This window comes from Tamandua tetradactyla, chromosome 6 (assembly GCF_023851605.1).
Source record: "Tamandua tetradactyla isolate mTamTet1 chromosome 6, mTamTet1.pri, whole genome shotgun sequence".
Lineage (NCBI taxonomy): Eukaryota > Metazoa > Chordata > Mammalia > Pilosa > Myrmecophagidae > Tamandua > Tamandua tetradactyla.
In genome coordinates this window covers 178,141,958-178,214,046 of record NC_135332.1, presented here as the reverse complement: position 1 = coordinate 178,214,046, position 72,089 = coordinate 178,141,958, and positions in this window count along the sequence as shown.

Below are 72,089 nucleotides of genomic sequence, written 5' to 3'. Positions count from 1 at the left end.
ACCTGTCCTATAAGCCACCCCAAGCATCCGGCAAAGACTTTACCTGCAGCAGCAATCACCAGTGGGACTTACAGGCACAGGGGCCTGAATCTTTGAGGTTTACTAGCTTTGGTTGCAAGGGACACAAACTTTTCCCCCATCTGATGACCAGAGCCAACTTCCATCCGACCTAGCCCAGTGGCTCTTTCCTGGGGGACATTGGGCAATATCTGGACGATCTTTGGTGACCACAGCTGAAGGGTGCTCCTGGCACGAGTGGAGGCTGAGGAGGCTGCGTGACACCCTGCGACACAGCATTTGCCCCAGGACCAAGGATCACGAGACCTCAAATCTCAGGACCATCAAGGGTGGGAAGCCTGCTAACCCTGAGGGCCACTGGGCTCCGAAGGCAGGAACTTCATCAAGCTCAGAGAGAGAGCTGCATGAATGATCTTGGAAAAGGTTTGTCTTACTTTATTTTGTTTCCAATAGATGAGGGACCAAAGGCTCAGATATTATTACTGTCCATGACTACAAAGCTCCTGAGAACTTGACCCTGAGTTCCTCTGAACCCAAGTCTGTGCTCCCCCCGCCGTACCCAGGTGTGTGCTGCCTGTGACCCATCAGACTTTCTCCTGCTCTTGGGGAGGGGTGGGCAGCTTGGTCCTGGGTCCAGCTGTTCACAGGGTTGCCCTCTCCTGTTGCAGTTGGTATCTCAGGTCAGGGGGCCGAGTGAGAGGGGCCTGCCTTGGCTTGAGCATCTCGGCTGGTCATGATAAGTCATGATGACAACTGATGTATCCATGGAAAGTCAAGGGGACGTTTGGCATGTTGTTCAGAGTATTGGGCTTGGTGTCATGCAGTCTGGGTGTGTCCTGCACTGAAGCCAGAGCGAGCTGCTCAACACAGAATTGGAAACCCACTGGACTTCCTTCTGGAAAGCATTTAATACAGGGTGTATGGGTAAGTTTCAATAAAGTTTCATTAATAATGCTAAGAGGCTCTGAACTGGTCTGACCACTCACTTTCTCGGAAGGATTCGATAGACCAGTGCTTACCATTCGCAAGTATTTCCAAGGCATGGGCCCAGTGTGAGCCCAAGAATGTCCTGTCTTTGTTTCTGGGGTGCCTGTAACCAAGCAGCACAAACCAGGTAGCTGAAAGCAACAGAAGAGTTGTGGAGGGTGAAAATCTGAACTCAAGCAGGGCCCTGCTGCCTTTGGAACCGGCATACAGGAGAGACTCCTCACCTTTTCTGGAAGTCTCCCCCAGCTGTCCTTGGCTTCCGTGGCTCACGCTGCAGCCCTGCCAGCTCTGCCTCCTTGTGTCTGTCTGTTTCTCTTCCTCGTTTTATAAGGACACTGGTCATGGTGCATTATTGGTCCATCCTACTCATTTTAATTTAACTAATTCTACCTGTAATAACCCCGTTTCTGAATAAGGTCATCTTCTGAGGTGCTGGGGGTTAGGACTTCAGCATGTACTTTTGGGGGACACAGTTCAACCCCTAACACCCTCCATCAACTCCGAATTGAAATCACTTCTGAATATTCCTCAATTCAGGCAGCAGAATGTTTTTAACCCCTCTGGCAAGATTGGAGAGTGGGAAAAGCTTCCTTAACTCTTTTTGAAATTAAGTAGAAATAAAAATAAACAAAGACTGCACCTTTATATGCAGATAAACTAAAAAAAAATACTTCTCCATTACATGCAAAAAATTTTTAAAACCCCTTCTAAGTGTGATAAGAAATAGTGCTTTAAAATGCTGTTGCTTATGTTGGAAATCTCTTTCAAATAGGCTTCTGGTGACATTGCCTTGATCTGGATGGTCATTCTGAGCGAGCACATTTAACTTCCATAATGACTTTCAGGTTACTGAAGTGCTGCATCTGCTCCATGTGATTCTAGCCCGTTGGAGACACTGGGTGGGGTCTGGTGTGGCGTCCTGGGGTCTCAGCCTTGGATCATGACAAGCTCGGGGCAGCATGACGCAGGCCCTGCCAGCGGCCAGTGCAGCAGGAGGGGCTCTGAGCTGGGAGGTGCGCCCTGCCTGCAGTGGGTGCCCTCAGCGAGAGGGGATTTGTGCTGAGTCTTGAAGACAGTGTAGGGACTTGAGAAATGGGAGATGAGGGATGGGCTAGGGGCTGTGCCTGTCCTGTTTGGAAACCTGGTGAGCTTAGCATGCTTGTGGGGAGGGGTGTGGGAGTGTCAGAAGATGAGGGCAGATGGTGGGACACAGCCATGCCGGGGGTGTTGCTTTTCCTGAGGGCAGTGGGAGCCATGGAGGGCCTTATGCGGAGGTGTGAAGTGGAGAATATGAGGAGAAGCGATTGGTGGCGAGAGAGGCAGAGGCTGGGGCAGGGCTTACTGGAGATAGAGGAAACCACAGACGCCTCAGCCCAGCTGCTGCTGGTGCTTCCTTCCCCCTCTAAGGCTCCCTGCCCTCTGCACGGACCCAGCCCCTTCTCTGCCTCGGTGAAGCTACAGAAGGCATCTGAGCTGAGAGGCTCCCTGAAGGAGGGGTGCTTTTCTACTGCAAAGAGAAGCTGCTGATGCTACCAGCAGCTTCCAATGAGGCAGAGATGGTGGCTCCCAAGCAGGTCCTGAGCAGACCTCTGCTCCCTGGTCTTCGCTCTCCTGTGAACCTGGAAGGATCACTGACTCTTCAGAAGTCTGAGTACCTGCCTCGGTCAGTCTTTGGTACAGACCCAAGGTCCCCCGTGCAGGCAGCTTCCCATGCCTCCTGCTCTGCTACAGGCAGAACCTCAGGGCTCCTCCCTGGCTGTGGCACTGGGGCTCCCTGTTCTTGTTTGATGTCAGTGAGGTCCCGAGGAACAAGACGAGGAGATCTCACAGGGACAGAGAGTCCCCGGATTAAGTCTGTGTGTGCATGTGTGTGTGTGTGCACACGCGTCTGCGTGGCCACATGTGTCTGTGAAGCTGTATTGCAGACGGTTAGTGTGGTCTCCTGAATCAGACTGCCTGCTGCGAATCCTGCTCGGCCACCCGCGAGGCGTCCACAGTGCACTGAGTTGTTTAGCTCAGTGTTCTCATCTGTAAAGTGGGGATGAGGACAGCACCAAGCTCAGGAGCTGCACACCCTTAACAAGTGGTGACCATTACTACCGCGTGGTCCTGGCCTCTGGTGCGGAGATGGAAGATCAGAGAGTTAGAGAGATGCGGTTTTGAATCCTGGCACTCTGTGGACTGCTGGGGTGGCTTTGGACAGTTGCTGAACCTCTGTAAGCCTTGCTTTCCCCAGTTGAATTATCAGGCTGGTCTCCGAGCTATCTCATAGAGCTTCTGTAGGGAATCAATGTGATAATGCCAGTGAAGTGTTCAGAATAGTGCCTGGCTTAGTAAAACACATTATTATTATTGTTTTTATTATTTTTACATGCCTTAACTATGGAACCTTGTGTTTCAGTTTGCTAGCTGCCGGAATGCAATATACCAGAAACAGAATGGTTTTTAAAAGGGGGAGTTTATTAAGTTGCAGTTTACAATTCTAAGTCTGTGAAAAATGTTCAAATTAAAGCAAAGATACAGAAATGTCCAATCTAAGACATCCAGGAAAAGATACCTTAGTTCAAGAAGGCCGATGACATTCAGGGTTTCTCTCTCAGCTGGAAAGGCAAATGGTGAACATGGCAACATCTGCTAGGTTTCTCTCCAGGCATCTTGTTTTGTGATGCTCCGCCAGGGGCATTTTCATTCTTCATCTCCAAAGGTCTCTGGCCTCATGGGCTCTTAGGCTCTGTGGTTCTATTGCTCTCGTGGCTGCATTCCCACCTGGGATGGGTAGAGTCACATCTCCCTCCAAAGGTTAATACCCACAATTGGGGGAGTCACATTTCCGGGGAGACAATCTAATCAAGTGATTCCAAACTGCCTTTCTGAATAGGGATTAAAAGAAAGGGCTGCTGCCACAAGATTGGGTCAGGATTAAAACATGGCTTTTCCAGGGCACACAATCCCTTCAAACCAGCACATCCTGCTTTATGTTACACACTGTGCTAATAGCATTTGCTTATATTGCTCATTTATTCAAGAAATCCCTTTTTTTTTGGCACCTTCTGTTTCACTCATGGAATCAGTGCTTGGGATCCAGGTGCAGGGATGCATAAGAAAGAATTTCCTGGTTTCTGCCCCCTGTTCCTTGGTTCCAGGGGATTAACCTCCACATCCTTCTTACTTCCCTGATGGGGCCCCTGAGCACACCTGAATAATTTATGCTAATGAGATGAGAGTGGGTGGGGCCAGCCTCACAGGTGGACTTAGGGATTGTGGGTGAGGGGGCTGGCCACACCAGGAAGACCAGTCACGTGACAGGTTGGCTAGGGCTTAGGGCCACAGCCTGCTGACCAACAGCCCTGACCTCTGGAGAGAGGGCAAGGGCCAGAGATGGAGTTCAGCCACGTAGAGTTCATCCCACCATTCATGCCTCCAGAAGGAAAGCCCATATAAATTCTGGCTGCTCAAGCTCAAGTGTGCCTGATGAGTATTACATACATGATGTGAAGGGAGGCAGATAGGTGGAGAGGACATGCCAGCCTGCGTTTGAGAGCCTCCCAGACGAGACCCTCTGCCTCTCTTCTTATTTGCAACCTCTTTGCTATAACAGCACTGCCAAGTGAATATAGTGCCTTCAGTGAGTTCTGTGAGTCTTTCAGTGAATTATGAATCTGAACATATGGTGGGAACCCCGAGTTTGTGGCCAGTTGGTTGAAAGCGTGGGTTGCCTGGGCCCCTTGCAGCTGGATCTGTGTCCATCTTGCAGGAGACTGCCCTCAACCTGAGGGTCTGGCTTCTCTTCAGGGTAGACTCAGAATTGAGCTGATGGAAGTTCCTGTTTTAGTTTGCCAATGCCCCTGAATGCAAAACACCAGAAGTGGACTGGCTTTTATAAGGGGGATTTATTTAGTTACAAATTTACGGTTCTTCAGAGGAAATGCAGCTGGTTTTCTTTGACTTTCTCTGCCATGTGGGAAGGCACACAGCAATGTCTGCTGGCCTTCCCTCCTGGTTTCTGGGTTCCAACGGTTTTCCCCAGGGCGATTCTTTCCTGCGTCTCCAAGCATCTGGGTCTGTGTTGGCTCTGAACTCTGAGCTGAGTTATGTTGGGCTGTGCTGAGCTCCCTCCTTCTCTTCTGACCTCCTATTTTTAGCCTCCAGCTAATTAAATTAAAGTGACTCATTGCAGAGGCCTTAGCCAACTGCAGAGGTCATCAGCCGTAGATGAAATTCACGTGCTGATGACTTAAGTCCACAGCTACCAAACAACTGGGCACCATCACCTGGCCAAGTTGACGCCTGAACCTGTCAAGTTGACACCTGAGCCTAACAACTGTCTGAATTACTGCAGTATTTACAGTTGGCATCAGAAGTTATCCAACTTAATGCAGCCCTAATGTAACAGGTAAATAGGAATGTATGTGTTTCCTTAAGAAACTCCAGTCATGGCCATTTACGTTCCATGGTACAGCTCTACAGGAGGAATTAGTTTCTGAGTTTTCTAAAACAGAACATTGAGGCCAAGAGTGTTGAAGTCTCCTAATTTTTGGTGGAGCAAGGATTCACATCTAAGACTTCAGCGTGTGGGTGTTTTCCTTGAAGCCAATCTAGGCTCATAATAATGGGTTGCAATTATGAAACGTATTACCGTTTTAAAAAGAGTTTAACATTTATGATCTTAGTTTTGAGTCTATGCCAAGAATCTTGGTGAAATTGCTAGAGCATGTGTTACCAACCCCTTCCTACAGATGAGGAAACTGAGGTCAACAAGGATGATATGAGTTTCCCAGACACATGGCTGGTAGAAGACAGAGCCAGGAGACAGCCAGGGTTCTGCACGGTTCCACACTGTCTTCATACAGGGTTGTCCAGTGGTCTCTTCTTGACCTTTGGAACCCTCGTCTGAGTTGTACACAAATCAGCTTGAGTCTCTTGCACAGCTTTTTGGGCTGCATGTGGGGTGGAAGAGAAGGCCCCTTCTTCCCTTCTGCAGACTCACACTCTGGCTGTGTTGACTTGTCCTGATTGCCTGCTTCTCCTTGACCAGGGTGGAGAGCCAGAAAAAGCTGATTGTCCCAGCAGCTGTTCCCAGCACATCCAACACCAGCATGCTGCAGGGTACCCCCCACTCTCACATATCTACCCAAGAGATAGGCATGAACTTGGCTATCCTGGCTTGTCCAAGCCCTTGGATATGAGATGCGGCATCATTTTCCTGCCTTCCTTTCCAGACTGCTGAAGCAAAAGCAGCAAATGAAAATATGCTGTTTGGAAGAATTCTGGGGTTTTGGAAAGTCAGTCGTGCCGGGCAAGAGGAACTGCTCTGTCCCATGAAGTGGGGCTCTGTGGGGCAGCTGATGGGAAAAGCAGGTAATGTGATGGGGAGGAAAATTGCTTCTGGATGGGGAGGAAAAAATCATCTCCCTGGCTTTGGGCGCCATCAGCCTGCCATGCTGTTGCTTTATGCAAGTGGTATCCTATGATATCAGCTGGAGAAACACAGGAGAATCAGCACTAACAGAGCCTTTGTGATGAGCCAACAGCTGTATTTGGCAAGAACACGTTAGCATGTGAAATCAGGCAGAGGTAGGGTTGGAAAACAAACAAAAAAAACCCTTCATTTTGATGTGAAATAAGCTCTCCACATTCATTTCACATGTCAGCAGGGTCTGATGGGGGAAAGGAAATTAACAATGTTGAGCTCTTCTTATCTACCAGGAGATTTATTACAATCACTATTTCATTCTCATGGAATATTTTGCTTAAAATGCAATGCATGCTCATGGTTAGAGAAACTTTAAGAGTAGGTTGCCCTGCCTGGAAAATAACCTAGACCAGCCAAAGTGCTGGTTGGGAGTGAGGAAAATGTAGAGTGGATGGTGGAAGAGGGCAAAGAGGTTGTCAGCATGGCCTCAGGTTCACCTGGACCACTGGATCCCATAGATTGCCCTATATCCCATTAGCCCTCTTCATTTATGCTATCTTAGCTACTCTTCTGAAGAATCGTAAGTTATAAAACGGAGTCAACCTAACATGTGGCCTGACTCGATCTGAGCAGTGCCAGGATGGACTGACATTGTCAGTGGCCTCCCTCATTCCCTTGGGGCTTTGTGTCCTTTCTGTGCAGGCCAGCCTGGCTTCCAGGGGTAGCACCTGTATCTTGGGCAATGACTGATGGATATGGGAGCTAAAGGCCTTGGCTCCCTGGTCTGTTGGCCAGAATAATTCTGAGATGTGAGTGTTCTGCCTTTTCCAATTTCCCCTTGGGATTGAGCTCTAGTAGCCCACTTTAGTAGCCAGCTCACAGTCACCGTCCTTACTTGCCACCTTCCCTCCCCTGTATCACATCCTCTTTCTCCCAGCAGTGTTTCATGGAATGTCTTAAACAGTTTGTTTTTGCACCCATGGCTTAGAGCAGGGGTCAGCCAAATATGACCCACTGCATGTTTTTGTAAATAAAGTTTTGGTGCAATAAAGACACATCGATTCCTTTCTATATTGTGGGTGGCTGCTTTCATACTACAGTGGCAGAGTTGAGTTATTGTGACAGAGACTGTATGGCCTGGAAAGCAGGAAATAGTTACTGTTTGGCCCTTTGTAGAAAAACTTTGCAGATCCCTGCTGTAGGGTGTGCTTTGCATGCACCATTTCTAAGACACCAATTCTAGCCTCTAATGGGTGAAGAAAGTTAAGTAGTTACTAAACTCATAAGGTAATAGAATTGTAGAGAGAAACTAGCCCTGAGAGGAGCAGAGATCTAGTTTAGGGACCTGTGGTAGCATTTCATGGAGAGACCTGGGGATCTATCTTCCCCAAACTTACTCCCTGTCTCTCCTTAGTGAAATCATAATTGTTCTTCAGGGCTCTTTGAAAATCCCACCTCATCCTTGCAGCCTCTCCCTAGGCCCTTCCTACCCTTTAAGATACTATTGCCCCATTTTTGTTTTTATAGCACTCTGTTTCTTCCTTCACCCTAGTTCTTGCGGGAATTGCTTGTTATCTCTGTGTCTCAGTTGCCAGACTGTGAGCTTCTTGAGGACAAGGACCACTCTTATCTTTGCTAATTCTACTTAGTGAGGAGGGCATAACAGTCTTCAAATAGTAGGTTCTCAATCAAAGCTTTTAGACTTGGCTGGACCAGCTACCCACCTGCTGTTGCCAGCTTTCTTCTTGCTAATCAATTCTACGTGCAAAGCCAGAGAGGCTAGAGGAGAGCCAGCAGCTGTGGATTCATGGTTCCCTCCCTCTCTCCCCCAGCTGGTTGGCTCAGATACACATGAACTTGACCCCATGACCTTGGATGCATTATCTCTGTGTGCCAGCAATCTGAGCCAATCGGTTCTAGACAGATGGCTCTTCAAAGCCAGTGACTGTGGGATTTGGAGCATTCATTGCCCAGATTGTAAACTCCCTTCCAGCTGATTCTTATTATCCCTCTCCTGGCCCATCAGCCAGCGTGGGGCAATCCTGGTCACTTTCTTAAAAAGCTCCCTCATCTCCAGTAGGCCAGGCTGCCAGCATTTTCCCAAACCTAGATGGTAATCCAAAGATATAAGTGCATACTTTCCGAAAGGGCAACTTTTCAAATTCTTCATGAATCCAGCTGAAACATGTTAAGTAATACATTCGGTTCCTGCTGATGGATGAACTGCCGATACCATTATCATAATGTAGTGCCTTATTTTTTTGGCTGAAGATTATATTGGGTTTTGGGCTTGAGGAATAAAATGGCAAATTGCAATAAACTGCAGGAGAGATCAGTTATAATTCAATAGTCCCAGAAGTCCCTTGTGGGGACAATAACAATAGCAGTAATGAAAGCAGCTCCCTGCTAGGTTTCTCATCAGACCCTTGAACTCGGGTCTGATGAGCGTTCTGAGTACGCTGCGAGGCCAGCAGATCAAGTCTTGACTCCACTGATGGGCAACCATCAATCGTGCTGGCATATCTGACGGCGCAAATGGCATGTCGATCTGAGGACTGCTTCTTAAATTTATCACCCCTCCGAGCATAGTCATACATCCTAAACACTGCTACCCGAGGACGGATGCGGAGGCTTGTGGATGGGTTTGAAACCTGGAGCCTCCCATTTGTTGTGAAAACGTCACCACACTCTCGACTGTTTGAGCATTGGCTCCTCTCTCTAGGGACGGCCTGACAGCAGTGATTTAGAAATAAGCCTCAGAATTGCTTTAAGGCCCAGGTGTATGAATTTGGGCCAAATAGTGGACAATTTCAGAGTTATTCTGCTGATTAGACTTCTTTCAATTCATTTCATCTGTCTTGGCCCAATTGGGAAGGGAAGGAAAATGATTCCAACTGCTAGGATTTTATGTCTAGTCTCTAGACCTAGAGCCAGACCTGCGTCCAGAGAAAATGCACACACCCATACACATACATTCAGACATGTACTTAATAGAGCAAGTGGGACTTACGTGCATACCACTTTAAAAATTGGACAGAACTTATTTCTGCCACATCAGTTGTAGAAAAGACAAACTTTCCTTGATCACTATCCCCTCCACACACGCAAATCTGTATATATATGCTTTATTTTCTCGAGATTTTATACTCTCTGCTCCCAGCTAGATATTATATTCTTATTCCCCAAACTTACAGATATCAGGTTCCTTCCTGTTTTATGGCTCTATGTGAAGTCATCCTCTTTCCCAGTGTTTTCAGTTCCCATTTTCCCAACTTAGTTCAGAGGGATTTACTTCCGTCCAAGGCTCCTTTGACCCCCTGGTTCCCAGTCCCCTCGTCATTAATAGCTGCGCTAAGCACCAGTAAACCTCCTTCTAAGACTGCCTTTCAGAAACTCATCAGTTACACTGAAGAGAAAAGGGAGACAGACTACCCCTTCTCAGAGTTTCAGCTGCATTTGGTTGGTGCCAGCATTCTCAGATGGTCTATTAACATTTCCAAACTTGTCAGGGCATTTCTAGTTCAGTAAAAGGGAAAGTAACTGATTTAAAGAAAGAAAGAAAATAGAGTCTGGGAATGTCGGTGAGCCTTCCCAGGGGAGTCAGCCCTGGGCTGGTCAATGACCCAGAGCTTCTCTCTCTTGCTAATTAGCTCACAGCTCCAGCCAAGGCATGCCTCTCCCTGGGCCTCAGTTTCCTCCTCTGTGAAAATTAGCAGGTTGGCTCACTAAGGCTTCTCTGAGTTCTATAAAGTGATGGACTACATCCAACATCTGGTGACTCAAATTCAAATTCAAATTCAAACTCAGATGAGCTTTGCTTTGGCAGCATTTTGGACTCATGGTGAGCTTGCTGCCACCAAGACCCTGGGGAGATTCCTGAGCAGAGCTCTGCAGCTTCCATGTGACCTTTCCTCGAGGGGTAGGGGCTGTAAACTCACACTTGGCAGAAGACAGCAACCGTCTTCTCCCTTTACCCACCAACACAGGGGCTGCCGCGTGGTGCCCATCCAATGGTTGACACAAGCTGGTGCTGACGACCTCAGTGCGGAAGTGGGGCTTCCCGAAGGCTGGACATGGCCTCCCAGCACATTGTGTGTCTCCGTAGGAGAAGCTGGGACGTAGCACTCTAGAAGGCCTTGACAGAGACAGACTGGGGTTCAAATTGTGTCTCTGACACACTTCAGCTGTGAAGTCTTGGGCAACTTACCTGGGCTTGCCGAGCCTGGAGAAGGGAATAACAATGCCAGCAAAGTGGAAGTGCTGTGGCATTCATAGCAGCTCAGACCAATGCCAAAGCTGCAAACCCTAGTCACGTAGGCGGTGCAGTAAAAGGAGAGAGTGTAAATCATCTGGCATCATCAAGAAATGTTGGTTTCTTTTCCCATTCTCCTTAACTGTCCATTAGAAACCCAACACCTTCACTTTTACCTGAAAGTAGAGAAAAATTTGACGTCTTTAGCATGTACCATCTTTCCCAATAACATACGCATTTGTAACCTGATAGAAAGTTCATAGTTACCTTTTTTTTTGATCAGCTGCAGTGATTCTCTTTAGATTAAGTTTTTGGTACATGTACTTCCTTTCTAATTTCTACCATATTGGTCATTTTTTAATGATTAGTACTCTGTGATTCTTTTTCTTTTTTAATGAAATTTTATTGAGATTTATCCACACACTATACAATCCATCCAAAGTATACAATAAAAAATGCTCACAGTATTGTCACATAGTTGTGCAGTCATCATCACAATAAATTTTAGAACATTTTCATTACTCTAGGAAGCTTTGTGATTTTTAAAAAAGTATTTTAACGATTTTGTAAAGGTTTTCAGAAAAATGGCCAGAATAAAAAACTTAATACCCATATGTTCTCCACATATATTCATCAATTAGTAATATTCTGTCCTATTTGCTTGAAATCAATCATTCTTCTTCTTGTCAGTATTTGTTAAATCATTTAAGAATAAGCTATAGGTATCATGTCCCTTCACTCCTAGATGCTTCAGCCGCAGCTCCTAGGACCAAAGGCATACTCTTATGTCATTACAATATAATTATAAAACGTGAACTTCACACTGATACGATACTATCCTCTAACCTACAGCCCACATTTCAAATGTGTTAATTGTCCCAGTAGGGTCATTCCTAGCATTTTTTTCCGTTCAAGGTTCCAAATGAGCCCACACGCTGCATCTGTTGCCCCGTCTCCCTGCTCTGCTGACTTACCAGGATTCCTCCGTCTTGTCTTTTATCTCTCATGATCGTGTTAGGTTGGATTCTTCCAGAAGCAGAGTCTAAGGCCGGATATGCACGCATGTAGATATTTGGAAGGTGGTTCCAGAAAGTGTGGGTGGGGAGGGGAGAAGTGGGGCAAGGAAGGGAGGGAAGCCAAGAAAGGTGTGTTTCAAGCGAGTTACCTCTGGGGGTCACTGAGGCGCACGTTCCAACGAGGAGCCATGGGCAGTGGGAAATGCCCGAGCTGTCCCGCCCAGGGCAGGCCAACAGGGGCATTTATCCCAACTCCTGTTCCTGGGGTGTTACCTCCCTCGGCACTTCCAGCTTGTCCCCGGAGGGTCCCGGATGTGAGCCCTGGGACAGCGAGTGCTGGGTGCGTTGGGGTGGGCCCCGCAGGTGCTCGGGCACCCTTGGAGGGTACAGGCTGGTGGTTTAGTAGATGGCCCTCCCTTTAGGGTTGGTCCTGCTGCTTTATCCTCTTAGAGAAGTGTCCTTTTCACACGTCACGTCAGGAGGCCCGAGATGCAACGGGTCACGATTAGTCATGTTACCCTGTTTGCTTGGTTAAGATGGTGCCTTTCAATTCTCTGCTGTCAAGGTATCTTTTCCCCTTTTCAATCAACCAGTCATTTGTGAGAAAAGACTCTGATACGGTGTAACTCTCCTCTTCCCCTGTGAGCTCCCACTCAATGATATCAACGTAGGTTGCAGTTCATGAAACCAGGCCCCATAAACCTTGAGACTCGCTCGTTGAGGAAAAGGCCTGGCTTCCCCTCCTTGAGCCTGGGTGAGGTTGTGACGACGTTGGTCACTCGAGGACGGGGAAGTGAGCCATGTGACTTCGAGGCCACCCACTGAAGGTCAAGCAGCTTCTACCTCGTGCTACTGGGCGACTGGCTTGGGGAAGAGGAAGGCAGCAGGTAAGACTCCTCCACCTGAGGCTGTCGTTGGAGTGGCCGTGAGTGGGCGCTCTGGGCACCTGCCCTGCTGGCCAGGGTCCACCAGCCCCTGTGGATGGCCCGTGCCCGATGCACCAGCCCGGCGGGCGTCCAGGGTGCCTGCGTGAGTGAGCGCAGCCACAGCTGCCCAGGCATCCTCTTCCTGCATCCCTGACACGACACCTCTGACGATTCTTTCCCGAATCAGTTATTACACTGCTGGCTGCCCAAAGGCAATCTTTTAATTGTATCATTCTAATTTTATTAAGAGGATTCTACTGTTTACTCTTGCTGGGTGTAACTCCCTTATTGCTAGCTTTCGCAAACCACTTTAGGAAGTGTTTTGTGTATCCATTTTTGCATATCCACACACACATATCCCCCTTTCTGCGTATGTGTATAGATAGATAGATGGATGGATGGATGGATGGATAGACAGATAAACACAGAGAGAGAGAGGCAGCCCTCTTTCAATATGTGAATATGTACCACTTTGGGACCAAAACAACAATAAAAATGAGAGTTTATTTCCTGCCAACCCCTAATGTACTGTCCGGGGGTTGCAGTGTCAGGCTTTTACAATGAAATGACATTTTCGTCTTTCCTTTTGTGGAGAATTTATTGTAGATCTGCTTCAGAAAGCATAAAAGATCCTAGAAAGGGCAGTTTTTTTTTTCTGATCACTCCATACTTACTTTGTCGTATCAAATTTTGGTCATTTTCAATTGAACGAAGTTCCTTTGAAATGCCATGTTGAGAGCACAACTACCATACACAGAGCTGAACAGTCAGGTCCTGCTTCCCCTCCCCCCCCTCCTCCCTTCCCCCTCCCTCTCCCTCCTCTCCCCTCCCCCTCCTCTTCCCCCTCCCCCTTCTCCCTCCTCCTCTCCCCTTCTCCCATCCTACCCCCTCCTCTGTCCCCCGGCTGCCCCTCCCCAGCCCCGTGGACCTGCTGACCTAAGACACTGCCAGGCGCAGCCACGAGGAGCAGCTGGTGTCTTCAGCTGGGGCCCATGAAGTGACCCTGGATTATGCTCCAGTGAACTGGGTGGGAGGACGTGTGAAGACAATAAAAGAGAAGGATAGGACCATCAAAATCTTTTAGGATCACAAGCGAAAATAATAAATCTGGGTCGTAAAATAGCCACTGGGTTAGAATCACCCAAGGATCTCAAGGGGAAAATACTCCACAGCCAGGAGAGGAGTCTTAGTTGGAGCAAACTAATGTCAGTTTCACCTCCACGGCTGACCAGTGCAGGAGCCCGGCAGAGGGGGGAGCTCTGTCCCCTAAGCTCAGCGAGTAGATAAAGGAGCTCGCTGTGCTGCAGCCTGGCCACAGGGATGGGGCAGAGCCGGGGAGGGATCAGACACATGGTTCCTGGGCTCAAGGGATTTCCACTTCTTAGGGAGACGTGACCACATGAAGGGGTTGGACTTTTCCTCCGTTATTCGTTATTCTTTCTCTGTCTCTCCTCTGCAGTCTGCCTCCACCCGCCCTTCTACCCCAGAGGTTAAGAAGTCAAGTTTACAAGTGGACTTTGGGGGAATTCCTGGCCCTTTTGACCCCGCACCCCTCTCCTAGTGTTGAGTTGAGGGTTAAGGTTTCTTCGGGGGCTGTGTGGGGTCTGCTGCCTCGAGGAGCTCTACAGAGTGAGCACGTCCCCCGCGCCCTCCTCCCTGGGCAGCAACGGGCGAGGGCTCTGGAGCGGGAGCCGGGCTCCTCCCCAGGTCAGGCCCCACTTCTGCTCTCCGCCACCCTGTGTGTGCAGCAGGGAACTGGCCAAGGAGTTGACGCCAGGAAGCACCCTACAGCACCTGGGCTGCACCCTTTCATCCATGTCTGCCTGCTGTTATTTCTCTCCCTCTTTTTTTTTTCAGAATAAAAGTTCCTGCCGGCTGAGTGGCTTTGCTGAGGAGGGGATCGCACATGCTAAATTGTTGCAGGAGCTGAGGGGTATGAATACGATACTCCAGTGGCCATTCTGACCTTTGTGTTAGCAAATATCCACTCCTAAGGGTTCCCCAGGGAAGGCCATGTCCTGCCGAGCTGCCGTCAGACCAAAGTACCCTCACGCTTCAGGCTTCACAGCTCTGCGTACCCCTCCATTTCGACGTTCCCCCATCCCACACTCACAGCTCCTTCTCCCCTGGGAGACAGGCAGGGCCTGCAGGAGGTAGCGCGATGCGGCAGGGCGGAGGGAGAGCAAAGGCTTTGGAGCAGCTGGCCCAGGTGGGCCCGGACGCGAGCCGTGTGTGCGATTTAAAATGTTCCAGTAGCCACATTGAAAGCAGTAAAAAGCAACAGGTAGGTTAATTTTAATAATATGTTTTATTGATTTACTTCTATGTGTGATAATAGCACACAAATTATCAAATCAACTTGTAATAGAAATTTATTAGGTTCAAATCGTGGTTCTATCACTTGCTTGCTGAGTGACCCCAGGCAAGTTACTTTATTTCTCTGAGCTTCTTCATTTGTGCATCGGGAATAATCTCCTTGATGCCTTGGGAAACCTACAAAGCAAAGAAACTGGACAGAGTAGGTTTCTAAACAATGTTCATTCCTTCTCTCCCTTCCTTTCCTGTCTCCCTTTTGGAGGGGTGGCTGCTACTTGCAGTTTCCCCAGGACGTCCTGGGTCGGAGGGAATATGGAGAGGGGCGGTCCTACCTGTCACTTCACCTGCTGTTCCTGTCCCTTCCCACCCTGCAATTCTGCTGGTTCAGGAGAACAAGCGAGCAGAGACCCCCAGCAGTGCCTGAGTCTCCTGCTGTGTGCTCCAGCTGCACAGGGGCTGGGCTGCCCCATCATCCAGGACCCCCTGAGTGGGAGGGGAACTTGGATTTGGGAAGATTTAAATTCTAGAGGCCCACGTCTACGCCCAGGTAAAAGCATTTGCTGACTCCTACAAGCCCGACTGCCCTGCCCTTTGTGTCCCCCTTTCCTCTACTGACCCGGTGATGACCCTCATGGCTTGTATGTCCAGCATGCTTCCTGCTATCCTGTGGAGGGCAGGGCCCTTCCTTCCATAGTGTAAGGTGCTAAGGAAGTGCTTTAAACCCATTAGCGCATTTAATCTCATAACAACCTGAGAAGCTAGGTTTCATAATCCCCATTTTAAAGATGTGGAAACTGAGGCTAAGTAGGCTTCTTAAGGTCACAAAACTGATACGTAGTAGAGCTGGGGTTTGAATGAAGGCAGTCTGCTGCTGGAATCACAGCTCTTTAACGCTTGTGCTTTACTTTGTCTGGCCCTTTGAATTATTTTCTGCCCCGTACAGTAACCACAGGGGGTGACTTGCAGTGCTTCAAACTTGCCCTGTAATTTCTCTTTTCAGTTGTTAGTTTTGTGGGTGAAATCTGCAGTTCCAGGTGCTGTGGTGCTTTCCCTCCTTTCTCTCCTGTAGCTCTCATGTTCCAAGCTTAGCTCACCCACAATGTCCATTATGGTATGGCCCGGTGCCTAGGTGATCATTTCCTCTCAGTAAGCTCGGGTGCCAGGTGGTGCAGTGTTAGATGCCCCGAGCAGGTAGGTTTTCACCTCCGTGTCCCCAGCACCTGTGGAGTTCTCAGGGGAGACGTACTGGAGAGAGTTACTGCTTCTCAGGGTTGCTCTGATGAACAGAGGCAGTTGGCTCATGTCTTAGGATTTCCGGGGCACTGGACAGATTCTTCTGACCTTGACGCCTTTTTCCTGCCTGGACTCGTCCTGCCTGAAACGCTGTCATCGTTGTGCATTCTTGTGAGGTAAGTCTTCTTTCCTCCAGGAGTCCTTGGTAAAACAAAAATCTACCTGTGGGAAGGGATGTCTCTAAATCTGTAAAGCTTTGTGTGCTTGGAGGTGGGCATGGAGCCTGTGCCGAGAATCCCCGGAGTTCCAGGGGATAAAGGGAACGGACAGAAGGCAGGGAAGGGAGCGCGTGTGATTAAAGCATGCTTTCCTTTCTTCCCGCGGGTCGGGAGCCAGCCTCCATATATATCCCTTTTAGCACTTCTAAGTAGCAGCACGAGTCTGCCAGATGGCTGTGCAATTACTTGCAAGGCAGCCTGCAGATTATTCTTGAAAAAAAGAGAAAGTTCTCATTAAAAGTGAATAAAAGCGTGAATTTTCAACACGTCCATTTGAAACTCTACGAATTTTCAAACGAAGTACACTTAGGTGAAATAAGGCACAACCAAAGACCTTTAAAGCTTGGAAAGTCCATCTCAGTCAGCATCTTCAGGCTGCTGGGCTGTTCCTGTGCTGTGTGGGCACCAGGGAGGCAGGAGGGATGTGCCCCGAGCTGGCCAGAGCTCCCCCAGACCACTCACGCGTCTTTGCAGGCTGTGACGAGCAGCCCCATCATTTCCAGTATTTTGAAAATCCTAACTGTTGTCCTCCTGTGTTTCACCCTAAGAAGGCTGTACAGGGGGATGGAAGCAGTTCTCCGCTGTTACCTGGAAACACAGTATCTCTGCGTGTTTGCCACTGCATGTCTCCTTGCAAGACACATCCGTTATTCCTTAAGACATGAGGATGGTTGAGGAACCCCACTGGGAGCGCTTTATCTTCCTCAACTTGAGGTTCACGAGGAGGGAATGATGGATTTTCTTGGTGGGGACGGTGCTGCCAACTGCAGGTACGAGATGCTGTGTGTTTGCTTCTGTAAGAGATGCTCCAGCAAGACGTCCTACAGGAGGGCTGGGGAGCCACAGATCCCCAGCTGTGCAGGGGCCTGCGGACATCTGCCCCATACCTGGGGACGTCGCCGTGTGCAAGGAGGCAGTCGCCAGGGACTCGAGACCTGGGAGAGATCCCCGACCCGTGAGGAGGGATGGCAGGGAAGGGCCCCACTTCCTCGCCCTTAGGGAGTCCCCTTCTGAGGTTGTCTGACCCTTTTTCAGAGGGTCACTGGGCTGAGCCCAGCTGCCCACAGTGGTGACCTCCTTATGAACACAGCTTTAGTGGCTTTCCTCTCATCTCTAATGTCCACACACCCACACCACACTTCCTGGGACCATCTCCCAAATAAACTGCCAGACCCAGCCCTTGTCTTAGGGGCTGCCTCCGGGGGAGCACAAGATGATCCTCAGAACACCGAAGGGGTGGAGAAACGCCCAGTGAGGGGGCAAATCTGGGAAGGCTTCTGGAGCAGGGGCTGCGAAGGTGGTGGTCTGTCAGAGCACGGCCCCTGCATGGTCCAGGGGTCACCCACCTCACCCCTGAACACAGGACCTCTGGACACAGGCACCTGTAATGCCAACTTGCCTGGAACCCTGCGTCTCCACCTGCAAACCTCCTGAGCACACAGGGGCTCTCTGCAGGCAGCGTGTCCAGTCTCTTGACTCTTGAGGGGGTCTCCCCAAACCACTCTCTCCCCTCCCTTCCCCTGGCCTGGCATGCAAGACCATAAGCTTCGCAGCCTCAGAGGTCAGGTCTCTTTCTGCTCACCAGTGCATCCTCGGCTTAACACAGTCCCTGGCACATAGTAAGTGCTCAATAAATAATTGCTGCTCAGTTAGGGGTTCACCCCTTTCTCATCCCCGGGGCATCACACTTTCTCACAGAAGACGTTTCTCACACCCCTCCCCAGCCCCCGCTAACACTTATCCAAACACGTCTTCTCCACTGCCGGGCTTCTCAAATTGTAGGGTCTTTGAGAGTCTCCTAGTGAGTGTGTTGCAACATAAACTCTGAGCTCCAAGCCAACAGAGTCCGATTCTGGTGTAGAACCCCAAAATTAGCAATTCCAGTCAGCTGCCAGCTGATAATGGTGGCCGCATTTTGAATATTGCTGCTCTAGTTACCTGTCCTGGCCTTAGCTCTCAGTAGCATACTCTGAGCTGAGTTGTGATGAGGCAGAAATTCTTTCCTCAAACAGCTCAGGTGTCTGGCAGCAGCCCCCACTTCTGACTGGCTGCCCCAGTGCTTTTCTGCACCCCAGTAGGAGAATGGGATGGCTTTTCATGGGCAGACATGTACATTTCAGAGCCTAATTGCTGTGTAATATTTGTTAGGAAGTTAAATCTCTCTGAGACTCAGTTTTCTCATCTGTAAAATGTGAATAAGACCTACTCCAAAGTGATGTGAGAATGAAGTTAGCTCATGCTGTGACAGTACTTTGTCTCTTAGCCCTTCTATTATATCTCTGTTTTTTCTGATGTTCAGCCTTGAGACCACGTCAACAGCAGCTGATGTGGGAAACGCACGTCTTCCTTTGCAGTGTTTTTGCCTCAGTCCAGCCTCGTAATCATTCCGGCGAGCAGCGAGGGGGGTGCTTCTGTCAGTAAGGAAGCAGCAGTGGTCACGAGGCAGGACAGCAGCATGAGAGGTGAAGACGAGCCCTCCCTTCTCATTATGGTTCCGAGGAGTGTCACATAGAATTCAGTGCCCAAAGGGCCTGAGAAACTCCTTGTCCCATCTAGATGTGCAGCAGGCCCTGTGTTGTTGGCTGTGTGGAACATCTGAGGCCCATGTGGCCGTTGGACCAAGTGGATGCAGTTGAGTGGCTGCTGAGAAGTTAGGTCTAAAGCTCTGGGTGAGGCCAGTACATGACCTTTGTTAGGTGTGAACTTGATTCCCACTTCCCTGTGCTTCATATATCAATGTTTTAGTTTGCTAAAGCTGCCAGAATGCAATATACCAGAAATGGATCAGCCTTTATAAAGAGGTTTTGTTAAGGTACAAGTTTTACATTCTAAGGTGTTAAAAATGCCCAAACTAACGCATCCAGAGAAGAGTTCCTTGACTCTGAAGACAGGCCAAATGGTGTCTGGGATTTCTCTGTCATCTGGGAAGACACATGACTGGCATCTGAGGTCCTTGCTTAGCTTCTCTGAGGCAAAGTCTGCATTTCTTCTCTTACCTTCTCTGGGCTCTCTCCAGGCCCTGGCATTTTGGTACCTGGGTTGTTGCTTAGCATCTCATGGGAAGGTGTATGACCATGGCTACCAGGCTCTGGTTTCTGTTGGCTCTCCAAGCATTTCCAAATGTCTGCATTTCTGTCGTTACTGGGCTTTCTCCAAAATGCCCCTTTTAAAGGACTCCAGGAAAACTAATTAAGAACCACTTTGAATGGGCGGAGTCACATCTCCATCTAGTCAAAAGTTCACACTCACGATTGGGTGTGTCACATCTCCATGAAAATACCTAATCAAGGAATTACACCCTAAATAATAGGTCTGGTCCCACAAAATTGGATCAGAATTGAAAGAAGATAGCTTTTCTGGGGTACATAACACTTTCAAACCAGCACAATCAAGTAAGACCCAATGTCCTACTGAATCTACCTCCCATAGCTCTCCACACCTTCCTCTATTCTTCCTCCATGCCTGGAGATAATTTAGATATTACTTATCACTACCTTCATGTTTCACCTTGAAATAACCTCTTTACGAATCTCTCTCCCTTATCCTCCTCTTTTCTGTTTTCTGTGCTGTTGGACAAACTAACTTTTAAAACCACAGATCTGATCTGGGTCATGCCTACACTTAAACCCTTCAAAGGCTCTGTAATAATTATTTATTGCTGTGCAATAAATGGCCGCAAACTAAGGGGCTTAAATCAACACACGTTATTATCTCAGCTTCTGTGGGTCAGGAATTTTGGCACAGTTCAGCTGGGTGCTCTGCTCAGGGTCTATTACCCAGCTGTAATTAAGGTGTTGGCTGGGGCTGGGTCTCAGCTGAAAGCTTGGCTAGGGAAGGACCTGCCTCCAAGTTCACTCAGATCTTTAGCAGCATTACCTCCAGGGCTGTTTGATGGAGCGTCTCTTTTCTTGTTGGCTATTGGCCAGAAGTTTCCCCCAGTTCATTGCCTTGTGGGCCTCTCTGACATTCCCTCTTAATTCATAAAAGCTTGCAAGGGAGGGTCACATTGAAAGTCACTTCCCAGTCACAGAAGTGACATCACACCACTTTGCCATATTCTTTAGAAGCAATGGGGAATGCACCAGCTCACACTCAAGAGGAAGAGATTATACAGGATTGAGTACCAGGAGGTGGGGACCAGGGGTCCACCCTATCATCTGTCCACCACAGGTTCCATACTGACCATGGACTAAAACTCAGACCTTCAGCAGAGGCAGGTCAACCCGGTGGTAATAAGAAGCAGTGACTAAGGCATCAGACAAGACTTTGGGCAAGTCTTAAATTCTCTAGGCCTCTGTTTGTTAATCTGTAAACTAGGGATAGTAATATCTACCTCATAGGATTGTGGTAATGACATAAGCAGGGAATATTAAAATTCATAGAAGAATACCTGGTCAGGAAGAGGAGGATGTTAAAGACTATTTTTATGAATTTTGCATATAAAACTTTCCATAATCCATGTTGTCATTTTCACTCCAGTCTTATTGCTTATTGCTTCTCCCTTCCTGCTCCCTTGTGCTTCATACATGATGAGCTACAACATTTCTCCAAATGGGCCTGGCTCTTTGATATGGCAGGGTCTTTTTCTGTGGTCTCCCCACTGGTATGATTGACCTCCCTGCTCCTTTCTCTGTTTCCCAAGAACCAACAGAAACACCACCTTTCTTAAGAAGCCTACTAGGACCTCAAGGTAAGGGCCTTCACTATGGCCCCATAACACCTCTTATCTCTGCTGAACTCTGGAGAACAAGATCTATATCTCTCCTTTGGATCCTAAGGATCTAGCACAATGCTTGGCATCTGGAAGCTGCTCAATTTGTGTTCCAGGAAAGAATGAGATTATTATTAAAAACCATTTCATATACATGCTATAGATGAGGTCAGTAGGACAGCTAACCGTGCTAAGACTCATAGAAATTAAGTGTTTTGTTCCAGACCACATAGTTAAAAAGTGGTGGCGTTAGACTCAGACTCATTTTCTCTGATTCTAAACACAGAGGCCTTTGGGAATAAGTAAGCACCAGGGGTCTCGGAGGAATAACATGTCATATTTCTCTAACGCTCTCCCTGGAAATGAGAAATTTTGTGAAACAAGAGAACTCTCAGAAAACTGAAGCCCTGTTTTCTTAATTGGTCAGTGAGTTGCCTGGCTATTTGTTATAAGTAGAGTAGCCTGGCTATTTGTCCATAAGTACACTGGAACTTTCAGTCTGTAATTTTCTGGGAAGTTCAAATGGAATCCATCTGATGGGATAATCATAACTCATGAAAATGATCATGTTTTTTCCTCTGAATAGCCCAATTATTTTACTGCTCTTCAGTAGGATTGAAATCAGTAAATAAACATGGGGGAAAGCAAAATGAACACTGTTCATTAGCCTGTGGTATGGCTCATGAGAAATTAAGAGAAACGTAAAAACTTAATAAAACTCTTTAATTGAGTTAGCAGAATAGTGAGCTCATGAATTTTTAAGTTAATGCAAGCAACCTCATGTTTTTTTTGCAGAGTTTGGTGAGGTTTTTTTTTTTCCTTCTGCTAAGTATCACTGATTTTTAAATGTCAGTTTATTGAAATTCTTCTTTATCTTTTTCTTTTTTCAAAAGTAACATTGTGGCTATCTTCATGGAATTCTGTAAAGACAACCCAAAAATATAAAAATCAGATTTCACAATCCTTCCTTAGTAAATCAGCATGTCTTTATTTGTCTTTGCCCCTCTCTAGTCTCCGTATTTGGAATATATCCATCGCTTTTGCATTCTTGCCATTCCGTTTTGGCATACTTTTACACTGAAGTCTTTTAGAACATAGGTCTTTGACACAGCGGTTGGTGATATTCCGCAAACGTGGTCACACCACCATATTCATGACACAGCAGGACTTTGTACCGTTCACCACCGTATATGGGTCTTCTCTCCAGAATAAGAAATGATGAATGCAGAAGCTAAGGAGAACTCAGAATTGCAGACATAGTAAATAAAGATGGTCATTATAGTCATCACATATAACTCAATGCTACCATTCGTTGAGTATAATAACATGAGCCATGCACTTTGCATGAATTATTTATTCCTCACAACTTATTAAAGAAGCACTAGCATCATTGACATTTTTACAGTTGAAGAAACTGAAATTCCCCAATGTTAAGCAACTTTTCCAAGGTCGTTTGCTTAATAAGTGGCAAGATGAGGACCTGGAGGAAGTCAGTCTGTCCCAAAACCCCAGTTCTTATCTAGTGATCTACCTCAACCCACATCAACACAGCTGGCATTCTCCATCAAATTCCTCCATTCACTTAAACCACTCAGTATTGAACTATTGCTCACAACCCTCATGTCCTTTTCTGCTTAGAGCTGTCACTTCTTGTCACTTCCGTCTCTGGCCACTTTGCATAACTGCTGTGTTTTCTTGTGAGTTCCTGTCCCCTGGTCTCCCCATGGACGGCTTGGAGAGACACAGGGATGTTCTTTGAACACCGGGACTCAAGGGGCCTTGGGCTAGGGCTCCGGACATGATCCCATGTAAAGACATTCTTGGTTCACCGGAAAATGGCCACAACAATATCCGCCTGGGTTGGGGAAGAAACCAGAGACCTAATAGCTCAGAACTACAGAGCCACACAACTGTTTGCTCTGTAACCTTGAGCTAAATATTTAACTTTTGTGGCATTGGTTTCCATGTCTCTAAAATGGTGGTAACCCTCATACTGACTTTAAAGCATTAATATGAGGATTAATCTATATACTTGATATACAGTGCTGAAAATGTCAAGTCGAGCTTCCCTTTATTTCAGAGGTCAGCAACCTACAACTTGAGGGCCAAATCCATCCTGCTATCTGCTTTTTTAAATAAAGATTTATTGGAACATGGCTATGCCCATGTACTACATATTGTGTATGGCTACTTTCCCTCTGCAATAGTAGAGTTGAGAAGCTGCAACAGAGAGCTTAATTGCAAAGCCAAAAATAGTTATTCTTTGGCTTTTTGTAGAAAAAAAATTGTGAACCTTGTCCTATTGTGGTGGAGTTTTTTTTTTTTTTGCATGGGCAGGCACCGGGAATTGAACTCACATCTCCAGCATGGCAGGTCCCGTGGCCCACCCTGTGGTGGAGTTTTATCAACCATTTAGAGAAGGACTGATTTCCTAAACAGGCATTAACATAATAGAACCACAGCTTTGAAGCCCAGTTATTCTGAGCCATTTCAACCCTGGTTAATGGTATAACAGAGCTGTAACTGAGGAGCTAACCCCTTACTCAGTCAGCACTGATGCCTGGGTCCAGGTAGTATGCCTTAATGGCAAGTAGGAGGGGTCTTGAGAGAGATCTGAGTTTACAAATCCAGGTTTGTTATGTGATTTTGTGCAAATCACTTATTCTCTGGGTCTTTATTTTGTCACCTATGAAACAGGAATAATGATGCCCAAATTTCAGAGTTGTTATGCCTTTAGGAATTTTCAAAAGTGATGAGTGGTGGTTGTAGTTATTATGCTCAGTCTCCCTGACTGGGGTTGAGTGAAGATTTGGAAAATTATACAAAAATGTTTAACCCTGAAGGGAAGCATCTAGGGGATGAAACATACTTGACCTTTGACAAGGGAAAAGAGGTGAGAGAGATTCCAAAGAATGAAGTTAAAGAGGCTTTTTCCTTGAATAGGGAGACCTTGCAAAAGACTGAAATGAGCAATACGGATCATTAATGAGCTCACCTCGGTGTTCAAGACTCACGATGGAGGATGCTCTGGGAACAGTTAGGATGAGGATAAGAGGAAGAGGAGATTCTTTTGCATTTAAACCTGTCTTACTCTTGTAGTTCATGTAGTATCAATGCAAGTTGCTTTTGTGAGCTGGAGTGGTAAGCTGTGAGATCACAGTGAAGTTGTTACCTGATGATTCTGGATTTTGCTTATTTATTCATTCAGTTTACATTTTTTGAATACCTTCCATGTGCCAGGCACTTTGCTAGGCTCCCTAGAAACAGCAGTGGACGAGGAACCCATGGTACTTCTTTTCATGGAGTGGACAGCCCAGTGGGAGAGACGCAAATGAAAGAGTTGGTATAAATGAGAAGTGCTCAGAAAGAAAAGTCAATGGGGGCTGAAAGCCCATGACACGGGGTCCTGATCTTACCATGGGGTGGTGGTGGAATGGGGTTGGAGGAAGGCTTCACGCCTTGAGGAAGAGGATGGTAAGGCAAGTGAGAGGCTCGGCAGGATCGAACAGGTGAGGAGAGCAGAAGGACTGGCCCTTACAGAAGGACACTGGCAACTTCAATGAGAAGCCGTCAAGAATCTGAGGTACTCAAAACCATCACCAAGCAGGAAATGTAGGCATGCAAGGATATAAGTATGTATTTTTTAATTTTCAAGGTTTGGAAAGAGAGTTTTTAAAAGTATCATTTCCCCAGTTCTAAATGTTCCAGTTTGTCCAATTTGCATAACAAGGCATGTTACACACTAAATCGCAAAACATGTATTAATTGAAAAGGTTAGTGTTGAAAAGGATTAATTCCTTCTTCCCTAGCAACATGGACCTAATTAAATCTTTTCAGAAGCAGATGGACAATTCTTCCCTCCAAATCCAGATATTTATGTAAATATCACTCAGCTAATTGATACTCAGCTGAATCAAAGTAAGGTAAACAACATGTCTTCATAATGTCAACACTTGTGAGTTTGATTTACTGCATTAATGACTTCCTGGAATGAGCTATTATCTAGGGTAAAAGAGATTCTGGGATCTAATTCATTTTCATGATTGTTAGAGTCATATTGAAAGTGAGCCCCACTTATAGGAAATATCCGAGCTGGAAGATGGAGCTTCACACAAGCCCCTTTGGTCCTGGGGTGAGAGTCTGTACCTAATAGTGGTGGCTTTTCAGGGGCATCCCATGGTCATTGAATAGAAGTAGGGGCCAGTATCACTAGGTAATGATTCCAGTGAGCCAAGGCAACGTGGGGTGGGAGGAGATCCTGGACTGAGATTTTCATGGAGCAAGTTTTGTGAAATCTGTTGATATCTTGACAGTTAGACTTTCTTCTCTTTCCCTTTTGGTCTTTTTGATGTGATCAATGGACCACTGAACATGGACTATTCTATGCATAAAGAATCCTTATAAGTAGCACACTGGCCAATTTTTTAGTACCACCACAGGTGGTTCTGTTTCCTTTTTGAGCAGCGATCACATTAAGTTCCCATTCCAGAAGGAATGAGCCCAATCTTCCGCAGGCCACTCCCCACAGCAACTGTGCATAGCTGGTCAGGTGTCAAGACACCTTGGTGGGAGGGATTGGATTTTCTCCCATGGCTCTCCCCCTATGCTGGAAATTCCATATGCGGTGCCAGCCTCTGGGGGCTCCTACAGAATTGCTAGACTCCCTGCTCACCCCCATCTCTCCTGATCCCTGCACCTCTGTGGTTTTATGTTCTAAGATGGGGCAGGGAATTTAACTTGACCTGCTCTGACAGTTACCTAAATCCTGTTCCCCTCTTTGTCCTCTTTGTTCTTTCCTGCGGTCTAGATTTTAAGAAGTTGTGTAGAATAGTGATTGAAAGCATGCACTTTCAAGTTTGATTCCATATGTGTAAATATCTCTCTGTCTCAGTTTTCTCATGTATAGAATAGAAATAACAATAATAATGCTTTACTGGGTTGTAAGCATGCTTTGCGTAATGTTAGGGACATAATAACAATCCATAAATATTGTTTCTTATTATTAATATTATTGCTGCTATTTCTCTGTTTGAAGAGAGTAGCTGGGATGACATAGCACACATCTGACTTGCTCTTCGTTTCTGAAGAGCCATTCTGCATCTCTTCTCCCACCCTCTTTCCCCACCACTTGGCCATCTGCCTTTCGCTTCTTTAAAGCTGTCTTAGATCTAGATTGGATCTATTACACTCATTTGGGTCTCCATTTCAAAGTAGAATAGACCATCTCCTTAAGCATCCAGGTGTATTTGTTAAATAGACTGGAGCTGTCTACCATCAAATTGAGACGAAATCGCTATGTTCCTGTCAACTCAGTTTGCTGCATCTGTTCTTCTTTGCCCGGGAACACTTGGCTCTCAATTTTTCTGTCATCTTTTATGTGTTTGTTCCTATAGACCAAGGCTCAGAAATTTCTCCCCCTTAATTGGCTAACCTTGCCTCTGATCCACTTGAAGGAGATGGAAAGGATTGGCAAGCTATTTGTTCTTCCTCTTCAACATTCCAGAAGGAGCTGGGAGAATTATGACAAGTATCATTTTTGGCTTGGTGTCACCATGACCTCAGCTGGCTTCGGAGAAGTCCACCTCCTGCCTGAGGCCACTAGGCTGGTGTCCAGTAAGGGGCAGTGTGCTGCATGCTAACCATCAACTGTGATCCTGACTGTTCCCACTGTGGAGATGGGGAGACAGGGATGTGCCTTTCCTGACATCTGGCAGCCGTCAAGAGGGGAAGCTGATGTGGGGACAGTACAGGTAGAGGGGCCAGTGCAGCATAATGGCTAATTGCATCTTTGCTCTGAGGATGAGCTAGCCTTTCCATCTGCAGGCACCAGCCTTGTGAGCTTACCTTCTCAGCTTCTGTTTTCTCATCCATGGAGCACTCATAAAATAATGCCCTCCTCCAAGGGCTGGGGTGAGAATTGGATAAGCCATCACAGCACTGGCCCCACACAGTGCTCACATTTGCTCTTCGCCATGCATGTTCACATCCTGCCTTGTCACTGTCTCGTCCCCTGCCTGAGTCAGAAGGTTCTCTCTCTGCCCCCACTCCCCTGCCCTTTCCCGGCACCTTGGATGCAGCACTTACTTGGTTTTGCTCAGTTTTCTGTCTGCCTCATTCACATATTGTGGTTGGCTTTGGGGACCTATGTAGCTAAGTCATCTGGAAAGCCAGTTCCTAATTTTGTGCTTGACCCTTCGTAGGCAGAACGGAGCCAGCATCGTGCTCTGGTTTGGGGTCAGCGGCACCCCTGCACCGTGACCTTCAGGAAGTATGGTCACCTCACCTGAATTTCCATGTGCTCAGTTGTAAACTAAAACTAAAGTAAACAATAATGCAGATGATGCCTGTTACTTACTAGTTGTTTATGTGGGCTGTGGTTGGAGACTTATATGCACTGATCTTCTCACAGCTCATAAAGGTTATGTTCATAATTACAGCCTGTAGATGAGGAATCAAAGTCCCAGAAAGGGCAAGGAGCACACCCAAGTAGGACGTGGGTCTACCAACCCAGAACTCAGCTAAAGAGGCCAAGGTACTGCTTTTGTTTTCTCCACTCAGTTTTCATGACATCACCTCTGTTTTAGGGAAGACAAATACTCCCCTCATTTTCCAACTTTGTCCTAAAAGATGGTTTTTCTAATCAGCTCCAGGACAGAAAATCGTGGAGTTGGGACACAAATGCAAGCAGATGACAGTGCTTGCTCTTTTGATCCCTATGTCATCTGGGAAATCAGATCTCCTACGCAGTGTGGGTGAAGTGAGGCAATGCACATAAGGTTTCAAGTCTCAAGCCCGACATATGGCACATGCTCGGCAAAATGATCTGCATTGCAATCTGTGCCGTGTTTCCAGGCTACCCTGCATGTCCTCATGTCAGCACCCTAACCCGGCTGCCTCCTTCTCTGTCTTCCCGACGTGTGAATTGTACACTTAACATCCTCCTTGGATGTCTGATGGTCATCTTAAACATCACCACATCTGTAACAAAAATCTATTGATTGTGCTCTCCAAATCTGCTCGCCTCTCCCAAGCCTTCCACTCATTATAAAAGATGCTGCTATCCACATATTTGCTTAGGTCTCAAATCTCGGAATCAGGCTTGACCCCTCTTTTGCACATGACATATTCTCTTTCATTAGGAAGTCCTGCCCACTTTACTGCAAAATATATCCTCAGTTCAATCAATTCTTACCATGTCCACTGCAACATCCCAGTTCAAGTCAACTCATTTCTCACCTTGACAAAGGCAATAGTTGTAGCTCTTGTTTCCTTCCTCTTCAGTCCATCCTTCACACAGAAGCAGACCAGGTGTCTTTTCTAAGGCAATTCAGGTACTGTCAGCCTTTCTCTTACAACACTTCAATGTCTTCCTATCACACTCTGTTTTAGTTTGCAAGCTGCTGAAATGTGATATCCCAGAAATGGAATGACTTTTAAAAAAGAGAATTTATTAAGTTGCAAGTTTACAGTCCTAAAGACATGAATATGTACAAATTAAGGCACCCAGAAGAGGTTACCTTCACTCAAGAAAGGTTGATGAAGTTCAGGGTTTCTCTCTTAACTGGGAGGGTACATGGCGACATCTGCTAGCTTTCTGTCCCAGCTTCTTATTTCATGAAGCTCCTCAGGGGGTGTTCTCCTTCTTCCTCTCTAAAGGCCTCTGGCTATGTGGGCTCTCCTGGCTTTAAAGCTTTTTCCAAAATGGTTTCCTCTTAAAAGGCTCCAGTAAGCAACCCACCTTGAATGGGTGGAGACACACCTCCATGGAAATCATCAATCAAAAGTGACCACCCACAACTGGGTGGGTCACATCTCCATGGAAACAATCATAAAGCTCCTACCCAGCAATATTGAGTGAGCATTAAAGGACATGGCTTTTCTGGGGTCAGCAAGAGATTCAAACTGACAAACACTTAATAAAATCCAAAGCAACACCAGGGCTCTGCCTGCCCTGTAGACCTCCCCACTCCACACATCTACTTACTCCCATCACACGACCTTTCCCCCGTCCTTCAAACAAGTCAAGCTCTTTTCTGTTTCAGGACTTCTGCAGAAACTATTCTTTCTGCTTGGAAAACTCCTGATCCAGCTGCCATTAAACATTCAACTTACATATCAGCTCCTGACACTTCGGAGGCATGGCCTCGTCCTTAAGCAACGCTTCATCCCCAGACTGAGGATAGTTCTTGGTATGCAGTAGGTGCTGAGGGGCTTTGTTGACCTGACAGATGTGACAATATTTTTCATCTTTAATGTTCAATGTTTGGCACCTGGCGGGCCATGATAACTACTTTTTAAATGAATGAAAACAATGTGTTTTTTAAACGTGGAGAACTCTGCTAGAGAGGCCGCGGTACTGCTTTTGTTTTTTCCGATCAGTTTTCATGACATCGTCTCTGTTTTAGGGAAGGCTAATACTCCCTCATTTTCTGATTTTGTCCTAAAAGATGTTTTTTCTAATCAGCAGCTCCATGTCTGCCAGGTTGCATGTTAACTCTGACCTGGGGCAGAATAGCTGGAAATGGGGCTGCTTTTCTCTTTGGGGAGAAGTTACTATTCAGTCTGGCTCATGCCTCCATTCCTGGCCACAGCCCAGTAATTCAACCTGCAGCCAAACAGATGGACAATTGTCCCGACAAAATGAAGATATTCATGCAAATATCATTGAGCAAATTGATGCTCAGCTGAACTAAAAGAAGGGAAACAAGATGGGTACATGATATTAACAGCTGGGAAGATAATTTAGCACATTAATGACTTCTCCTAGCAAGCTGCTATCAGGAGAACAGAGATCTAGGATTGAATTCATTTTCTTAATCAATGAAGCTGAATTCTGAGGTGACACCTGGTACATGAAGCCTGATAAATCACACAACTTGTAAATCACCTAGCTTTGATGGGAAAATCCCACAATGATTACACTGAGCGTTTTCCCCATGGAGGTCAGACTTTTAACAAGATTTAAACAGTTTTGCTGTTCTCATCATTATGGTTTTTGAGGACCTACTAGGTACCACTAGAAAGATAAATGAGATGCAGTGACATTTCCTAGAACTATAGTCTATTCCAGGGAGACAGAATTGTAACACATATAATTCAGGGTTATGGAAATATTAGTAGAAATGTTCACAGCAGGAATACGAAGGAGTAGGGAATCAGGGGAGTTCTAAGGAATCAGGGGAGGCTTCAGAGAGGAAATAACATTTATGAATATCAACAAGAGCTCAGCACAGATGAATATGTCAATCCTGGCAGAGGGGGCAGAAATGCAGTCGCATGAAGTCTGGAGAACTGTGAGTAACAGGATAATAGTGGGGGTTTGGGGGTGCAAGGGCTGCATTCTGAGAGATGAGACTAAAGAAGGGTCTGGAGTCTGGGTATAGAAGGGCTTGACGGGCAGGAGAGCAGGCTGTCTCCTGTAGGTCTTGGAGAGCCTCTGTGACCAGATTTATATCAAGAAGACTCTCTGGACCTCATGTGGACCATGCATCGGGGTGTCTTTGCCAGATCTGCTATGACAACACTACACAATGGCTTGGCTTCAACAACAAATGTTTATTATTATCCTCATGGTGTTGAAGGCCAGGTGTCAACCAGGCCATGGTTTCTCCCAGAGTGGGTAGCGTTCTGGTGACGGCAGGCCTCCGTCACATGGCCATCTCACTCTCTCTCCTCTCTGGCTTCATCTGCCTTCTGGCTTCTTCCTGGGGCTTTCTCTGACTATCCAAATTTCCTTTAAGGCCTTCAGAAATATGATTAAAACCTATACTGGTTCGGTTTGGCCACACCTTAACTAATAGTAGCATCTTCCATAGGTCCTATTTGTAAACAGATTAAGGTTTGAGCATATCTTGTGTAGGATACATGATTCAATCCCCAGCAAAGGGTTAAAGATTAAAAAGAGAGAGACTGGAAGAACGTAGAAGAAGTTAGGGGATTAATTAGGTGCTGAGAACTAGGGCAGTGATTATAGATCTGAAGAAGAGAAAACTGACACACAAAATGCTGAGGGAGAGGAACAGACAGAACCCAACCACCAGTAGATGCCACAAATAGGCAGACAGTGTTGGGCTGACAGTCCTCGTATACAAGTGGACATGACACTCGATCAAATAAAGTGGCACTTGTCCAGGCTGAGTGAAAGACATTGGCTATCAGAAGAAAGGAGAGGAAGGAGAAAAGTCGGTTTCCTGAATTACACAGGACACGTACAGAAGAGTGTACATCCTGTCTCTCCTAAGTTACTGAGCAGGGACACCAGATTGTAATGCTGCCTGCAATGGGCTTCCTCTCCTTGGATGATTTGGGACCCTCTGTTCTACCTTCTTCCTGCCCTACAGACCAGTGTGGGCACCTTATGTCAGACACCATCAGCTGCAGGTCTCTTAGATGCTCACACTTGCTGGGTCCAACCCTGGAAAAAGTATGAAGCTCTGGGTCTACCTTGAGTCTTTCATGCTTCTTAAACCCCTTTTCCAGTCTTCTCTGAGTCCTGAAGGTTCTGTTTCCTAACCATGGTGTCCCTTTTTCTCAGTCCGCCTATTACCATTTCCTTGGTTCCAACCTCCACTCTCTCTTGACTGGGTGGATGCGATTCTTGCGAACTGCTTTTCTGCTTTCCAGGATCGTTTTTCCTTCCAACTCACTTTCTACTCTGCTATCAGAAGAAACTTTTGGATGTGTGAATCTTGTCCTATCAACCTCTTGTATGAAACCCTTCAGTGCTTTATCAAGTCCAAATAACCTATCAAAATAAGGCTCTTGATTATCTGGGCCTTACAAACTTTTCCAGATTTCTTTCTTACACCAAACCAAAATACTTCAAAATCCATTAAAAGCAGCCTCTTTATGTCTCTGACATTTGGTTCTCCTGTTCTCTCTGTCCAAAATGTGTATCCTACTTCATCTTCCTTGCAATAACAAATCTTCCTATACATCTTAGCTGAAGCATCAAGCTCATTATGCACAGATAATACAATCAGTTGTTTTTCACTATAGTTATATTCTATAAAGTTGCTGTGAACATTGAATAGCAAATACTGAACCAGAAACCTCCTAGGTTACTGCTTCCTTCAAGTCTCTGGTCACAACATTTTCATTAACTGACCACTGTGCTTCCTTGCTTTATGTGGGTTTTTGTTGAAAGACACCTATTTGAATATAGATTGTGAACTTATTAACATTGAACTCGTGGCCAGCAGGACTATATCACCTGCCTAAATGAAGCTTACTAACTAACATAGGCACATAATAGCCTTCCTACACTTAGGAACATGAGACAGCAGCTCAAGCATTACACTTGGGGGTCATTTAAACAGTGGCATCACCAACAAAAAGCATAAAAATGCAGAAAGCATGGTACTAAATATACCACAAAAAGGACACTTGTCCAAATGTACCATGAAAAGGGCCCTTGTTTACAGGATGGGAACTGAAACAAGAAGGCTGTGTCTCCTCATCAGACTTACCTGGGAAAGTGCTCATTGGGGTACTAAAATTTTCTGCCACTCTGTGCATATACACACATGAATATAAAAGCACCACAAGTACTGATGGGGGCTCTTCATAAATTTTAGCAAGGACATGAAATTAGCAAATATAGAATTCACAAATAATGAGGATCAACTGTACTGCTTTACTCTACAGTTTGAGCAGACCACTCTATTTTCTGTGTTCCTACTATTCCCAATAGAAACATGTCTAAGCCTTTGAGATACTTTATTGCATTGATTAATTTACATGTTAAGCTCCTCAAAAATGTGTTTAAATTTTGTGTATCTCCAGTGTCTATCCAAATATAGTTTTTCCAAAAATTTTGGTCAGCTGAATGCATGAACAAGTGAATGAATGAATGCAAGAGATTTCATCTCTCCTTTTTCTCCAGTTCAGGGTGGGATGATGCTGGTTAGAGAATTATTCTGGGTAATCTTATAATGTATTCCTAACATATGTGAACTCCTGCCCAATGCTTTATAATGTGTATTTACTGATCCAGACGAGAGCAATAACTGGAGGCTTATTATATGCTAGGTTTCCTGTTGTTCTGTGTTGAGGCCTTGTAGTATTGACTATTGATTCACTAGAAAACCTGTTGATCAAACAAATTTACATTTATTAAGCTTACTTCAATAAATGAACACCACCTTGGCAAAGTCCTAGCACTGTCTCCGAAATGAGATGCAAAGAGGGGCTGTTAGTAGTGCTGTAAGTTGGGTGATTGTTGTGGTGGGTCTTGCAAGGTGAGGCACTGGTTGGGAATGGTCAGAGGTCATGACATTAAATCTTCCCATCAGCGGGCACAGTGAGGTGAAGGTCTGGATGTGGTTACTGATGCTGTTAAGACTTGATAAGTAAGCTGTTTAGTTAGGGCATAGCCTTGTCTTCCAGGAGCACGTATTTTTTAGAACAAGTACATAAGCTCATTTATTTTTTGATGTCAATGTTTTTAGCACAAAACCAGAAAAGTATGCTTTGTCCCAAAATTAACACAGGGACAGGAAATTATATTGGTTCAGTTCTCAGTAGATTCTAGTAGGCAGGAACAGCACCTCACAATAAGTTGTACTGAGGTCCATTGAACCCAAGATTCATTCTTTCATTCTTTATTTATTTTATTCACTCATTATTTCATTTATAAAACACATGCTTGTTGAGAGTGACAGATAGAAACAATTATACACCAATGTGGATATAATTGACATGGAGCTACATACCAAGAAGTAAGAAAAACAAGTATAAGGGCCCTTCCATAATGTCACTAAGAACAGTGAGTGAGCTGTAAATAAATGATGGCTATACTGCAAAGCATATCAGTGTGTCCCCAAGGGCAGCCCATGGACCACCTGTGGCCACACCACTTACATAACTTCTTAAGCAGATTCCTGAGCCCTAGTCCAGGAATTAGAATTTCTAGGGATGGTACCCTGGAACAATGCTTTTAATATCTTTTTTCTTATGCTTATTTACTTTTGATAAGTATTAGTCAACATCATGCATGAGAAATACTCAACTTGTGGAGATCATTATAAACTCCAACCTCACCACAATGAGGTGCCTCTACTTCCTGGAGGAGTAAACAAATATTACCGAAAGATTAGGGGAGTACTCTTGCAGAAGTAAGTACAAGAAAGGGAATGACCAATATTTCTTTAGGAAAAGAGCTTGGGAGAGTTTTCCTGAGAAGATGGCATTTGATGAGGCCTTTAAGGAGACTAAACAGGGAGGAGAAGAAGGAAAGGGCATTTCAGAGCTTAGAGCCTATAGCAATAGCACCTTCGGAAAATGAGTAGAGGCTAGGGTATCTTAGTCTGCCATGCCCTTGGAATACTGGAATCAGTCATTGATTTTCTTTCTCTTGCTCACATTGAGATGAGATTTAGTTTTCTAATCATCTCCTCAAACCCTACAATTCTCATTGAAGTCAACTATGGGGCATTGTGTCCTGATTCTCCTGGACTCTCATGAATGTACTTGGAAAGTTCAACATTTTCCACTGGGGTTAGAATCGACTGGAACAGCCTGTAAGATCTCTCTTCTTTCCAAATTAACTTTAGGAAAATCTCTTTTATTTTTCACTGAATAATTTAAAAATGTAAACATTCATCTGTTACAACACTTTATTGAGCGTTGCATTTTCTTCTCTGAAATTCATAATTCTGGATCCCTTTACAAGTTATCTACTGGGTGATTGCTAAAGAATGAGTTTGAAATGTGGCTTAGCTACTGCATGGCAGAGCATGGAAGACACTAGGTTGGTAGCATGGAGTTCTGGATTCTGGATTCTGAGTGATCTTGGGTGAGTTGTTTTCATGTGCCAAGTTTATTGGTTCTTACTTTTCTAAACTGGAGATCATAACTCCTCTGTCAGGATTGTGGTAACTCTTAAATGAGAAAAGGTGTGTGATGTGTCCAGTTTTGTGCCTGACACGAGATAGGTGCTTAATAAATACTGATTCCCTTGCATGGTACGTGCATTTCTTTATGCATTCCATCTGTTGCATTTTTGAGATAGAGGTAATAATAATAGAAAACCTTTATTGAATGAAATTCTCCACTATTTGGATGGGTTCAGCATGGTTATTAGTGGTGTGAGTGATTTGATTCAATAATTCCCCAAAGTATTGAGTCCTTATTAGAATGTAGAGTTCTATTCAGTAGACCCAGGCTAGGGTTGGAGTGTCTGTATTTCTAAAAAAGTCCTAAGTGATACCCAGGCTACTAGTTCATACTTTTAGAAACAGAACTAGGATCATACTTTTAGAAACAGAAGTCTAAGGAGAACCTGGGTGTGTTACAAGTGTGACAGAGACTGGCCAGATGCTCAACCACCTCATTCCCTCCTCCTGGGCTTCCAGGGACATTTGGCTCACTTGCAGTTGTGTGGGGACTTATCACTGGTATTTGGCCAATGCAATATGGGGGAAGTGATGGATGCCCGACTATGAAATAGCCCGTGATCCTCCTCATTTTCTCTTTTTGCTTGTCAGTGGGCTGTATGAAATGGATACAGTGGTGAACTCACAGGAAGGTCTAGATGATAATATAGTCACAAGATAGAAGGGACTGTGATCCCTGAACCACAGTTTGGAATGCCACTTGCCAAATATCTGTTTGGACAACGACCCAAATAAGAAATAAATCTTGATTGTATTAAGCTACCGAGATTTTGGATTTTTTATAGCAGCTGCATAACTTTGCTGACTGATAAAACAAGTGTGTTAAGTGATTGGTTCCCTAAAACAAGTGTGCTAAGTGATTGGTTCCCTTAGTCCTTGAGGATGGAAGAACTGGGCAGCCAGAGTGCCAGGCCTATCTCCTCAGTTTCAAGTAGTCTCATTTATTAATTCTAGTGTGTCAGATGAATATGATCATTTTTCTACAAAATGTAGCTTGACAAAGTTGAACATACTAAGTGAAGAGTCTGAATTCAAGTGTTAGAAAAATCTGGCATTGCAATCTGAGCTCTGCTTCTGTTTCATCGTGTGTCTCCATACATTTTCATTACCTTCCTTCACTCCAGTTTCTTGAGTCTCCCACTCCACATCATGTAACTGTTTTATAAGCAAAATGTTAGAAAACTTCAGTGTGCTTGGTAGTGTTAGGGAAAGTGGATTGAGGTTGAATCTTTGATTGGAGCAGAAGAAATTTAGCTGTAGATAGAGCATAGTTGATGGCAGAGGCTAAAGAGCAAGCAAAAGACTCATCGACTTGATTTACAAATGGAGAATAGAACTCATTTTGAGAAATCAATTGGATGTCATGGAATATTTATGGGTCCCCACTCCTAGCAAGCATTTCATTCAGCTGACATGCCCTCGTTTACAACCCAGCTTTCTGGGACTGTGCACGCTGCTTCTCTCCTTCGCACAATTACAAGCAAGGTTGCTGGCTATTTTCTGATGGAATTTTTCAATTCTCCTTGAATGTTCTGGGATAATGGATTTCATTTTCAACCATCAGACACCTGAACATTTAACTGAATTTCAGAGCTGTCCTTGTGGGTGGAATCACCCAGGGACTTTGCTCCAGAGTCACAAAGATATTTCATAGAAATTATGGAATCGTGGACTCACAGTTCTGAAAACTTAGCATTTGACCTCTTCATTTTACAGATGAGACTCTGGAAGGGAAAGGCACCTGCCCAAGTTAATCTTAAAATTGGAACTACAATTTTTCTTGCTTAACCACAGAATTTGATGACCATCGCAATTCTATCTCTTTCTGTAGAAAACAGTGACTGCTGCTGATGGTCCAGCACTAGCTGCTACATCTAAAATAAATCCCATTGTGCAGAGCATAGGTCTGAGCCAGCAAAAGGTTCTCAGTAAATGCTGCTGAAGTTAAACTCACTACACTTATTTGGTTTCACTGTGGGTCTTCTCAGATAGGTGTCATGAAATATTTAGGGGGACATAAAATATATGTGCTATGAAGCAGAAGAGAGGGCATAGGTCTTTACTGCTGAATTTTTACCAAAGAACCTATGGACATGCCAACTCTATAAAGAAGATGTTGCTCTAAAGATTAATCAAAGAGATAAAATCATATCATGAGAAGCTAAATAAATCATGGATAGGGTCGCAACCCAAATTGGACTATTAAAATTCTTTTACAGTCTTGGTCCTGGGATTTGAAAATTGGGACTTGGAAAGTAAAGCTAAAGCATTCTGTCATCTACTTATAAAAGTACATCAATTTCAACATACGATTCTCCATCACTAAGCAAAAGGCTTCCTTTCTTTTTTGGAGAAAGCCTAGAATGCCTGCCTTTGAGAAATAAGGAACATGGGATCCATTTTGTTAATTGAAAACAAATTAATTCTGTGAGAAAATAATAAACGTTGAAACATGGAATCCAAAGAATCATAAACATAGACAAAAATATTAGAACTTTGAAATAAAAAGCAACTCAGTGTATGAAAAGAGCAGTGGGCTGGAATTGAGGTGACCTGAGGGCCTGAGCAAGCCACTTGCTTCTCTGAGGAGCTCATCTTTAGTGTATGAGAGGAGCACAACTGTCCTCAGAGAGTCCCGTCCCTTCTAAATGCTGGTATAACGGCCTGGGGCAAGCTTCTTACCTCTCCTTACCCTGGTTTCCTCATCTCTAAAATAAGATGATTTCATCAGACAATAGCTATAGTCCATTCCAGCTGGAACATTGTGCAATTGAAAGTGCACGATTTGGGTAAGCAGCAACAGATGTATTGTCAATGGAAAAAAATGAGGCATTGGGGTTAGGCAGACCCAGATTTTATCCCTGTTTCTATTGCTTGTTGAGTAATTTTAAGCAAATTGCTCAAGTTCTCTGAATCCTGAACAGCTCTTTTTTCCCTTAAAATGAAGAGAGAGCATTTAAAATATCTTACTTGTAGGATGATTATGAAACTCAAAAACAGAAAATAACCAAAGACTTCTTTTTCTAAGTAGGTATGAATGGAGTGCATCCAAAATCACAAGCATATTAGATGCAGTGTGAGTTCTTTGGCTTCCAATGCATTGAACTTCACATTTTACTTAACTGCCTTTCAACAATATTAAGAATTTCAGAGGGGATAAAAATAGGGGGTGCTAAAAAGAACTTGCTGAGGAAGTCTGCTCGTGTTTCCAGCTCAGTCGACCATGATATCTGCTGTGCTTGAAGACTTGAACATTGCTTTGTTCTTCTCGCTGGTATCCTTGCCTCCAGTGTCTTCCACGCTAATCCGTACTCTACCCTGTAGGCGGAGTCATCTTCCTAATGTGAATCTGATATGTCACTCCTGTGCATGTCAACTTTCAATGTCAGCTAAGGATAAAGTCTAAGGTCTTTATCAGGGTGTCTCAGTCAGAGTCCAACCAGAAAACAGAACACTTCCGTATTTCACATGGAGGGCATTTAATGCAGCAAATTAACCACAGAGGTGATTGCATTTTTGAGAAGGCAAACAAGGGACAGTGAGAAGCCAAGAGGTTAGGGACAGTGAGGCACAATGACCAGTCCTAGGCATGAGGGTCAGAGTGGGGAGGCAATGTTACTGCTGCCTTCATGGGCAGGTCAGTCCAATGATAGCTGGAGCCATGGAGCAGTTTACAGGGATACTGCATGAGGCAGAGAGTGAGGAGGAGAAACTCCCTGGCTTTTCCCATCTCTGACTTCTCCTATCCCAGCACTCCTGTTGCCCAAATCCACTTAGTTACCAGTCGACACAGCCAGCTACAAGGTCAGCCTCCCTGTGACTCAGAGCAGAGCAGGGAGGATAAGTTATAAGTCTGAGGCCCTACCAGCCTAGGACCCACACTGTGGATCACGTTCCCCTTCTCTGAACACTGGCTCCAAATGTTTGCACTACTTTATGATCCACATCTCTGTCCAAGATATCTTCACTATCTCCTCACTGTCGTGCTGCCTGGCAAGCTCTGCCTTACCCTTTAAGACCCAGTTAAACACCAGCTTCTTGGAAAAGACCTTCCTGAACATTAGGGAACCATCTAATCAGCCTTGCTGTATGAACTTGTCTAACAGTGTGCTGCAATCATTTTTTTCATGCCCACCTGCAACTCGTATTTGAAGCCAAGAACTATATTTGATTGATTTTGGATCCTCAGCATTGAGGGCAGGAACTGGCACATAGCAGTCCCTCAATAAGTGTTTGTGGAATGGATGAATGAAAAATGACTCTGACTTCTGTGATCCATTTCAAGGTGATTGGTCTTTTATAGGATTGGTTACTTCTCTGTATTCAATAATCACCCATCTAGGAAACCTCAAAGGAGGACCAGGTAAATCCTGTCAGAGACTTTCTTTTTTATTCAAATGGTGTCTCTTTGCTTCAAGGAGGTCCCAAGTCCAAATGTTGGCTCTTTATTGGTTTTCTACTGTCCACTCTGCTGCTTGGCCAGAGGACCAGGCCTCCCAGGTCACTCCTGTGCAGGGATCCAAGAAGGAAAAGTGACCTTTTCCAGGCTGTTATGGATTTCCTTGTCTGGCTATTCATTATTTCTACAGACTTTAGTGATGATCTCAGCTCAGATGGGAAAGAATAATGAATCATGTATTCACATTCAATGCACTAATTAAAAAGGCACGGTTTTGTTTACATGAGTTGTGCTGATGACTTAATTATAACAAGACCATGCAAAAATAACTTCGCACTTTGACGCTTAAAAGAGACTGGAACTTAGTAGCACATGGTGTCTTCCATGGGTGTTCAGGGAGGACAGGGAGGGAGCAGGTGGAAAGAAGTCAGGGCTGGGGAGTAGGGTTGATGTCTAGTTTTAGCTCTCCTAATTGGCTGAGTGGCCTCAGGCCAGCCACTTCACCTTTCTGCTCCTGTTTTCTCCTAATGAAATATGGTTGAAGACTGTCAGCACAATTGCACTTACTTGCTGTGGGAGTCATATTGACTCTCTATGGTGTCTCCACTGAAGGATCATTCACTATGTCAAATTACTGATTGGGAAGGAAACTGGTGGATTGCTTTTTTTTTTTTTTTGGGAGTAGAGCGTAAAGGATTATACAATGGTCATGTTTAATCATCTGATTTATAAGAGGGAGAGAAAATTCTTTGTGAGATGATAAGCTTGATAGAGCAAATGGAAGCAAATTAAAAGGGGAAGGGATTGATATATATTGAGCACATTCTATACCAGAAATTTTCTAATGATCGTAACGTTCTCATTAGTTTTTGAGGAAGGAATTACCTCCCCCATTATACTTGAAGAATCTAAGGCTCTGAGAGTTGAAATAACTTACCTAAAGGCACCCATCTGGGAAATGCAGAGTTGATGTTAGAACCCAAGGCAGGGAGATTCTAACAGGAGTGTTCTTTCCACAGTAGTAGATTTGTTCTATTCACCAGAGTAATAGTAAACAAACTAACTTTCTAATAATTCCAATCATCCAAAAGTTAAATTTTGTTTCTCACAGGGTAGTATGTTCAATGTCCGCAGTATATTCATTCGAATGTCGGGTTGCCCAAGGTCAGGTGTGCTGGGAGGATTCATGTCCCCGTGGGATTATTCTGCCATTACAAAATGGGACTTTGATTAAAACGTGGCTTTTCTAGGGTCCATCCATCCTCTCAAACCAGCACAGACTGTGTCATCGTAGATCACTGATTGTGGTTTTTCCTGGTTTTGGGAAAACACGACGAAGTGAAGTAGGTAAGAGCTGCTTTTCTCTTTCCAACCCAGAGGAAGACTATTTGTACATTCTGCCAAGCTTCAGGGAGGAATTTCTTTTCAAACATCGATTAATTTATTAACTAATGAATTTGTTTAATAAAAGTTTGCTGTGTAGAAAGTCCAAGAATTGTGTACTCGAGAGGCTGGAAATAAATAGTTGAATGCCACAGTCGTTGCCATCAAAGAGCTGGTGAGAACACGGGTTTCAGCACAGCCCAGCACATCATTCTCTCCTCCAGTGTTGTCCTGAACAATCTATCAGCAACTACTTCATTTACAAATTGCACCCCAGTGACTCCCCAGTTTCTCCTCTCATCCTTGAACTCCATGCAAGTACAAAGACAAAGGGATCAGAGATAGGAAAGGACTTATCAATAACCAAAATATAAGAATAGCAACTGTTCTTACCGTAGAAACCCTTACTTACTCAAAATGAAACTGGGGAAAGAAGAAGGTATGAAAACTGCTGGGATTAGCATGTACATCAGGGGAAAATCCCCCCATGCTCAAGAAAAAGGCTGGAATATGGACCAGTGATGGATTTGTGATTTTTAGTACTCCAACCAGGAACTCGCCCTTATGTCTGGCTCATGTCTTAGAGCAGGGCCTGTCACAGGTACATAAGAATTTCATGAATGAATACATATGCGCATGTTTTATATATATACACATACATGCATTGTACATGTCATATATATATATAATGAATAGTAAACTAATTATAATAGGAATAGGAATAAACACGTATTGATGTATTTATTAAAGTATTTTGCAAAAGCCCCTTGAGCAACTGGGGAAAATGTGGAAGTATTAAACTTCCCCACCTTGGGAATTACTGATATTCTCACAAGCTTTAGGGTCTCCCAATTTAATAATTCAAGTCTTGATTTATTTTGGAGTCTTCTCTTATGAAACTTATTCCTGCAGAGGAGAAACTAAACGTACTTATAATTATGCCTGAGAGTCACCCCCAGAGAAGCTCTTTTTTGGCTCAGATGTGACCTCTCTCTCTAAGCTAACTCTACATGTAAATTCACTACCCTCCTCCATTCGTGGGACGTGACTCCCAGGAGTGTAAGTCACCCAGAGGATATGGCTCCCAGGGAAGAGCCTGGCCATGGCATCCTGCGAGTGAGAATGACTTCTGAACCAAAAGGAAGAAAAGAATTGAAACTGAACAAAGTTTCAGTGGCTAGGAGAGTTCAAATGGAGTTGAGAGATCATCCTGAAGGTTGTTCTTATGCATTGTATAGATATCCCCTTTTAGTTTCTAGTGCATTAGAATAGCAAGAAGGAAATACCTGAAATTGTTGAATTGCAATCCAGAAGATTGAATTCTTGATGATGATTATACAGCTATAGAGCTTCTATCATGTAACCAGGTGATAGTGAAAACTTGTGACTGACACTCCCTTCATCCAGTGTAAGGGCAGATGAGTAACAAAATAAAGACAAAAAAGTTAATAAATAATAAGAGGAGGCAAGAGGTATGGGATATTTTGGGTGTTACTTTATTATTTGGAGTAATGAAAATGTTCTAAAATTGATTGTAGCGATTAATGCACAACTTATGAGTATACTGTGAGCCATTGATTGTATAGTTTGGATAAGTTATTTGGTGTGTGAATATATCTCAATAAAGTTGCATTAAAAAGAAAAATGCATTTGTTATTCCAGGTACTCTTTTAAGTACATTTTTCTTAAAATCTGTTCTATTTGGACTGCTTTTCCTCTGTAGTCCAGGCCATATTCTGATTACTTCTTTAAAAAATTTCAATGCGACAGAAATCTCTCTATGCCAAAGGGAAAAAGAACAATAAAGAGATCCTAAATGTCTTTATTTACTAATGCACACAATATCAAGGAATATCCAGGTATTCTTGCATTTATTCCAGCCTCTGTCCTAAAGGTAAGAGTCTCCAAAGTCTTAAACTTTGGTGGTCACAGATGCTGCTGTCCATCCTTCTTTGGTGCTAAGGGATAGAAGACAGAAAGGTCTCCTTATGGCCAGATCTCTGTAGGCTCAGCAAGGCTGCAATCCAAAGGGAGCGGGATGTATGGGGAGCTCTTCCCCTGTAACTCTACCTGAGGATAGAAGTCTGGGGACCTGTGTAACTTCTAAGCCTAATTCTGCTGCCTCCCTCTTCCTATTTATCCCTTTTCTTCTGTGGAAACATAACAAAGTTAGCAAATCAGCACGACTTGTAAGAAAATAACGAGTTTCCTCTTTCATTTAATATATGTACCAATTAAGACATTTAATAATAAAATGAACACCTATGACAATTTATAAACTAGAATATTCCTCTTGGTGGATATTTGGACTGTTCCAGGTTTGGGTTTTTTTGGGTGTTTATTAGGAGTGTATCTGGGGTTTTGTTATTTTTTTTAATTAACATACTTACATGTGACTTCTGGTATGTATGTGTGAGAATTCCTTTAGGATCTCTGAGCGGTGGTTCTAGAGATTCTAGAAGAGGAAATTTATGGTCTGCTTTGTGCATTTATGCTCAAATGTACAAGATATGCCAGAGGTCATACAGATGCTCACTCACCTCTTTTCCATTTCCTGGGTACCCTAGAAGGCTACATCTCCAGACTCATCTGCATGGAGGTTGGAATCATGTAACTGAGTTTAGCTAATGTAACACGGGTGGAAGTAATTTAACCCCCTGCACATAAGGAGATAAAATGTCCCACACAGCCTTCCAAACTGGAAGTACAGTTCTCTGAGATGGCAGAGATAAATAGACCCTGAATCACTGAGCCACCACTTGGAGGAGAGTCAGTTAACCAGAAACATTCATACAGACTACTAGAGACTTTGTTTTCGTGAAAAAATAAACCTTTATTGTGATAAGCCACTGAGATACAGAGGCTTGTTGTTACGATAGCTAGCCTAGCCTACATAATACAGAAGATAAAGCCAAATTGTTTTCTAATTAATTCTTCTGCAGTCTGTTAATAAGGATTTTTATTAAATCAGGTCTTCTGCTTTTTTTTTTCAATAGTAGTCATTCCAGTGGGTGTGAAATGGTATTCCTTTGTGGTTTTGATCTGTATTTCCCCAGTGGCTATTTATACTTAATGGCCACTTGTGTATCTTCTTTGGAGAAATGTTTAATACAGTCTTTTGCCCATTTTTTAAATTGTGTTGTTTGCCTTTTTATTGTTGAGCTGCAGTATTTCTTTATGTATTCTGGGTATGGCATATGTGGTTCCAAATACTTTCTTCCATTCTTTAGCTTGTCTTTTTACTTTCATGATGCAATCCTTTGATATAGAAATGTTTTGACTTTTGATAAAGTTCAAATTGATCTAGTTTTTTTTTCAGTTACATGAATAGACCTTATTGATGTAAAGTTTAATAAACTATTGACTAGCACAAGGTCCTGAAGGTTATTGTCTGTTTTTTTCCAGGAGCTTTATAATTTTGCTTCTTGTATTTAAGCCTTTGATCCATTTTCAATTAATTTTTCTGTATGGCGTGAGGTAGGGATCCACCTTCATTCTTTTACATGTAGATATCCAGTTTTTCCATCACCATTTGTTTAAAAGACTATTTTCTCCCACATGAGTGGACTTGGCACTCTTGACAAAAATCAATTGGCCATGGATGTGGGGTTTATTTCTGAACTCTCAGTTTGAAGGCCTTGGTCTGTATGTCTGTCCTTGTGCCAGTACCACACTGTTTTCATTACTGTAGCTTTGTAAATTTTAAAATCAGGAAGTGTGAGTTCTCCACCTTCATTCTTTTTCAAGATGACTTTGGCTACTCAGGACCTCTTAATCTTCCATGCCGATTTGAGATTTGTTTTTTCATTTCTGCAAAGAAGTCTTTTGGGAATTTTAACTGGGACTGTGTTGAATCTATAAATAATTTTGGATCATACCGGCATTTATAATTACTCATATTGTTAACCCTTATTGGAAATTTTTGTTTTTTATGTTGCTTTGATCTAGTGACTACTGTCCTTTACTTTCAGTCTGAAAAAAGCCCCTTCAGCATTGCTTGTCGGGCAGGCCTAGTGGTGATTATCTACCTCAGCTTTTGTTATCTGGAAATGTCTTAATCTTTCCCTCATTTTTTTTTTTTTTTTTATTAATCAAAAAAAAGAAAAGAAATTAACACAACATTTAGAAATCATTCCATTCTACAAATGCACTCAGTAATTCTTAGTATCATCACATAGATGTATGATCATCATTTCTTAGTACATTTGCATCGATTTAGGAAAAGAACTAGCAAAACAGCAGAAAAAGATATAGAATGTTAATATAGAGAAGAGAATTAAAATAATAATACTAATAATATATATATATATAAAAAGGAAAAAGAAAAAAAACAAAAACAAAAGATACAAACACACAAAGAAACAAACAAAAAACCATATTTCAGGTGCAGCTTCATTCAGTGTTCCAACCTAGTTACATTACACTTAGGTATTATTGTGCTGTCCATTTTTGAGTTTTTGTATCTAGTCCTGTTGCACAGTCTGTATCCCTTCAGCTCCAATTACCCATTATCTTACCCTGTTTCTAACTCCTGCTGGTCTCTGTTACCAATGATATATTCCAAGCTGATTCGCGAATGTCGGTTCACATCAGTGGGACCATACAGTATTTGTCCTTTAGTTTTTGGCTAGACTCACTCAGCATAATGTTCTCTAGGTCCATCCATGTTATTACATGCTTCATAAGTTTATTCTGTCTTAAAGCTGCATAATATTCCATCGTAGGTATATGCCACAGTTTGTTTAGCCACTCGTCTGTTGATGAACATTTTGGCTGTTTCCATCTCTTTGCAATTGTAGATAATGCTGCTATAAACACTGGTGTGCAAATGTCCGTCTGTGTCTTTGCCCTTAAGTCCCTTGAGTAGATACCTAGCAGTGGTATTGCTGGGTCGTAATCCATTCTGCCATTCTATGTCTTTTGATTGGGAAATTCAGTCCATTAACTTTTAGTATTATTACTGTTTGGATAATATTTTCCTCTACCATTTTGGCTTTTGTATTATATATATCATATCTGATTTTCCTTCTTTCTACACTTTACTCCATACCTCTCTCTTCTGTCTTTTCGTATCTGACTCTAGTGCTCCCTTTAGTATTTCTTGCAGAGCTGGTCTCTTGGTCACAAATTCTCTCAGTGACTTTTTGTCTGAGAATGTTTTAATTTCTCCCTCATTTTTGAAGGACAATTTTGCTGGATATAGGAGTCTTGGTTGGCAGTTTTTCTCTTTTAGTAATTTAAATATATCATCCCACTGTCTTCTAGCTTCCATGGTTTCTGCTGAGAAATCTACACATAGTCTTATTGGGTTTCCCTTGTATGTGACAGATTGTTTTTCTCTTGCTGCTTTCAAGATCCTCTCTTTCTCTTTGACCTCTGACATTCTAACTAGTAAGTGTCTTGGAGAACGCCTATTTGGGTCTATTCTCTTTGGGGTGCGCTGCACTTCTTGGATCTGTAAATTTAGGTCTTTCATAAGAGTTGGGAAATTTTCAGTGATAATTTCTTCCATTAGTTTTTCTCCTCCTTTTCCCTTCTCTTCTCCTTCTGGGACATCCACACACGTATATTTGTGCGCTTCATATTGTCATTCAGTTCCCTGATCCCCTGCTCAAGTTTTTCCATTCTTTTCCCTATAGTTTCTGTTTCTTTTTGGAATTCAGATGTTCCATCCTCCAGTTCACTAATTGTAGCTTCTGTCTCTTTAGATCTACCATTGTAGGTATCCATTGTTTTTCCATTTTTTCTTCTTTGTCCTTCACTCCCATAAGTTCTGTGATTTGTTTTTTCAGATTTTCTATTTCTTCTTTTTGTTCAGCCCATGTCTTCTTCATGTCCTCCCTCAATTTATTGATTTGGTTTTTGAAGAATTTTTCCATTTCTGTTCGTATATTCAGCATTAGTTGTCTCAGCTCCTGTATCTCATTTGAACTATTGGTTTGTTCCTTTGACTGGGCCATATCTTCAATTTTCCGAGCGTCATCCATTATTTTCTGCTGGTGTCTGGACATTTGATCAGATTTCCCTGGGTGTGGGACCCAGCTGGTTGAAAGCTTTTTCTGTGAAATCTCTGGGCTCTGTTTTTCTTTTCCTGCCCAGTAGGTGGCGCTCGTGGTGCTCGTCTGTCTGCACGGCAGTCGGCCCGGGAAACCGCGCGTGGAGGGGGGGTCGCTGGCCGCCGCGGCTTGGGAGAGTGCCAGTCCTAATTGCCCAGCTGGCCCGAAACGCCAAGCGTGACGGGAGGGCCCCGCTATCCAATGTTCCCAGTCGGACCGGGAAGCCACGTGTGTGGAAGGGACCCCGGTCGCCAGCCGCCCTGTCTGGGAAAACGCGCGCCCCTCGGGTATCTCACCGCAGCTGATTCTCCCTGCCCGTTTAGCTGTTCCAGAATGGGGTACGCTGTCTTTTTGGTCTCTGTCGTGACTCCGGGAGCTGTTTCGTATTGTTTCTGTTTCTTTAGTTGCTTTTCTGGAGGAGGAACTAAGACCCGCGCGTCTTACTAAGCCGCCATCTTCTCCGGAAGTCTCCCTCCCTCATTTTTGAAAGACAGTCTGAGTATAAAATTCCCGACTGGCAAATGCTTTCTCTCAGCACTTTAAATATTTTATCCCACTGTCTTCCTGTGTCCATGGGTTCTGATGAGAAATTTCACTTGGCACTTCAGCAGTTTAACTCTATGCTTCTGAGCCTTGTTCTCAAGTTTATCTTGTCTGGGTTTTCTTGGTCTTCTTGAATGTGCATGTTCATGCCTTTCATTAAATTGGGGAAGATTTTTGCCATTAATTCTTTGAATATTTCTTTGGTCTCTTTTTCCTCCTCTGGGGCTCCCACAGTGCACATATTGGTGCACTTGATGGTAGCTCATGGGTTTCTTAAGTTCTGTTTATTTTTTCATTCCTTTTTCTTTCTTCTAGCTTTAATCATTTCAGTTTTCTTGCCTTTGAGTTCACTGATTCTTTCTTTTATCAGCTCCAATATGCTGTTGAAATCCTTTAGGGAATTTTTCATTTCAGTTGTTGTGGTTCTCAATTCTATTATTTCTGATTGGTTCCATTTTTAAATTTCTATCTCTTTGTCGGAATTTTCATGTTGTTCATTCATTGTTTTCCTAATGTTCTTTAGTTCTTTCTCTTTGTTTTCCTTTATCTCCTTGAGCATATTGAAGGTCATTATTTTCAGAAAATCTTTTTCTGATATATCTAATTCTGGTCTCTTTGTTGATGGTTTCTAGATTTTTATCTTGTCTTTTGTGTGTGTGTGTGTGCCATCATTTCCTATTTGTCTTTTAATCTTTTGTTGCACAATGTACATTTAAATATTTTTAATGCGTAAGCTATGGAATTTAGTCCCTGAGTTGTGTGTTCCTTAAATTTGTATCTATATCATGACATGAGAGCTATCTTTGACTGCCAGGAAGTAAATAAACAAAATGCAAAAAATCACCTTTCTCAGCCTTTGCCAATTGGCTATAGATGGGCTGTGGTACTCTCCTTCAGAATTTAGCCTCCTATCAAGAAGATCACCCCGAGGTGAAAGTGAAGTTTAGGGTCCTCTCTATCTTTTTTGAGCCTGCATATTTTCCCAGGCTTGTGCTCACTTGTGGCCTTAAGAATATCCCCTGTTTATAGGAATCCAAATGTTCTCTCTATTGTCAACAAAACAGACTTTCACCCCCTCCTGGGAGCCCTGTATTATGTCTTAATGTCAGTAACCCTTTATCCCAGGACACATTAGCTTAGTTGTTTATTATACTGCTTTACCTTCATGAAAGCTGCTCTGTCTGAAGGGCAGTTTCTGGGAGGATGAGCCCGAAATGAATTTCCTGGTTCTGTTTTTCTGGATGCTACCCAATAGATTGGTCCCACCATACAGCACCCCAGTATATGCATAGGGGTGACTCTTCTCCCTCCAGAGCAGAGCCAGGGACCCAAAATGGAAGCACAGGCTGGTTCCATACCAGGCCAGGGAGAGGTGGGGCCATGGGCTAGCGAGACCACTGAGAGCTTCTCCTCCATTTTAAAAGTTGCATTTACTTAATTTGACACTCACATAGTTACTATTTTCCACAGTTTTTAGCAAGAAGGCTTTGTCATTTTTGCAAATTGTTCAAAGATTTTGTGGGTGAATGCCACTCAGGTGTCTTATGCCACCATCTTGGTCTGCTGGAAGGTTGAATTTTGGTTGAAATTTTAGGACTTCATGGATCAATTTGTGGAGAATTTATTGATTTTTACAGTATTGAGTCTGTGTGTCCATAAACATGGTATATATCTTCTTAAAATATTTTTGGTTTATATATATGTTTCAAGATCTTTCAAATTATCTTCATATAAACCTAACAATTTTTTGTCACACTTATTTTAGTTATTCTTTACTTTTGTGTGTGTAGATTATAGGTACAGTATTAAAAACATTACAATATCTAAAAGTTGCTAGATAGAAATTGTGGTATAGAAATTGTGACTGATTTTGCATATTGATTTTAGATCTAGCAACCTTGTTGAACTCTAATGTTATTTCTAATAATTTGTCTGAAGATTATTTTTGAATCTGTATATATAATTATTTTTATGCAGATTACTATAGCTTAAAATGTTCTTATGCATTCTTTCTTCCTTTTTAAAATTTATTTTACCATATTTACTAGGATTCCAGTAAAATGTCCAAAAAAAAAAAGAGTGATGGTGGAAATATTTCTAATGTTTTCACTTTAGGAGTATAATATTTTCTATAAGTTTTCACTTTTAAGATTGATATTTACTTTGTGGAAAGATTTTCAACTACTCATTAGATTTCTTTAATTATTGGAAAAATATTAAGTCTCTTTATTTTGTTGGATCATTTTTTGCAAGTTATAATTTTTGGGAGTTTGTCTATTTTGCTCACATCTCCAAATTTATTGGCAATATGAGAGTTTTAGCGTTCTTTAGTGTATGTTACATTCTTTTCCTATTATATTTTTTGTTTACTTCTTAAATTGATCATTTAGATAACTGATTTTCAGATTTGTTTTCCTTTCTAACATGAACATTAAAAAAATAAATTTATTTCTTGTTAACACCTTATCTTTATCCCATAAACTTTTATTTACAATAATTTCATTATCACTAAGTTCTAGGCATTTAAAAATTTCCATTAAGTTTTTTCTTTAGTTTATTTAAAAGTATGTTTTACATTTCGAAAATGTATTTTTAATTTATTATTTTGTGATTTATTGGATTGTGGTCAGGGAACATTGCGTAATTCCCGAACACTGAAAATTTGTTGAACTTAAGTCATACTGAATGTCAATTGATAGAAAAAGTCCACAGGTGCTAGAGTAGAATGTATTTTATTTCATTGTTAGAAGAAAATATTTACCTATGCCTAATACATGCTTGTATTTTGCATTTTTAAAAACTCTTAGAGGTTTTCTAGACCCAAAAGTAACCTACTTTTTATTTATTAGAATAAAATTACGTCTTTTAGATGGGCAAGTGGCAAATGGCACCCCTCCTTTAGGTTGATAGTAGTTCCGTATCAGAGCATATCACTTACCAAAAGTAGACTGGACTTCTGGCTAACTCTGACACTTGCTTAGGAACAATTGGGAAGAATATAGTTTTTATATCAATTCATGGTTTTCTTTATGTTTAATACATATTACTAACTGAGAGGTTTGAATGGAATACACCCACCATGGTGATAGCTTTGTCAGTTCCTTCTAGTAACTCTTTCGATATTTGATTTCTAAAATTCGAGGCACCTTTATTATGGGCAAGTTTAGGGCAATCATAATCCTGAAGTATTTGAACTCCTGTAATTTGGCTCCAGCTTGGGCTCTTAACCCCTCTGTGAGACTTCTGCTCATATTAAATTAAATGAAGCCTGTGTTCATTTAATTATTTGTTGTTCCTTTCTGCATTTCAGACTTCCCTGGCAGGTTCATGCTTCTTTTTCCTGAATTTCATCTTTTTTAAAGTTGAATTAGTGACACAGTTTCACTCTTGTTCCCTCGCTCGTTCATTTTTGCCTCCCTTCTCCCTCTCTCTCTGATATTGACTTTATTTCATGCTTATTGTTGAAATATAGTGTTAGTGGGTACTGATTTCTACCCTGACAGCTTTTTGCTCAGAGTTTGAAAATTTATTCTACTTCATTCTGCTTTCTTTTAGCTTCTCAATGATTCACACAGCAACACGGAGAACTGGTCCAGCACACAAATATTTGTTTATCATAGTCAGAAAGCTATGGGGCCAGGAACATCCTGCCAGAACTGCTGAACAATTTCCTGCGACCCAGGAATCAGGAAGTTCCACCTGGAATGCTGGCGCCAATGTCCTTGGGCGTCTTGCACAAGGCAGACCTTCTTTTCAATCCTCGTGCCAGAAAATGTGGCGAGCAGGCCCCGTACCGCAGCTGACAATCTCTCCTCAAAGGATTCCAGGAAAAGTGGCTCTCAGTCTCCACACATTCAGAAAGCACACTGGAAGGAAGGAGGAGACACGTCTTACTTACTGCCTTAGAGAGCTTATCGTTCAGTGACAGTCACTTAATTTCCTGTTTTTAACGCTGCTCCTCCCGCCGTCCTCCAGTCTGTCCACATGCACAGGTCTCCGGCATGTAAACCACCTGTCAGGGCTCTGGGTGACAGAATCCTCCTTATTTGACCTTCAACCGATCTTCCTGCTTTCTACCACGCATTCCAACCTCTGCCTTCAGACGTGCTCAGCGTCTCCAATTTTTGAGTGTCTCCAGGGTTCTACAGCTCAAAAATGCTCAGTTCTTGTGGAGTCTCAATCTTCAGGGACTTAGATCTCTTTTTCCTGCAGTCTGCTACTTTAGTGATGACTCATAGATTTGATTTAGTTTTTTTATAATGCTGTTGATCATTTTCAAAAATTCTGTGTTATTTCCTTTCTCATTCTCTGTATCTGTTTGCGTTCATATGTTTGCATTCCCTCATTGAAAAATTTAGTAGGGGCTGCAAGAGGAAGTGGAGGAATGCAAATGAAGAGACAGGAAAGCTAAAAAAGTGTAGCTAGCAGAATGCACACAATCATTTGGTAAAGGGGAAATTATTAGGCAAACCTTAATGGGACTCTGATTGTTTCCATATATTTTAACATTGATGTTCATCATTGTGGCACCATTAGCTTTGGGCATGCAGGTTCTAAATGGTAATGGGGTAAATCTGCTCTGTTCTTTGGCTCCCTTACATGGCCTGCTTTGCACATGTCCCAAATTAACCTACTGAGTGGATCCTTGCCAAAGAGCATTGCAAAGCAGCTTATAAAAAATGAGCACATTCTTCTCCCGTTGGATAGGGATGTGGGCATTCTTAGAGTGTGCAGGTAAACACTGGGGAGGGAATTCAGCGAATTGAAGAGGGAATCATTTATTGAGCTGTACTCTCTCCCAAGTGTTCTGCATACATTAAGTTGATTAATCCTTGCATATTCTTGCGAAGTAGGCATTAAGGGCCATTGTTCTTGAGAATAAACCTGAAACTTAGAAACCTGTGCAATATCACATAGCTGATGAGCTAAGCCTCTGCCTGTTTGCCTCCAAAGTCCAGCTCATTTCTTTCATCATGGAGCTGAAGAAATTCAGGGAAAGCTTCTCCAAATAATCAAGAGGGTCTTAGGAGTGTGGGGATCCAAAGTATGGACAGATCAAAAACATGGGACTGCTTTAGTCTCGAAAGACAAGGATTCATAGCTGACATGACCTATGTCTATAAATTTATAAAGGGAATAGAGGAGATTGACAAACAAAGTGAAAAAGATAATTTGGTCCTAGAATCATACCGAGATTCAAGGGGATTCATGTATTTATTCATAAAGAACTTATTGTGCACCAGGATCCTTTTATACTGAAGACATAGCAGAAAGTAAGTCTGGCACAATTTCTGCTCTTGGAGACCATTCAGTACAAGGTGGAAGGTGAGAAACAATAAATGAATAAGATAATTTCTGGGAATGAAAAGTTTTATGATATAAAGCAGGGAATTGTAATTGAGGGTAACTATGGGGGTACTTGCTTTAGATTGGATGGCCAGGGAAAGTCACTCTGAGCAGATGACTTTAAAGGTAAGATTGGAATAAAAAGAAAGGATCAGCCATGCAGAGACCTTAGGGTAAAGAATTCCATGTAGTCGCAGCTCGAGTGGGGGATATTTGGAAGTGCATGGGAGCAGTTTTTGATTGTCACAGTGATTGGTGAATGCTGCTGGTAACCAGGGATTGGGGCTGAGGATGTTGTGTATCCTGAAGTGCACTGGACAGTCACTTATCAGGAGAAATGTTTCCACCCCAAATGCCAACACAGCCCATTGAGAACAACTATGGAAAGCATCACTGAAAAGCTTCCATGGCTGCTCTGAGCTGGACATATTTGAAAATTAGAAAGAAACCAACATGTCATGAATGACATTTGACAAACTGTAGAAGTTGATGGATTTAGTGGGTACGCACCTGCATTAACATATAAAAATGTAGTAGATTAGGGCAAAAGTGAATGAATAGATAACAATAGAATAGAGTTAAAGAGAATCAAATGAAATATGCAGAGCGCATCTCACTTGGTGAGATTGAGTACTTAGCAAGATACTGCTTCGGTTTCACTGAACTTTTCTTTAACTTAAAATTGGTTTTTAATTATGGAAGTATATATATATATATGGCAAAATTTGCCATTTTATCCATTTTTAAGTGTGTAATTGAGTGGCATTAATTACGTTTACAATATTATCTATCATCAAAACCATCTCTTACTTAAACTTTTCATTAACCAACACAGAAACTCTGTACCCATTAAGAAAAAATTCTCCCTTTCCCCTACCCTCTCCCACCTAACCCCTGATAGCTTCTAAACTAATTTCTGTATCTATGAATTTATTTATTCTAGATAGTTCATATAAATGGAATCATACAATATTTGTCCTTCATGTTTGGTTTTTTTCACTTAATGTTTTCAAGGTTCATCCATGTCAGAACATCCCTTTTTACAGTTGGATAACATTCCATTATATAGATATACCACACTTTATTCATTCATTTGTTGATGTACAGTTGGGTTGTTTCCATCTTTTGGCTATAGTGATATGCTGCTATAAACTTTGATGTACAAGTATCTATTTGATACTTTCAGTTCTTTGGGTTATATACCTAAGAGTGGGATTGCCAGGTGTGTTGGTCTGAATCTGTTGTGTACTCTAGAAAAACCAAGTTCTTTAATCCTCATTCAATATTGCTCAGTGGGGCTTTTGATTGTTTCCATGGAGATATGACCCATATCACCACCTGTTCAAGGTGGGATTGCATACTGAAGCCCTTTAAGAGGGAATCATCTTGAAAAAAGCTTGAGAGCCCACGCAGCAGGAGACCTTTGGAGATGAAGAAGGACAACACTCCCTGGAGAGCTTCATGAAATAAGAAGCTGGGGGAGAAAGCTAGTGGACTTCATCATGTGACCTTCCAGCTGAGATAGAAACCCTGAACTTCATAGCCCTTTCTTGAGTGAAGGCAAATCTTGTTGGTGCTTAATTTGGACATTTTCATGGCCTTAGAACTGTAAACTTGCAACTTAATAAATTCCCCTTTGTAAAAGCCATTCCATTTCTGGTATATTGCATTCTGGCAGCATGCAAAATAGAACAGTAGGTGATATGGTAATTCTACTTTTAACTTTTTGAGGAACTGCCAATTTCCTTTCTACACTGGCTGCATGATTTTACATTACCATCAGCAATGCATGTGGGTTCCAATTTCTCCACACCCTTGCCAAAACTTATTTTCCATTTTGAAAATAATAGCCATCCTAATGGGTATAAAATGATATCTCATTGTGGTTTTGATTTTCATTTCCCTAATGCCTAATGATGATGAGCATCTTTTCATAAGCTTATTGGTCATTTTTGCCTCTTTGGAGAAATACATAATCAAATCCTGTACCCAGTTTTTGATTGGGTTGTGTTTCAGTTTGCTAAAGCTGCCAGAATACAGTATGCCAGAAATAGATTGGCTTTCACAGAAGGGATTTATCAAGTTATGAATTTACAGTTCAAATGCCATGAAAATGTCCAAATCAAGGCATCCAGAAAAAAATACCTTGACTCCAAAGAAAGGCTGATGGCGTCCGTGGTTCCTCTGTCACATGGGAAGGCAACATAATCTCCACTAGCCCTTCCCTCTTGGGTTGTTTCAAAATGGCTCTCTCAGCTTCTGTGGGTAGGTACATCTGGCTTCTCTTGAGGCATTTTCTTTCTCACTTAGCTTCTTTTGGTCCCTTCTCATAAAGAACTCCAGGAAAGGATTAAGGCCTACCTTGAATTGGGTGGGTCGCATCTCCATGGAAACAACCTAATCAAAAGATTCCACCCACGATAGATCTGTCCCTACAAGATTGGATTAGAGGGACATGGCTTTTCTGGGGTACATAACAGTTTCAAACCAGCACACATTGTTTATCTTTTTGCTGTTGAATTGTAGGAGGTTTTTAATATATTCTGAATGTTGAACCTTTTTAGATATGTGATTTGAAACTATTTTCTTGGCCATTTTTTAATTTTTTGGATAATTCATTTTGATGCAGAAAAGTTTGTAATTTTGATGAAGTCAGGTTCATTAATTGTTTATTTTGTTATTTTAGTGTCATATTCTAGGATCTATTGAAAAATACATAATCATGAAGGTTTTGCTCTATGCTTTCTTCTAAGAATTTTATGGTTTTATCTCCTATATTTACGTCTTGAGCAATTTTGAGTGAATTTTTTATTATGGTGTGAGGCATGGGTCCGATTTCATTATTTTGCAAGTGGATGAACAGTTTTGTCAGCATCATTTGTTGATGAGGCTCATTGAGCTTGTTTCAGTTGTGTGTGTGTGTGATGAGAGAACTATATACATATATATGATAGACTGGGTCATGATATAAATTTCATTCCTCACTGTGGGTCTTGACCACAAATATTTGAAAGCCACTGGCCTAAAGTGTAGGAGCCAGGTAGAGACTGACCTGTGACACACGAAGTTGGAGATGCACGCAAAGCCTCTATCAGCTCTTGTTGGTCATGGCAAAGAGTTCAGATTTCTTTCTAGGTATTTGGGGTCTTTAAGCCGAGAAATGAAGTGCTGTGACTTAGTCTTCTGTTTGGAAAATGGATTGCATGGAGGTAGCAGGGAATGCAGGGAGACCTTTATTTCAGTCATCCCGGGTAGATGGTGCCTGACCAAGGAGGAGATGGAAAAGAGGATGGCAGGGGTAGGGCCTTCTCTGGATGCTGGGAGGATGGCTTGGTGAAACAAACAAAGCCTCCATAGATAGAATCGGAAAATTAGAGAGTTGTTGCTGATGAATAGTCTGTTATAATCATCAGCATTTCAGTAAGATCCAGCCCAAGATGCGATGAGGAACTGTAACCACTAACTTAGGAACAGATGGTTTGTGGACATACAGACTACTAGTGGGTAGGCAGCAGTGGGGACATGTCTCAGCAGGTGGTAAAGGCAGCCAGGAAGGTGGAAATTATGGCAGAAAGTCTGTTTCTCACAGAGAACAGTATTATGGAAAATACAGAAATGATGGCCCCTAAAGAACACATCTCCACAATACCACCCCATAAAGAGGAGTTGGAGTCAGGGGCCAAACCCTCAGATGCAAGGAGTCTGACCAGGTTAGCTCACTGACCACAGAACTGACTGGGCTGCATTTTCATGGTAAAGCTTTAATGCAAATGCAGACCATGTAGATCAAACGCTGACTGCAAGGTCAGCTTGGTCTCATGTTGCGTGTCTCTTTGTTTCTCTCTCTCTAGGGAAGTTACTCTTCTTCCCACATGGTGTCCAGGCCTAGTCCTCCAGCTTCTGTCTGAGAAGGCCAGGGGCCAATGGCCCAGACCTGTCCCACTCAAGATGCATTAGCACGCTTGTTTGAGACTTCTCTCCAGTATAGTTGGGGTGGATTTTTACCTCTCTTTGCAATGCATTGGTAGGGCCCATGGAGTCTTGGAGCCAGGGGAACAAAATTGCGGGTAATGAAAAAGTGCTTTGCTTTGCTTTGCCATGTGGTTCAGTACATATAGTTTCCTTGGGATCCTTGCCAGGTATGATGGTGTGACCTGGCAGGATTAGCAAATTCCCATGTACTCTGAGTAAAATGCCATTTAATAGCACCCCTATTTACCACAGCTTATAACTGCAGTGTAAAGTCAGGCAACTGCAGGTTGAACTCCAACCTGTCCCTTACTAACCTTGGCTTCCAGTTCCAGTTCTGCCTTTTCTAATTCTGCGAACTTTGACCAGTAGGTATGCTCTTCAGTTCTTCAGTTTCTCTATCTATTAAAATGAGCCTCCAAATACCTAATTGGCTGTTACCATTGTCGTTAATATCCTACAAGGATTTTGTGAATAACGGATGTGACAGTGTATAAGAAAATGCTTTATAAACCCCAAAGCACTGTACTCATGTGTAGGAGAACAGCACTGTATGTTATAGTTTAGATTCGGAACTAATTAGAGGCAATATTATTTAAATATTTATTTTTTTATTTTTTTCACATGGGGGCACTGGGAATTGAACCCGGGTCCTCTGGCATGGCAGGCGAGCATTCTTGCCTGCTGAGCCACCGTGGCCCGCCCTAAATCAAGATTTTTGTGTACTTGTGAATTGCTGAAAAAAATACAGAAAATTTTAACAGTCACTTCAAAAGGCCAGAATTTGTACTGAGTTTTTGGTTTATTTTATCTTGTTTTTAAATAATGTGTATTAACCATTGGTTTCAGTTTAAGGTAAAAAACCAAAACAAAATAAGTTTAAGTTCAATTACGTCTGAATTAGCATTCTAAAGGAAGAATTTAGAAAAATCATATCTCCTCTAAGAGTTATGTTTTATCACTATATATAATTTTAGAAAACATTTTTCACTAACTTTAACATCTGTACAAACTTAGAGGTTTACATTTCAGATGTGTAAAAACAGCTCTGTAATAAAACAGTTTGACAGTGCAGGAGGCCTTAGCTCTGTTTACACTGAATGGGGGAAATACAGCCCCAGAAATCTAAGAATAACAGAAGAGCCCTTTCTAAGCTCTTTATATCAGCCTCTTTAGTTGGAACACAAGTTCTTTAGGTCCCGGGATCAAAATATCCAGTAACTACTCTACTTTATACCAAGAAAACACAATTGCAAACTGGAACCTGAATAATCAATGCCATTTTAGCGCCAAGTGATTTGCTTCATGCTTTATCTCTCATTAAAATGTCTGATTGCATATTTTTTTCTTCCCATAAGATGGGGTTAGCGTCCTCACCCTAGCCACCAATAATAATAATCACTGTTATGATTGTTGCTGTTGTGACAGATTCCCCTCCAAATTAATTAGTGATTTAAACAACAATAAACATTAATTATATATCAGAACTTCTGTGCGTCTGCAATTTCAAACCAAGTTCGTAGTTCTGGCTCTGAGTCCCTTGTGAGGTTGCAGTTAAGAAGCTGGCTGGCATAGAAGGACGTGGCTGGGCCTGGGGTATCAGTTCCTCTGAAGTTCCCGCACATGGCTGGGAAGTTAGTATGGGCTGTGGGCAGGGGGCCTCTGCTCCTCTCCATGTTGGAGATCCTCGTGACATGATGGCTGGATTTTCCTAAGTGAGCAATGCAAAATAGCAGGATGGAAGCAGAAATGTCTTTCATGGCCTAACCGTGGAAGTCACAAACTGTCATTTTCAGAATATCTTATTGGTATATGGGTTAGCCCTTGTGAGAGGAGTTCCCCATGAGGATACGAAAACCAGGAATTGTGCATTATTGGGGACTGTCTCTGAGGCCCCCATCCACCGCATCAGTGTAATACATTCTTTAACGAATGAATGACTTAAAGGATGAGAGATGCATAAACACCAGGAAAGTGTTCTCTAGACAGATTTTCTTAGTGAAGATTACATGTAGATATGCTTTCTTCACTCCTGACACGCATTCTTTAGTTTTCAGTTGGAAGAAGGCTACAATAATTTCTATCTAAACTTAATGTCAATTAACGTGGTAATTACAAGACAGTAGCTAGTCTTGCATAATTGATGATAATTGCTTCCTGCTTTAATTGGTATATAAACAAGACTATGCAATAGGAGTCCAAACATTCTCTCAAAAGGAAAAAAAAAATCAAACAAGAAAATTTGTGAAAGCAATTTGTAAGCTGATAAGGATCTAACAAATTCAGCCTATGTGTCTGTAAGTCATCAAAGCAGCAGCTGGGAATGCTTGGCACTCGCTTGGCACTCCCTCGAGCTGGCAAGGATTACGGTGGGAGTGTGAACACCAGGCTGGTTGGCATCAGCTCTAGGATGCTGCTGAGATGTGTGCTGAAGCCCAGCCATTCACCGCAGTTATGCCAATGTACCGACGTGTGTAAATACTGCCAGTGTGCAGGACCCACCACTGGTACATCGGAGGTGATAGGACGATGTCTCTCCTTTGCTGCCACCTGTACCCCCTGGAGGGACGAGTTCAAAGCAAAATGGTAAAGGAAGAAAGACGAGTGTCATTCTTGAGGTGAAGCACTCTGGAAGGATACATAATACAAGTAATGAAAGTTAAGAGGATGCAGGAGGAGGGAAGAGATTTTATCCTAATAAATGCGCTAGCCTACGTGTGTTAGAGGGGAAGGAGCCAAGATATGCGACAGGTTAAACTGTCAGAAACTCAGCTGAGTCTCCCGAGACCAGAAGGGAAATGGCAGATGAAAATGAACTATTAACAGTGTGTCCAAATACACAGGAATAGGGAAGACATGGAAGAAGGAAAAGGATCCAAGACGAGAGATTAGAAGGGCGGAGGAGAGGCATCATCTGGATGGCACGTGGTGGACGCGTTCGTCCTCCCTGTGCCCCTGGAACAGACCTCAGTCACACCAGCAGGCTTTCAGTTCAGGAATACATCCCTGTGGAACAAAAGATGACACTAGAGGGAAAAGTACCCTAGGAAGCTCATATTTTAGATCTAAGTAATTCCAGTTAGGAAGCAGTGTCAACAACCACTGGGGCGCAGGAACGGGGCCTTGCGCACTGGAAACTCCGGAGGTGAGTCCGGCTGTTAGAGTGCTTACCCAATTTTAGATTAGCCGTGCAAACACTTGGGGCTCAGGGGAGGAATGGAAATTAAGAGTTTGAATCTATTGAATGGGAAGGAAAGGCATGACCAACAGGTATGCCACATTGTTAATTTTGAAACTTTGCCAAAAAGGCAACATTTTTTCAAATCTCTCCCGGGAGGATGAGGAAGGATGCGTAGGCGGATGCAGCTCCCCAGCCCGGGAAAATACAGCGCCAATTGCTCCCAATTCTGTGGAGTTTCACAGGTCACGAACCTTAGACAATCATGGTTAGACAGTGATAAATGACCAGGCTGAGTCCAAAAAACAGCCCCTTTGCGCTGTACTCTTCTTCCCTCAGTTTCATCTTTGGTAGTTAGGATTCTTAGGTTTGTGTAGTTAGCATTCTTAGGTTTGTGTAGTTAGCATGCATTATTTTGCTCGGCAACATTGCCCTAGGAACTTACTTGGTTTATACATTTCCTAGGTATGGAGTCAGAGCTATGATGGTCTTATATAGTCTATTAGCTGTTTGGACTCTTGAAGTAATGAGGTTCAAAGAGGTGTGCTTGCTGAGGTCTTCAATGAACACATCCCATTTGTGTGGAAGCAGCCCAGACAGAACTCTGGAAGGACCCTCAACTCTACCTAAAACTCTGAGTGAACACCCAAGCTGACACTGAGCCTAATAAAATAAAAGTTAGCAGTGATACATTTTAATTGTTTAGTTTTACTTTCTCTTGGTTAATTTGTTGCTGGATGTTGTGACAAACAAATCTTATACTTTTCACAAGAACTACTGTGAACCTTTAATTCACGCGTCCGCTTGGCTGGGTTATAGTGTCCAGTCATTTGGGCAAGCAGGCACTAGCCTGATAGCCACTATGAGGGCATTTTGTGAATTTAGATCACTGGTCAGTTGATTGTATCTGTGGCTGATTACATCTACAACAACAGGAGAGATGGCTCACCCAATCAGCTGAAGACCTTAAAGGGAGAACTAAAGAGTTCAGCAGTCCCAATGAAAAATTTCTAGTTGTACTTCAACCAGCTAGTTTCTTCTGGGAAATTCATGGAAACCTTCATTGGAGTGCCCAACTTGCAGCTCGCCTTGTGGAATTTGGATTTCAGACCCCATGGTTGTGTGAACCAATCCCTATGATAAATCTCATAATTACGTATGTATCCTGTTGGTCATGTTTCGCTGGAGAATGCTGATTGTTACAAATGCCCTCATGGTGGTGGCACAGAGTCTGTCCCATGTAGCATGTGGGAACTCAGGTTGGTAAAAACACTGGCAAAAACTTCCTGGAAAATGGCGGCTTAGTAAGACGCGCGGATCTTAGTTTCTTCTCCAGGACACCTACTAGGGGAGTAGAAACGATACAGAAAGTGCCCAAAGCCACAACAGAGATAAAAAAGACAGCGTACCCCATCCTGGAACGGCTGGCTGGCTGAGAGAAGCAGCTCGGGTGAGATCGCCGAGGCGCGCGGGCCTTACCGGGCGGGGTGGCAAGCGGCCGGAGTTACTCCCTTCCCCCTTCCCGGGCCGGCTGGGAGAATTGGAGAGGCGGTCCCCTGAAACAAAGACGGCTGGCGCCCACACCACGCGCAGCCCCCGGACCAACTGAGAGAATTGGATCGCAAACCCCCAGGCCGTGGAGAACGGTGACGGGTGGGGGAGGCCCCTTCCAAACCCGTGACTCCCGGGGAACGTGCACTCTCTCGGGCGGGCCGCTGCCGCTGGCGCCCTCCCGCCACGCTTGTTGCCCAGGGCCGACTAGGAAATTCGGACGGGCTCTTTCCCTGGCTGCGGCGACCAGCAACCCTCCCTGCGTTCGGACCCGGGCCGGCTCAAGCCGCTTCGGCTAGCGAACCCCCAGGACGGCGAGAGTTTTCCAAAGTTTAAGGTCCCACAGCACCTTTTACTGGTGGGACCCGCAGACAAACGTGTGCCACGAGCGCCACCTACTGGGCAGGATAAGAAAAACAGAACCCAGAGATTTCACAGAAAAATATTACAACCTTGCTGGGTCCAACACCAAGAGAAATCTGAATAAATGCCCAGACGCCAGCAGCAGAAGATAACTGTCCACGCTCAAAAGATTGAGAATATGGCTCAGTCAAAGGAACAAACCAATAGCTCAAATGAGACACAAGAGCTGAGACAACTAATGCTGAATATACGAACAGAAATGGAAAACCTCTTCAAAAATGAAATCGATAAATTGAGGGAGGACATGAAGAGGACATGGGCTGAACATAAAGAAGAAATAGAAAAACTGAAAAAACAAATCGCAGAACTTATGGAAGTGAAGGATAAAGTAGCAAACATAGAAAAAATAATGGATAGCTACAATGATAGATTTAAAGAGACAGAAGATAGAATTAGTGATTTGGAGGATGGAACATCTGAATTCCAAAAAGAAACAGAAACTATAGGGAAAAGAATGGAAAAATTTGAACAGGGTATCAGGGAACTCAAGGACAATATGAACCGCACAAATATACGTGTTGTGGGTGTCCCAGAAGGAGAAGAGAAGGGAAAAGGAGGAGAAAAACTAATGGAAGAAATTATCACTGAAAATTTCCCAACTCTTATGAAAGACCTAAAATTACAGATCCAAGAAGTGGAGCGCACCCCAAAGAGATTAGACCCAAATAGGCGTTCTCCAAGACACTTACTAGTTAGAATGTCAGAGGTCAAAGAGAAAGAGAAGATCTTGAAAGCAGCAAGAGAAAAACAATCCATCACATACAAGGGAAACCCAATAAGACTATGTGTAGATTTCTCAGCAGAAACCATGGAAGCTAGAAGACAGTGGGATGATATATTTAAAATACTAAAAGAGAAAAACTGCCAACCAAGACTCCTATATCCAGCAAAATTATCCTTCAAAAATGAGGGAGAAATTAAAACATTCTCAGACAAAAAGTCACTGAAAGAATTTGTGACCAAGAGACCAGCTCTTCAAGAAATACTAAAGGGAGCACTAGAGTCAGATACAAAAAGACAGAAGAGAGAGATATGGAAAAGAGTGTAGAAAGAAGGAAAATCAGATATGATATATATAATACAAAAGGCAAAATGTTAGAGGAAAATATTATCCAAACAGTAATAACACTAAATGTCAATGGACTGAATTCCCCAATCCAAAGACATAGATTGGCAGAATGGATTAAAAAACAGGATCCTTCTATATGCTGTCTACAGGAAACACATCTTAGACCCAAAGATAAACATAGGTTGAAAGTGAAAGGTTGGGAAAAGATATTTCATGCAAATAACAACCAGAAAAGAGCAGGAGTGGCTATACTAATATCCAACAAATTAGACTTCAAATGTAAAACAGTTAAAAGAGACAAAGAAGGACACTATATACTAATAAAAGGAACAATTAAACAAGAAGACATAACAATCATAAATATTTATGCACCGAATCAGAATGCCCCAAAATACGTGAGGAATATACTGCAAACACTGAAAAGGGAAATAGACTCATATACCATAATAGTTGGAGACTTCAACTCACCACTCTCATCAAGGGACAGAACATCTAGACAGAGGATCAACAAAGAAATAGAGAATCTGAATATTACTATAAATGAACTAGACTTAATAGACATTTATAGGACATTACATCCCACAACAGCAGGATACACCTTTTTCTCAAGTGCTCATGGATCATTCTCAAAGATAGACCATATGCTGGGTCACAAAGCAAGTCTTAACAAATTTAAAAAGATTGAAATCTTACACAACACTTTCTCGGACCATAAAGGAATGATGTTGGAAATCAATAATAGGCAGAGTGCCAGAAAATTCACAAATACGTGGAGGCTCAACAACACACTCCTAAACAACGACTGGGTCAAAGAAGAAATTGCAAGAGAAATTAGCAAATACCTCGAGGCGAATGAAAATGAAAACACAACATATCAAAACTTATGGGACGCAGCAAAGGCAGTGCTAAGAGGGAAATTTATTGCTCTAAATGCCTATATCAGAAAAGAAGAAAAGGCAAAAATTCAGGAATTAACTATCCATTTGGAAGAACTGGAGAAAGAACAGCAAGCTAACCCCAAAGCAAGCAAAAGGAAAGAAATAACAAAGATTAGAGCACAAATAAATGAAATTGAAAACATGAAAACAATAGAGAAAATCAATAAGGCCAGAAGTTGGTTCTATGAGAAAATCAATAAGATTGATGGGCCCTTAGCAAGATTGACAAAAAGAAGAAGAGAGAGGATGCAAATAAATAAGATCAGAAATGGAAGAGGAGACATAACTACTGACCTCACAGAAATAAAGGAGGTAATAACAGGATACTATGAACAACTTTACGCTAATAAATACAACAATTTAGAGGAAATGGACGGGTTCCTGGAAAGACATGAACAACCAACTTTGACTCAAGAAGACATAGATGACCTCAACAAACCAATCACAAGTAAAGAAATTGAATTAGTCATTCAAAAGCTTCCTAAAAAGAAAAGTCCAGGACCAGATGGCTTCACATGTGAATTCTACCAAATGTTCCAGAAAGAATTAGTACCAATTCTCTTCAAACTCTTCAAAAAAATCGAAGTGGAGGGAAAACTACCTAATTCATTCTATGAAGCCAACATCACCCTCATACCAAAACCAGGCAAAGATATTACAAAAAAAGAAAACTACAGACCAATCTCTCTAATGAATACAGATGCAAAAATCCTCAATAAAATTCTAGCAAATCGTATCCAACAACACATTAAAAGAATTATACATCATGACCAAGTAGGATTCATCCCAGGTATGCAAGGATGGTTCAACATAAGAAAATCAATTAATGTAATACACCATATCAACAAATCAAAGCAGAAAAATCACATGATCATCTCAATTGATGCAGAGAAGGCATTCGACAAGATTCAGCATCCTTTCCTGTTGAAAACACTTCAAAAGATAGGAATACAAGGGAACTTCCTTAAAATGATAGAGGGAATATATGAAAAACCCACAGCTAATATCATCCTCAATGGGGAAAAATTGAAAACTTTCCCCCTAAGATCAGGAACAAGACAAGGATGTCCACTATCACCACTATTATTCAACATTGTGTTGGAGGTTCTAGCCAGAGCAATTAGACAAGAAAAAGAAATACAAGGCATCAAAATTGGAAAGGAAGAAGTAAAACTATCACTGTTTGCAGACGATATGATACTATACGTCGAAAACCCGGAAAAATCCACAACAAAACTACTAGAGCTAATAAATGAGTACAGCAAAGTAGCAGGTTACAAGATCAACATTCAAAAATCTGTAGCATTTCTATACACTAGTAATGAACAAGCTGAGGGGGAAATCAAGAAACAAATCCCATTTACAATTGCAACTAAAAGAATAAAATACCTAGGAATAAATTTAACTAAAGAGACAAAAAACCTATATAAAGAAAACTACAAAAAACTGCTAAAAGAAATCACAGAAGACCTAAATAGATGGAAGGGCATACCGTGTTCATGGATTGGAAGACTAAATATAGTTAAGATGTCAATCCTACCTAAATTGATCTACAGATTCAATGCAATACCAATCAAAATCCCAACAACTTATTTTTCAGAAATAGAAAAACCAATAAGCAAATTTATCTGGAAGGGCAGGTTGCCCCGAATTGCTAAAAACATCTTGAGGAAAAAAAACGAAGCTGGAGGTCTCGCGCTGCCTGACTTTAAGGCATATTATGAAGCCACAGTGGTCAAAACAGCATGGTATTGGCATAAAGATAGATATATCGACCAATGGAATCGAATAGAGTGCTCAGATATAGACCCTCTCATCTATGGACATTTGATCTTTGATAAGGCAGTCAAGCCAACTCACCTGGGACAGAGCAGTCTCTTCAATAAATGGTGCCTAGAGAACTGGATATCCATATGCAAAAGAATGAAAGAAGACCCATCTCTCACACCCTATACAAAAGTTAACTCAAAATGGATCAAAGATCTAAACATTAGGTCTAAGACCATAAAACAGTTAGAGGAAAATGTTGGGAGATATCTTATGGATCTTACAACTGGAGGCGGTTTTATGGACCTTAAACCTAAAGCAAGAGCAGTGAAGAAGGAAATAAATAAATGGGAACTCCTCAAAATTAAACACTTTTGTGCATCAAAGAACTTCATCAAGAAAGTAGAAAGACAGCCTACACAATGGGAGACAATATTTGGAAATGATATATCAGATAAAGGTCTAGTATCCAGAATTTATAAAGAGATTGTTCATCTCAACAACAAAAAGACAGCCAACCCAATTACAAAATGGGAAAAAGACTTGAACAGACACCTCTCAGAAGAGGAAATACGGATGGCCAAGAGGCACATGAAGAGATGCTCAATGTCCCTGGCCATTAGAGAAATGCAAATCAAAACCACAATGAGATATCATCTCACACCCACCAGAATGGCCATTATCAACAAAACAGAAAATGACAAGTGCTGGAGAGGATGCGGAGAAAGAGGCACACTTATCCACTGTTGGTGGGAATGTCAAAGGGTGCAACCACTGTGGAAGGCAGTTTGGCGGTTCCTCAAAAAGCTGAATATAGAATTGCCATACGACCCAGCAATACCATTGCTAGGTATCTACTCAAAGGACTTAAGGGCAAAGACACAAACGGACATTTGCACACCAATGTTTATAGCAGCATTATTTACAATTGCAAAGAGATGGAAACAGCCAAAATCTCCATCAACAGAAGAGTGGCTAAACAAACTGTGGTATATACATACGATGGAATATTATGCAGCTTTAAGACAAGATAAACTTATGAACCATGTAATAACATGGATGGACCTAGAGAATATTATGCTGAGTGAATCCAGCCAAAAACTAAAGGACAAATACTGTATGGTCCCACTGATGTGAACGGACATTCGAGAATAAACTTGAAATATGTCATTGGTAACAGAGTTCAGCAGGAGTTAGAAACAGGGTAAGACAATGGGTAATTGAAGCTGAAGGGATACAGACTGTGCAACAGGACTAGATACAAAAACTCAAAAATGGACAGCACAATAATACCTAATTGTAAAGTAATCATGTTAAAACACTGAATGAAGCTGCATCTGAGCTATAGGTTTTTGTTTTGTTTTGTGTTGTTTTGTTTTGATTTTACTATTATTACTTTTATTTTTTTCCCTGTATTAACATTCTATATCTTTTTCAGTTATGTTGCTAGTTCTTCTAAACCAATGCAAATGTACTAAGAAATGATGATCATGCATCTATGTGATGATGTTAAGAATTAATGATTGCATGTGTAGAATGGTATGATCTCTAAATGTTGGGTTAATTTCTTTTTTTCCGTTAATTAAAAAAAAAAAAAAGAGAAGGGATAATTGGAGATGAAGGGATACAGACTGTACAACGGGACTGGATATAAAAACTCAGAAATGGACAGCACAATACTACCCAATTGTAATGCAATTATGTTAAAACACTGAATGAAGCTGCATGTGATGTATAGGTTTTTTGTTTTTGTTTTTTTTGTTTTTTTTTCTTTCTATTATTGTTTTAATTCTTATTCTGTTGTCTTTTTATTTCTTTTTCTAAATCGATGCAAATGTACTAAGAAATGATGAATATGCAACTATGTGATGTTATTAAGAATTACTGATTGTACATGTAGATTGGAATGATTTCTAATTGTTTTGTTAATTCTTTTTTTAATTAATAAAAAAAAAAATTTAAAAAAAAAAAAAAAAAAAAAAAAACACTGGCAAACTGATGCATGGGCCTGGTGTCTACAGCCAGCAGAGAAGAAGTGAGAGAGGCTTTATGAGCCTTGCCTGGAAGAGGAGGTACATGTAACTTCTGCCCTCATTTCATTGGTCAGAACTCAATTACTTGGCCCCACTTAGATGAGAGGGAATCTGGAAAAGGTAATTGGCTAGCCACTTCAAACTAGCAACTTTATACTATGACAAGAGGAGCTTGAATTTTTAATGGCATCTGTACCACAGTTCATAGACTTTTAGCTAACAGAGGCAAAAGAATTTGATTTTGGTCTTTAATTCCTTTAGACCTTAAATTCCACAGGTTTTACTTTGCAATAAGATTCCCCTCCCTTTGGAGTTTAATTTCATTCTGTGGATTTGATAATGGTGATGTTTTTCTTCAAACTTAGAACTTATCTATGTGATTCCTTTTTAATTATCAAGGTATCTTCCTGTCATTCTTAAATCTCAGCACAGAACATCCAGTGAGTTTGTCTGAACCTCACTGGAAGTGGGAAAAAGAATTAGGAGTAAATTTTTGGCTTGAGTGCAGGGTTCTTGGAGCTCATGTAATTCACTGATTATTCGGAATCTTTGGGAGGCGGAATCTAAACCACCCACTAGCAGGCCAGGTGACACTCGAAGGGGACAGTGACTGCTACTGGAGCTGAGGCCCAATGGGCTGCTGTGGCCCATGCAGGGGGACCTTCATTTCTGCCTGGGCTTAGGGTAAGCTTCAAACCTGAGTGCATGCAGAGCCTTGCCCAGACAGTGTTAGGGGGGCTATTTGTTTCTCACTCCTTTTTGCTTTAAGAAGGAGGTCCCTAAGACAGTGCTCGCCCCTCCCTCACTTCACACTGGACTTGAGGCCTCCTGGCCTTTGTCCTTCTCTCTCTTTGGGATGAAGCAGTCCAATCTGGGCTCTTGGGAAAGTGAGTCCAGGAGGGACCAGCATCTGGAGGGACAACCTCAGTTCAGGGGGGGCATTGTGGGTTCATTTGGGTGCACAGCTTAGCCATGTTCTCCACACTAATAGCACTGCAAAAATGCTGTTGCTGTGGTTTCCAGCTGTCGGACTGCATGTGGCCATGTGACAGTTGGGTTAGACACAGGTGGGGTTAGCTTCATGACCCCTTCAAACCACAACCGCAGACTGCATTGGAATCGGGGCTCTCCTGCTTACTCTCTGAGTGGTTCTGAGAAATGTATTTGGCCTCTCTGAGGCTTTTCCCTGCCCTTTTCGTAGGAGGACTCGTTACCTCTTTACAGGATTGTTGTGAGAACCAAATGTGATAATGGCTGTAAAAGGCTTTGTCTAACATCTGACACATACCTAGGGCTCAATACATTGTATCTTTTATTATGATGACATTTTTCAGGGCCATTACATATCACATGTGTGTGTGTGTGTGTGTGTGTGTGTGTGTGTGTGTGTGTGTTGTGTATGTATGTGCTGGGAAATAAGCAGCTTTTACTATGTCTGTGTTTATGGTAGCATAATGACCCGCGCCTGTCTTATCTGCAGGTGCCAGAAATGACACATTGAGTAGAGTAAGCAACAGCAGTCTCAGAAAGAGAGGAGGGATGGGAAAAGGCTTCTAATATTTGGAGATGAATTTAGGCTTGAACTTTTTCCAGCAATGTCACCACTTTATCAAAACACGTAGATCCTAAGGATGGTCCCCGTATACCCAGTTTTTAATGTTTTTTCTCCTCACCTTTCTGTTCTTTCCATTTACAATTTTGTCTGCCCTAGTTGGTGCCAATCTAAGTGAGGCCTGGATGTATTTTACAGTCTTTGGGGGCTAGTAAACAACACTTTGGACAGGGAAGGCATTCAGTAAGTGTTGGTTAAAATGAATTGAAGGCATCCTTCATTTTCTCATAGCAGTTGAATAATTCAGATGTCCTCAGCCTTTGCTTCCCTATCCCAACATACCGTCAATCAGAACAAACTTCCATCAGTCCCAGGCAGTTACTATGGCAATGGATACTTTTCTAAGGTAAGGTACATGACAATCTGTGTCTGTGGGCTGTGGGAGGAAGGGGGTAATTTGAATCAATGCTTCCTATATTATTCAAATTTACTTCTCTGTGTCCATTTAAGAATTGCAGTGTCTAATTTGTTCAGCTTTGGGTCCCTTGGGCCTAGCACAGTTCCTCAAGATATATTTATTGAATGAATAAATGTTTTCCAAATACTTAAGAAAAACGAAGGCATAAATAGGGTCTGGGTGGTGGAAATAAGACAATCAAAAGTCATATCAATGATTGACACAAGCAAGACGACTACATAAGCCATCTTCAGGCTCCCCCTGGCAATCTCCAGCCTGGCATTGGATATAGGTCTCTGACTCTGGACCTTTCCTTTTTGTCTGGCTCCACGTCATTCTATTCCTTGCTTCTTCAAAACTTCACTGCTCCAAGGTGACAAGCCATAAACTCATGAATTAATTTAAGCTTATATGTCAGTATCATACAATTATTTTATATCAGATTGTATTCGGCACTCTGGTGAAAGATATAAAAATTAGTAAGATGTGGGTCCTTCCTTATAAATATTCCTAATGTCTCTGTGGAAGGCGTAGACAGACATGCAAACTTCCAACAAACATTCATGGGTACCTGCCATGTAGCAGGCAGGTCTCACTTCAGGGGTCTGGGAAACACTCCCAAGGCAAAGCAGACCTTATCTCCTCTGTTACTGCGTATCTAGGGTATGGAGAACGTGGGATAATACAATTACAATCATGGGGATCACTGTGAAGGGAAGACCCATGGGGTTGTGGAGTGAACACAGGACTTTTAGCAGAATTCAGGAAGTCAAGGCCAATAGGAAGAGACATGACTGAGCTGAGGCCAAAGGAATGAGGAGGTTAGGTATCAAATCATTCACGATAGAGGTAAAGATATTTGGTAACCTCTTTATGTTGAGAAGGAGACTGACACAGTCAAGGAACTGGAGAAAAGAGACTGTGAAAAAGTTTTGCATGGATGAGAGCAGAAACTTAAATAAGGGATGATTCATGTAGGGCTGTGTTGTTAAGGATTCTGGTCTCTGGCTTAAGATTAATGGAAGCGTCTGCAGTGGAGGGATGTAGTATGCGGCATGATTACATTTGTGGTTTCTTAGGGTCACTCTAGTTGCAATGCTGAAAGGGAGGGAAGAACTACCAGCAAGGATGCAGGTAATACTGGGGCTGCTGTTACAAGTGGTCCTTGTACAGTTACTATTGTCTACAGGGGCAGATTACATATCTGGAGAACACAAGGGAATCAATGAGAAGTAGTATGAACAATGAAAAAATGCAATTGAGAATGAAAGAGAAAATAGTTTTCACAGTACAAAATGGCCAGTTAGTTGACTGAATAGAATAAAAGATACCATTTATAATAGGCACAAAAAAATAAAATGCCTAAGAATAAATAAGTAATATGAAATATCTAGTTGAAGAAAACTAAAAATAGCTCCACAGGGGACACAAAAGACTACTCAAGAATTGAAAAGACCTATTATATTCTTGAATAGGAAGATTCAACATCATAAATCCATCTATTCTCCCTATGATAAATTACATAGTTAACATTATGCCAGTGAAATGATTAACGAAAATTTTCCTTTGGACTTATACATGCTGACTCTAAGCAACATGTGGAAAAATACAAAAGTAAATATGCACAGGAAAATTATGAAAAAGAAAAGTACTAAGGAACAATTATTCTTATCAGACAAGTATTGAACACATTCACAGCCCCCTAATTAAAATGGCATGGTACTAGCACATAAATTAATATATAGTTCAAGGAAATGACATTTAAAGTCCAGCAATATATCTAAAAGCATGCAGAAATCTGGCATCGGATACTAAGCTCCATATGGGAAGGAACGCCTTCTGTTTTGTTTTACTGCAAAATTTTCACCACCTAGAAGTCTGCAACTTAAATCCAGGATTTTCCTTGTAATGGTCACTCTGGGGAAAGAGTAATGATTCCAAATACATGAGGTCACCCCAGGCCAGCCACATGGAGAGAGCTGTGGAAAGAGCTAGAAGCCTGGGCAGCCGTCAGTGGACCCGGCCATCCCAGCCAGGGCCTCAGGCATAGGAGTGGAGAGAAGCCGCCTTGGACATCTAGCCTCTCCAGACAAAGCGCAGAGGAGACCAGAGGACCCATCTGGCTGCCAGAACTGAGGGCCCAGACACAAGGCCCCACCTGGGCCAACTCAGTTATCTCCAGCCATTTCCCACCCCTTCTTAGTCCCCAAGTATTTTGGAACAGAGATGACACCTCCACAGTTTCTCCTCAAACTTCTGACCTGTAAAATTGCAAGCACAACAAAATGGTGATTATTTTACTGAGTTTTGTAATGGTCTGTTAGACAACAATTAAGATCTTCCATGAGGAGGCTGCTGCTTCATTTTCTCAAAGACATTT